Raw genomic sequence first — 71585 nt, forward strand, 5'->3', positions numbered from 1 at the left:
ACAAAGATGAGTGCAATGAGGACTCATCCCAAGAGGCTCACAATCTGTGAATAGAGGAGCTCTCCTCCATGAGATAAGGTGGGTGGGTATTATTTTAATCCTCTTTGACAAATGAAGAAACAAGGCCAAACAGTTAAGTAAACTGCCAAAACAACAGAGTAACTAAATAGGTGATTGGGCCCTGATCCTAGATTATCTGACTCCAGTTTCTATGTACAAGGCAGACAAGGGGAAATTCCACCTTGGAGACAGAGGAGAACAGAAGAAAGAACAGAGCCTGGAAAAGCACAGGAGATGTGGGCTCTGCCACCTTAGACAAATCACTGAACTGTGAAGGTTTTCAATTTTCTCATTAATAAGATGCAGATGGCGAGATCTAAGAAATAGAAGTGATGATAAGATTAAATAAAACCAGATTCTTAATACTACTACCTAGGACAGTGACTGGCACTTGGTAGATGCTTAGTAAATAGTTGTGTGCTTCCCTTGGCCAAAATAGAAGGGCACAATGGGCACAATGGGAGACCAGAGGAAGGAGAGATCTAGGATAATGGGTGAGGCTGGGGAACCTTAGGCAAGAAGTGTAATTTGAGTAGATCTTGATGTGGGAGTAAGACCAAAGCAGACAGAAATGGAAGCAAGGACATTTTAGGTGCTGACAATAGCATGAAGGAGAGACACACAGTCAGGAGAAAGCAGCAATGCTGTGGCCAGAACCTGGACTTCTGAGGGTGAAAAGGGAGATCAGGCTGGAAGAGTAGACTGGGGTCAGGTGGTGTGCTGTCCTGATTAGAAAAACAATCCAGGACACTTGAAATATAGTTCGGAAAAGTAGAGCTAAGGTCACCCCATTAACAAGCACACAGTCAGGCCTTTAGAGAAGAAAGAACATGAGGAATCCCATACACATGGAGACAAAGGAATGGTTTGATTACTTCTAGACCATGCTCAAGTGGTGGGGAAATTGACAACGTTGTCAACTTGGTTTGAAAACACACTTGGCCATCTTTCTCAGATGGCCTACTCCTCTCTGTGTAGCCTTCCTTGCCCTGGGTCAGCCAAGAGAGCCAATGGGAGACCATGCTAAATTTCTTTAGAAAGATGAATACATTGGCTCACTCTGAAGAAACTCAGAATCGCCTTTCCCATCTAAAGCTAGGCCCTGAGGACATCCAAGGATAGTTAGGAAAAAACTACCATTACCACTGACTTTCTTGATCGAATCCTAAGCAATCAGGGCATTTCTATTTCTGCTTCATCTAGCAGGAGTAACAAATACATTCAACTAAGATGTCAACTCTAATTGATTGGATCTACCTGGAGCACAGAGTAGTGAACACCGTGAGGACACTTCTGGTTCAGAGAGAACATGCACCACTATTGTTTAGCAGTGCCTGTCAAGGGCATGGAATGGAGTGGCTACATAGCTATTTGCCATCCTTGGCAATCATTCCTTGGTCTCTGGTTACTTTAAGCCTACATCGAGTCTTGGTGTTTTTTTCCCCCCATTTCTAAAGGAGTGGAGATCAGAAAAAGAACAAAAGAACAACAGTAGCTACCCCATATGTTGAACTCTCATGGTGTTAGAATGAAGGGAAAGTAGCTTTGTTCTCAAATTGCCCTTTCATGGCTAAGAATGAGCATCAGCCTATTGTACTGGCTCTCAGCTTCCACAGTGCATCAGAATAGCCCAGCTTTCCGCGCTACCTACAGAGGGGTCCATACGGCATTGTTCTGGATTCCCGTCGTAACTTAAAGGGAAACTTTCACAATGTCCGGAGCCCTTGATGTCCTGCAAATGAAGGAGGAGGATGTCCTTAAGTTCCTTGCAGCAGGAACCCACTTAGATGGCACCAATCTTGACTTCCAGATGGAGCAGTACATCTATAAAAGGAAAAGTGATGGCATCTACATCATAAATCTGAAGAGGACCTGGGAGAAGCTTCTGCTGGCGGCTCGTGCCATTGTTGCCATTGAAAACCCTGCTGATGTCAGTGTTATATCCTCCAGGAATACTGGCCAGAGGGCCGTGCTGAAGTTTGCTGCTGCCACTGAAGCCACTCCAATTGCTGGCCGCTTCACTCCTGGAACCTTCACTAACCAGATCCAGGCAGCCTTCCGGGAGCCACGGCTTCTTGTGGTTACTGACCCCAGGGCTGACCACCAGCCTCTCACGGAGGCATCTTATGTTAACCTACCTACCATTGCTCTGTGTAACACAGATTCTCCTCTGCGCTATGTGGACATTGCCATCCCATGCAACAACAAGGGAGCTCACTCAGTGGGTTTGATGTGGTGGATGCCAGCTCGGGAAGTTCTGTGCATGCGTGGCACCATTTCCCGTGAACACCCATGGGAGGTCATGCCTGATCCGTACTTCTACAGAGATCCTGAAGAGATTGAAAAAGAAGAGCAGGCTGCTGCTGAAAAGGCAGTGACCAAGGAGGAATTTCAGGGTGAATTGACTTCTCCAGCTCCTGAGTTCACTGCTACTCAGCCTGAGGTTGCAGACTGGTCTGAAGGTGTGCAGGTGCCCTCTGTGCCTATTCAGCAGTTCCCTACTGAAGACTGGAGTGCTCAGCCTGCCACGGAAGACTGGTCTGCAGCTCCCACTGCTCAGGCCACTGAATGGGTAGGAGCAACCACTGAATGGTCTTAAGCTGTTCTTGCACGGGCTCTTAAGCAACATGGAAAAATGGTTGATAGAAAATAAACATCAGTTTCTAAAAAAAAAAAAAAAAAAAAGAATAGCCCAGGGAGCTTTTGACTTGGTTAACCCACAGATAACTGGTTTCAGTTGATCTGTGGCAAGGATAGGCATCGGTATTATTTTGGCATGCGTTTTGGTTTTCTGTTTGTTTGTTTGTTTGTTTTAGACAGAGTTTCGCTCTTGTCACCCAGGCTGGAATGTAATGGCGCAATCTTGGCTCACTGCAACCTCTGCCTCCCAGGTTCAAGCGATTCTCCTGCCTCAGCTTCCCAAGTAGTGGAATTACAGGCACCTGCCACCATGCCCGGTTAATTTTTGTATTTTTAGTAGGGACAGGGTCTCACCATGTTGACCTCGAACTCCTGGTCTCGAACTCCTGACCTCAGGTAATCTGCCCACCTTGGCCACCCAAAGTGCTGGGATTACAGGCGTGAGCCACTGCGCCCAGCCTCATCAGTGTTTTTTAAAACTTTCTAGGTGGCTCTGATGCGCAACCAAGGTTGAGGGTCTTTGTGCCTACTGTAAGCTCAACTGACGAAGCAACATCCAACATCCAGTTCATGACTTAGGTCCCACCATGAGGTTCCTGTTCCTCATTTGAAGGAAAGGCCATCAGAAGGTTCTAGCCTTTGCCCTGTGTGTGCATAAAGCTCAGCTGATGATAGATATAAGGTGATGGGAACTGTGAGAGGGAGAGTGTATTCTGCTGGTATGGTCAGGGAAGGCCCCACAGAGTCAGGCCTGAGCTGGGCCTTAGGAAGATGGGCAGAATTTGGACAGACCGACTGACTTGCAGGGAAGGCAGGGGATCATGAGACGTGGGCAGAGACTGGAGGCTGGTGGGAACAGAGGCCCTAGACAGGAGTGGTGAGAGAGAACATGAGGGACCAAACCCACGTGGCCACAGAGAACTTTCTGAGAAACGAGGTCATGAACCTGGGGCCAGCTCCTGCTAGGGGTGAGCTCTCCCTAGACTTACCTGCCTGCCAAGTCCTCCTTCTGGGGGCCCCACATCTAGCTAGCTTCTAGCCCCAGGTACCCAATTGTCCTTCTGATCACACTCTCTCTATAAATTTCATTCCAAAAATAAACTCCAAAAATAAAGTGAGACTTGACCTGACCTGCCCTTAAGAGTTCACTAAGGCCTCCCTCCCTCCCGACAGAACACTGGGCTTCCTTAGGCAGTGTCTCCCCTGCCTGAGCCCCAGGGCCCCTCCCTGTCAGTGTGTGTGCCTGAGACTGTCAAGAGCCTGTTGTTTCAACTTGAGACCTGTCCACATTGTTTCTCTTGTCCACCCCTGTCTTCCGCCTGTTCACAGGGACTTCTATATTAGTCATCTGTTGTCAGAGAAATGCTCGGCTTCCCCCAAGGTGTAAATCCTGAGGGATTCAAATGGGGAAGAGGGGGAAACGATTTACTAGGCTGGCTTGGTCCATATATTCTCCAACACGTGGATGGCAAATGCTGGAGTGGGATCTCGCAAGGTGGGGTCCTCCTACTCCTAGCATTCGCATTACCAGAAAGGCTTGTTAAATGCAGACTCCTGGACCCCTACTCTGACTTCCTTAATAGAGGGTGGGCCTTAGGATAACCTGCTGATAACCTGGTAAAACGGGCATCTGGAGGTCAGGAAAAAAAATCATCTCAGGCATTGTTGGTATACAGAATATGGTTCTAGAGGGCTGTGGCATTTTCTCTGACTTGACCATGTCTGAGTGTTTTTAACAGTGTGTCTTCCTCACTTGCCATCCATAGGGATGTGTGTGTGTATGACACAGAGCTAGAGAAGCAGAGACACAAAGAGTAAATAAATACAGAAACCCAGACTTGTGCTTTGGAATGTTTTCTCTGGGCCCCAGTAAGCTACCTCCTATTCCCTTGCAAATCACTTGGAGCTCTCATGGTGAAAAGGGTGTTTCAAAGTTGTTAAAGACAAATCGGTATTTAATTAAATCTCCATTCCTGATAGAAAGAATAGTAGCGGTCAGAATCATTTTGTGCCAAGATCACTCACTCACAGCTCTGCCTGTTCCCCGGGGAACCACAGAACCATTCCCCACTGTTAAGTGGACCAAAGACTGTCTCTCTTTCTGCTTAGGTATCTGTTAATCATTGACACTCAGTTAGCCCTGTAACATATTAGAAAGTGCTTTGTAGAAAGTGCTTAGAAAGTCCTATTCAAATATGAGGGATAATTATTACACGGACCTGTTCTCTCCACTGAGAGCGTCTACTCCAGGTCGTGTGCTCTGCCACACATCACTTTGTGTAATTACTGGTGGAGGTCCTGGATTCTCATCCCTGTTTTACAGAACCAAGGAGACAGAGGTGTAAATGACTTGCCCAGGGTCACACAGACAGTGAGAGGCGGGGTTCTGTGTGCTTCTAGAGAAACCCTCTTTCTACTTTGCATTCTTCAGTGCCGTGTTTTCTTTCTTTCACCGAAGCCAGGATTCTCTCCACTGGTTAGTGACATCCCGCCTGACCTTCATTGTGTCCAAAGAGGCAGTGACATTTTCAAAGCAACTCATTTTAATTTCTTCTGATTAAAAATGCCTGCTGGCATATATGCTATGGAGACCATTAGGAGGTAAAAAGCAATGGCGTGAAAAGCAGCAAACCAATCACAGATGGCTGTCAGGTCACTCGACCTGGGGACATAGGTACGCATGCCCCATGTTACAGGGATTGTGAGCCTGCCTCCTTCCGTGTGTTAGCTGGATGTCCACTGTACGAGGGTCCTCTGGGGCAGGAGGAAGAGATGGAAGACACAGCCTGCCACCCAGGAACTTGTATTTGAATAGCTTCCATTTGTGCAGAATGTGCACTCAGCCCTTAGGCCTTCTTTTACAAGGTGGTTAGTGAAGAAGGCTTACGGGTTTAAAAGGGGAGCATTATTGGGAAGGGGGTGGTGGCATCTTAGTGATAACGCTGGTGGTGTAGAAGAGCAAAGCTGGATGGTCCTGGAGGCTCATGCCCGAGATGGCACCCAGCAGGTAGATTTGGCTCCAGGATCAACAGGCAGACTCCAGGCTCTGCACATTGGAGCCAACCACTTTGCAATAAGACCTCTTCATCACCAGGAAGCCCCCAGGTGGGGCCCAGGAATCTGCATTTAACAAGCCTCTCCAAGAATGCCAATGCTAGGGGTAGGAGGACCTCACCTTGTGAGACCCCACTCCAGCCTTTGTCATCCAGGTATTGGCGAAGTACTAGTGATCTACAATGACTACGCCACCTCTGTAGGCTCTGTAGTCAGGGCTTATTGACTAGATGTTCCCTGGCCCCTTTCCCATAAGGAGGTAAAGCATCACAAAGGCAGGAGTCTTTCAAGGGCACATCCAGTGTGGTGAGCATGGCCTAAATAGGCACTCTGAGAGATCATTCAAGCTCCAGGGTTGGGTGTGCTCCGCTATGTCTCTGCTTAGAGGTTGTACTCTGGGACACCTTACTGTATACATAAGCATGCTTCCTTTGCAGGGCAAACATGATGGTAATTGTATTTTTGTAAAGTGGAGTGAGCAAACAATATGCAAAAATCATGAGACTCTGTCTTTGCCTGGGGGCTGGTTCCAATGGCTGGGTTGACTATATGGGAAAAGCTTTAGAAAAGGTTTCCTGGTTGGGCCCAGCCAACTGCCAGGGACACAGCAGGGGAGCGAAAGGCCTTGTTTCTCTCATGGGAGTCCTAAAGGGCACCTGGAAACATTGGGACACTGTGGTGACACTTCTGACCGGGAGAACACCCTGGCCTTGCTGAGGGCTCTGGATGGATGAGGAGGAAATCCGGGTCCAGCCATGGTGATGGGCGGTTCCCTTCTCCATATGTCAGAAACAGACCCTGATCCCCTGCTCAAACAGAGCTGTGTCTGGGACTTGTGCCTGGTTCTTTAATTGGCAGCATCTCTGTTAGTCCTCACAATGACACAGTGAGGTCAGTGTTTTGAACACTGTTTGATCAAAACATTGGCAGTATTATTATTCTTATGAGTTATTATTATTGTGTATTTGGGGGGTTTTGAATGACTTGCCCTAAGTCACATAGCTGGTAACAGCAAAGTTAGATTTGAACTCAGTCAGCTCTGACTAATCCCAGAGCTCTTCTACTGGAACACCTCAGGGCAGCGGGTCTCAAGATGTGGTCCCTCAACCAGCAGTATCAGCATCACTGGAAATGCAAGTTCTTGAGCCCCTCCCCAGACCTCCTGAATTAGGCACATTGGGGTGGGTCCAGCAACCCACATGCCTCCAGGGGATTGATGCTGTTCAAGCGTGAGGATCCCTGGTATAGGGAGGTTCAACAGGATACTCACACACCTCCCAACCACCCCTACTCCCACCCCCAGATAAAATTTCAGAACTTTGGCCGCCTGTGGTGGCTCACGCCTGTAATCCCAGCACTTTGGGAGGCCGAGTTGGGCAGATCACAAGGTCAGGAGATCGAGACCATCCTGGCTAACATGATGAAACCCCATCTCTACTAAAAATACAAAAATTAGGCAGGTGTGGTGGTGGGCACCTGTAGTCCCAGCTACTTGGGAGGCTGAGGCAGGAGAATGGTGGGAATCCGAGAGGCGGAGCTTGTGGTGAGCGGAGATGGCGCCACTGCACTCCAGCCTGGGTGACAGAGCAAGACTCCATCTCAAAAAAAAAAAAAAAAAAAGAAAGAAAGAAAGAAAAATTCAGAAATTTTTAAAGCCTTGCAGGTGTTTTCTTCCAGTCTACCTTGAAAAAGTGGTTAATCTTTCCTTTTCTGGGCCTCACCATCGCAGCTTGGACCCCGTCACCCCCTTCCTCATGATGAGGAAATATCGTGCAAAGAAATATCAGGCAAAGCAAGTCTATGAGAGCTGAGCGGGTCAGGCACAAGGCAGCAATTAGAATCAGGGAGGAAGCTGGCAGCAACAGGAGGACAGTTATTTTGAGTGCATTTTTTAAAAACAACAACAACATAAGGTGAGTCATATCTTTATAAATTCATAAAATTTCCCTCCCACCCGCCTTGGTTCCCAGTCCCAGGAAGGGCCACTGGATGATGTGAAGACTGTGAGCTGCGTCCACTGCATTTCTCCAGCCCATGCAACCTGGTATCACGAGGAAGCGGGGATGGGGTCCAAGCTGCCACAGTGAGACCCAGGAAAGGAAAGATGAACCTCTTTTCCAAGGTCGGTTGGGAGAAAACACCTGCGAGGCCTGACATGCTTGTCAATGGAGGGAGTATGTGACTCCCCTGGCCAGGACTAGAGGGTGACAGGCAAGTGCCTGGAGCACATTTAAGGAGACCCTTGCCTGGCCTGCAAGTGAACACTTTCTAAAAGTTTGCACCCTAGCCCCCAACCTACATGAAGGTCAGCCCTAACTTTACATTAAAATTTTTGTTTCCCCCGAAGAAGTTACCTGAGTCAGAGCCATTGTTTCCTTCCATGATTTGAAGGAGACACCTGCACAATAACCAGGTGACAGCCCAGAAACCTCTGCTAACACCTGCTTGCCAGTGGTCCCGCCGTGGGGAGCGAGTCTCCCTCCCCTCACCAAGGCGGGATTCATGCTGCTGGTACAGTGCCCGGGGGACTCCCGCCCGGCCCGCCCAGCTGCCAGGAGGCGGTACCCGCCCGCGCCAGCTGCCAGGCTGGCCTCTCCGTGCTCCAGAGCCGCACAGCTCTGAACGGCGGCAGCAGGTGGGAGCCCCACCGGGGAAGGCAATGAAACTCACAGCCGTAAACGAGTTTATTATTGTTGTTAACTGGGGAAATAAATGTCTCAAGCACTAATAAAACATTGTGTTTTCTGCTTTTATGTCTTGAAGCCCCGGTTTCTCCCAGCACCTTGTCTGCTGGAGCCGGGTTGGCCCTAGGTGTGTAGGGCAGGGTCTGGTAACTGGATTCCCTGGCGACCCCTTCTCCCATCAGCCCTGGCTCAGGCCCTTCTGGCTCCCTTCAAAGGTGTCAGGAGAGAATGGCACAGCAGGGGATCCTTGAAGGGAGACTTTTTTTGTATGGGGGAAATAGACACAGACCTCCAGATGCATACATAGAAGTGCCATCTTCTCCCTTCTGTTCTTGCTCGTGTGGGTGAGGGTCCTACTTTTATCTTGCAAGCACCTGACAGAGAATCTTGATGACAGACGAGGTGCTGCTCTCTCTGGGCCTCAAGCTCAGCATCTATAAAATGAGGGACCAGGTGGAGATTACATAGGCCCTTGAGGCATTGAAGTTTTATGAGTCCATGAGTGGATTCTAAGATGCTGAGGACAGGTTCCCCTCGGCCAGGTGTACCTTGGGCAAATGCAGGTGAGGACAAATTCTTCAGGAATTTTGGGCTCTTTATTGGCCATAGGTTGTGTTGTTGTCAGGCCAATGCTAGATGCTGTATCAGATAAACTTGAAATCATCAAGAGCTTAACATAAAGTAAGTTTATGTCTTGCTCCCTGAGGATGTTTCTGGTTGATGGGCCGCTCTCCTCCACAGAGTGATTCTGGGATCCAGGCTCCACTGGTCTTGTGGATCTGCCCTCCTCTAAGGCTTCCCAGTCCTCTGTATCCACTGGCAGATAAGGGAGGAAGACCAACCAAAGGTACAGAGGCTTCTGAGAATCCTGACTGGCTCACCCCATTGGTGGGAATTGGAGACACGACCCGTGATGTCGAAGGGGAGCCTGGGAGATGTAGCCCATGATTGAGCAGTAGCCTCACATATGGGCTGAGGGAGGTGTAAATTTCTGGTGGACAGCTGGTCCTCTTTGCTGTGGGCTGTAGCCACCACCTCCACATGTCCTGGCATCTGCCCCATGAGAGGGCACCATTGTCACCTGCCAGGGAAGAACCATGGTGACTCCACAAAGATGCCCTTTGCTGCCTCAGTTTCTCCAACTGGAAAATGGAGTGACTAAGAGTACCTACTCCCTCAGGCTGATAAACAGTTTAAATCGGATGGTGCGTGTTAGCACCCCCCACACGTGGTACCTGCACAGTGAAAGTTAATTAAGGAAGGTGGGGAGGGCTGGGGCGGGGGAGTCTGCCTTAGAGCCAGTGAAGCCGGGGAAGAGGCAGTTAACGTGAATGTGGAAGGGAGGCAGTCTGACCTCTGTCCTAGCAGACATCTTTAAATCCCAGCCTGTGGTTCTCATATCTGAGCCCGGCCATAGCCCAGTAAGGTAGAGCTGTGTGTGTATGTGTGCTTGGTTTCAAATCACACAAGCAAAAACAAACTGATACCAAACACCTTCCCTCAGACAGTGAATATGTACACACAATCACACAGAGAGAAGAGAGAAACAAATAAATAGACTTTTTTTTCCAGAAAAAATGATGCAGTTTTAGCCATAGATGCTTATGTACTATATTTAGTGTAGGTTTGGCACAATCATATACTGCCTTACATTATTTGAGGGTTTAAGCAAGTATTTCAATTCCAAAAATAATTACCCTGCTAAGAGTTTTGAGAGAGACAAAAATAAGAGATGTGTTGTCCAGCTCCCAAAGAGCCGACAGCGTGGATGGAGACAGCAACCTATGCGGGCCATTTAAATAAAAGCCCTGTCCCTGGAATCAATGCTGGCACCACAGCTGGGACAGCTCCAGGGGAGAGCAAGGGATTCTGCCATGATCCAGCAAAGCACTGATTCCTTTACCAGGTGACAAAGTCACCTTCCTGGATGGCCCCTTTCCTTGATGATGGGCTTGGGATGAGGAGGTGATGGCACCATGAAATGAGCCTGGCTCAGTGTCGTGCGAGCTGGCTTTCTGATCCTCTCTGGGTCATTTGAGAACTGCATGACCTCAACAGTTGTGAGAATCAGAGTCAATCTGTGTAAAGAGTACATTCAAGGGCCTGACACCTGGTCGACCTTCCACAAGCTGCAGGAAGTTCCCACTTGATGCGAAGGGAATGGAATGTTCTGTTAAGCTCTTGGGAATTGCCTACGTATTCTAGAGACTGCTGGGCACACAGTAAAGGCTTAATGCATGGTTGAATTGGATCAGTGATGCTGCAGGCCAGTTCTCTCCCTCCCTCCCTCGTCCTTCCCTCTTCTCTCCCTCCTCCTTCACCTTTTCATCCCGCTCCCAGCATCCAGGCAGTTAAGACACCCCACATATGGAGAACATCCTTTGCTCTACTGAATTCTCCTGCACTAACCTGAAGGCACCAACCCAGTGGGAGCCAGAATGGGATGTGTCTCCTCCTAATAGGGTGGGAAGCATACAATTTTAGGATTCGCATGGACCTGGATTCCAATCTCAACTCTACCACTTACTCATCATAGCTTTGGACGAGTTATGTAACCTCTCTAAGCCTCAGGCTCACCGTGAGCAAAGTGGGGGAAATACCTATCAGGAGAACGAAGGGACTACAGATGGAAGCACCATGTAGTGATTTTGCAGATATTAAATAACTGTCAGTCCCCTTTTCTCACGTGTAGTTTTTCCTGGGATCTGGGCAGCTCTGCAGCCCCACTTCTGTGCTCCACTCGATTCTCCACCATTGGAACTTCATATCTTTGGTCTTTGATCCCTGTGAAAATACAATGTCCGTTAGGAGAAAACCTGGCAGGCTGTGCATGGTGAAGAGTGCAGAGTAAGGAAGACTGGGGGACATCAAAAGCAAACTCATAACTACTTTCAGCCTGGATGGCAAGTAGATTCACCCTGACTTCTCATGTCAATCAATTGGTGGAGGCTACTGGGGGTGTTGTATTGAGGATATTGTGTTGAGGAAGATTCCACGGTCACATCCAGCTTGGGGAGAAGGCATGTGTGATCAACAGGTGGTATGTGTGAACAGGGCAGGGAAGTCCTTGGCTCTTGTAGGGTGTGGGGGCAGAAGGCTGAAGTGCCGCAGCCTGGGTGCTTTGGTTCTTGCCCTCCTGTGCTGAGGTTCCCTGTGCTCAGCACTCACTGGCTTGTCCCTCCCACCCTGATCATTCCTCCAGGAGGCCCTCCTGATTGCTCTTCCTAAGCATGTCCTGGCCTGTGCTTTGCTTTCTCCAGGCTGGTCCAGCCGCCTGGCTACTGGGCATTGATATTCCTTCACTGTAAGCCCAGCTGCTTCCAGCCAGAGCTGGCTCTTGCCACCAGAGGGAAATGGTTTTGAGCATGCAGCGCCATGCCCCAGCATTCTTCTCCCTGAGCCTCATTACGATATTGTCGATATTCCCCGCGAAAGGGCATCTCTCTCGACGCCTTTGCTTTTTTATTAATGTGTGTGAAGGCAAGTCAAGCCTGATTATCATGAAGACAATTGCTGCAATCCCTCCTGGAGAAGGCTCATCCAGACTGTGTAGGCGGTTTAATTTCAGAGACCCATTAATTGGCAAAATTGCTTAAGCAGCTGCTCTCGGTGTCATTTCAGGACCACTTTGTGAGAAGCAGAGAGGAGGGGAGAGGGAGGGGAGGAAGCAGGCTTCCCGGTGGGCCAGCCTGCCCAGCCCCGCGCAGTCCCTCTCTCCCTGGCACACAGACACCAATGTTGAGGGAAGATATGTTATGGCTTGGGCTTGCTACTGCCTGTGCCCCGGTCCTAGGCAAAGTCACTCGGCCCTCAGACGCGCATGCACACACCACCCTTCTCTCCACTGCCTCTTCTTTCTCCAACCATGTTCAGCCAGTAGCAAATTCCCATTCACTTTCAACATCCGGTTCAGAGTGCCAGCTCCTCCAGGAAGCCTCTTGGGATTTGATCTGTCCAGGACAATTTCTTTTTCTAGCTCCCTAGTCACTCCAGAAAGCTCCTCCTTCTAGTCACTGACACCACTCCACCACAAGTAACTCCTTTGACTGTTGGCACCATAGATTAGTTTTGACTGGAATCACAGTAATCTTTCCCATAAGGCTTCTTTCGCTCAACCTTTTCTGTGAGACTCATCCATGTTGTGTGTGGCTTTTGGAACAAATGGGCTTTTAATAAATGCCTCCTGTGAACCCAATTCTAGCAACACCCAGTTTACCCTTCCTTCCTGCTAACAGAATCCCAATTTATAGGAGGTAGTAAAATGTGCAGCTAAAGGACTACATTTCCCAAGCTTCCCTGCAGCCAAGGGTAGCCAATGAGATGTCCATGGAACCCCCTCAGCAGGGCTCCTGGAAAACTCTGCAGGGGATTGAGTGGGCTGGGAGGCCTTTCTGCCTCCTCCTTTTTATGCCTGGTATATGAGTGTGATTGGAGCTCCAACAGCCATCTCGGGTCATGAAAAGACTTGAGAATAGGGCCATGCGATAATGTGGAACAGAAAGCTAACAGAGCCTGGACCCCAGTGGCATCCTGGAGCCTCCACATGAGTCCTGGACTGCCTTCCTCCAGGCTTGCTTAAGCCACTGTTACTTATATTGTTGGTTATAGGCAGGAGAACTTAATCCTAACAGTTAACCAATTTGGTGCATAAAACCTTCCCATGGCATGCAGAATAAAATCCAAATTCTTTGCTGCGGCTCATATAGTCCTGTGTGATTTGGTTCCTGGCTTCTTTTCTGATTCTTCTCCTTCCATTCCCCCACTTGCTATCCACTCACATGGACCTTCTTTCATCTCCTTAAATAGCTCCTTAAATACTCCTTAAATAGCTCCTTTTTTGCCCCAGGGTCTTTGCACAAGCTATCTTTCCGGTAGGAGCACTCTTTCCTCTACAACATGCCTGCTTTCTCCTCCTCTTTCAATTTCACCTTAAGTGCTGTCTCTTTAAAGAGGCTTTCCCTGAGCACCTGATCTAAACTAGACGTCCCTGGCACTTTTCATCTTGGCACTTATCCCACTTGGTAAGTGGCTTATTTGTTCAAAGCCTGTTTACTTCCACTAAATCCTCTGTACTATGAGGGCAAAGATTGCAATTCTGTTTTGTTAACTTTAAGGTCCCCTGAGTCTACCATAGTACCTGACACATGGAAAGTGCTCCATAAACATTTCTGAATGAGTGAATAAATGAATGAATTTGAGAGAAATACAAAGGAGACTATAGCTCCCAGCTCTACAATAAAGGAGACTACAGATCTCAGCTCTATAATAAAATAAAAGCAATAATGCATATAAGATACCAAGATGAACAAAACAAACAGAACTTAGAAACCAAGGCCAGATTGGTGGGTGGATATCAAGGACTTATACAAACATGAAATGTCCTGAGACTCCAGAAAAAGGGAGGGGAGAGTCATCAGGGAAAGCTTTGAAGGATGGGGACAATTGTACTAAATAAAAGGGTGAAAAGCAATCAGCGTACAGAAGAAAGTCTATTAACTACAATTGAGTTCATCTGTGAGTAACAGAAGTGCCAAAATAACAATGGCTTAAAGAAGACACAAGTTTGTTTTACTCTCATATAAAAGAAATTAAGTTGCTAGGGACCTAGGTTATTTCTGTCTTGCTTCTCCACCATCTTTAGTGCATTGCCTCATGGTTTAATATGGTTGCTTATGCTCCAGCCACTACCTTCAGAATCCACACACCAAGAAGAAAGAAGGTAACAAAGAACTTATGCTAAGTTTTTTTAACATTTCATTGGACAGAACCTATTATATAGTCTCTTCTAGTTTGAGAGGAGGCTGGGAAATATAGTCATGATTCTGAGCCCAGATAAATGTCAAGGCTCTATTATTAAGGAAGCAGGGCAGAGTGGATACTGGGGTAAGCCACTGTAGTATCTACCCTAGGACAGGGAACTAATTCCATTTGTGGAGGTGTGGCAGATTGCAAAGAAGGCCGCAATGCCACTATTCACAATATCAAAGACTTGGAACCAACCCAAATGTCCATCAATGATAGACTGGATTAAGAAAATGTGGCACATATACAACATGGAATACTATGCAGCCATAAAAAAGGATGAGTTCATGTCCTTTGTAGGGACATGGATGAAGCTGGAAACCATCATTCCAAGCAAACTATCACAAGGACAGAACACCAAACACCGCATGTTCTCACTCATAGGTGGGAATTGAACAATGATAACACTTGGACACAGGGTGGGGAACATCACACACCGGGGCCTGTTGTGGGGTTGCAGGAGGGGGGAGGGATAGCATTAGGATATATACCTAATGTAAATGATAAGTTAATGGGTGCAGCACACCAACATGGCACATGTATACATATGTAACAAACCTGCACACATACCCTAGAACTTAAAGTATAGTAAAAAAAAAAAAAAAAAAAAAGAAAAGAAAAGAAGAAAAAAAAGAAGGCCACAGTGCATTGTTGTTCCTCTCCCAAAAGTAGAGTATATTTCCCCACCCCTTTATCTGGGCTGGCCTGTGACTTGCTTTGACTAATAGCATGTAGCAAAAGTGACAGTGAGGCTAGGCCTCAAGGGGCCTTGCAGCTTCCACTCTTGCTGCTTGTTGAACACTGTTGCCATATACACAGGCCTGAGCAAGCCGGCTGGAGGGTGAGGAAGCACAGGAAGAAAGATCAAGGCACTCCAGTTGATAGCTAGACAACCACCAGGTATGTGAGCAAGGCTATCTAGGACCAGCCAGCCCCCAGCCAACCTGCCAAAAGGTGCAAATGAGCAGAACTAACCATCAGACTTGTGAGCTGAATCTACTGCTGTTTAAGTCACTGAGTTTGGGTATGGGTTCTCACCCAGCAATAGATAACTGGTAAGGCTACAGGTGAGGACACATTGGAAGTGTCTGGGGTTGTGAGTGGAGAGGAAAATCCTTAGGAGGCTGATGTCAAGATTGTTTCTCCCAAGTAACCCCACTGATGTTTGTTTAATGCACTGATTCCAAAATGAGAGTGTCTTCCTGAGAGTCAAAATTCTTCCAGTTAAAAAAGCCCTGTAAGAGGGATTCAGGAGTCTCAGGCTCCAAAACTCAACAGTCCACAGCTATGGTGGGACCTGAAGCAAGTTCCAGCCCCTCTCCAGTCCTCATGGCCAACCATGGTGTGGACTTCGGAGGTTACGCAGTAAGACCAAGTCAACTGACATGGAAGCAAAGAAGACCAAGCTGGGACTCAGAGAGATGAGACATGGCAATGCAGCGCTGGAAATCCAACAGTGATCCCTGAGCAGTCAAAGGAGCATTTGCTGGAGACAGAAGGAAGAAAGAGGGCTCAATGCAGCCTCCAGCACTGCCTTCCTCTGGGGGTCTTTTGTGCTCCTTAAAGGTGATATTTGTCACCTCCCCTTATCTTTTCCTAGCAGAATCACAGAGACCCAAAACAAAAAGTGACTTTGTTCTGCCTAAGGCCACTCAGCGAAGAGATGACAAAGCTCACCTTCATTGTATCTCTGGATTTTGCTCTACTGCATTCCCTACCATTCTAATTGTCTTGCCCCCAGGAGCCAGAGTGATGGTTGGTATAGGACCCCTGTGGCCCCAGAGCTCCAGGATGTCTGTGATGTACCAGGTCACCCCTCCATCCAGTTGCGATTGGGCCCTGGATCTCCATAGCTCCTCCACATCAAAGGGGCAGACAGCCATTCCTCAGTGAAGGGACACCCCACTTCACTGAGGAATGACTGCATCACTGCATGCTCCCATGGCCACACAGCTTTCCTCCCAAAGTGGGAGGCGATCTGTCCCCGTCTCCCCAAATCCAGCTCTGGGCATGAGACATCAGACCAAGAGGGCATAGCCCTGCTTTCCCATCCCCAGGAGGGGAGTGGGCACATCTGCTGCTCCTCTGCCCAGTAGCCTGCTGAACTCAACTCCTGGGGGCTACACTCCCTACCCTAACTACCACTTAGTGGGGCTCATCTGCTTTCCTGGCTTCTGCCCACATCCCTGGTCAAAACACCTGGCCAAGCCGAACCTTGTGATCAGCAGTGCCCCTGAGAGTGAAGGAGCAAATGGTCAGTGCTCAAATTCCAGCTCTGTTACTTGCTAGCTGTGTGATCCTGGGCACTTCAGTTAACCTCTCTGAGCCTCATATGTAAAACCATCATGATACTACCCCACTCACAAGGTAGTCGGAGAGATTCAAAATTAACCTTCTAACAAGAAAATGTATCATCGCCGATCATTCTGGAAAGTAGGGGGTACCTGTGCCCAATAATGCGTGTTAGCGTCAGCATCCGCACTCTTTGGTCTTCACTCTCTACCCCCAGGCTATCCCTGGGAACTACATTTCCCAGGATCCCTTGCCTGCTGGCTTCCTGTTAGGTTCAGCCAACAGGAGACACTGGTGGGAGATTAGAAGGCAGGAAGGAGAGAGAAGGCATTTGTCTGCTCCCGGCAGAGACCCTTTGTCACCATTGCAGGCTCCCCAGTGGGGAGGAGGAGGGAGCTCCCAGCAGCTGAGGCTTGTAGGCCCCATTGCCCAGAACAGGAGCAGCTTCCTCCTGGTCTAGGGGTAAGAACCCTCTTCTTCCTTTTGCCCCTCTGACTCTTTTAGCCCCCTTGTAACCAATTCTCCTCCTTAAATCTGCTTGAAACATCTAGAGCAGCTCTTGTCTTCCTGTCTGGGCATAGATAGATGCCATGGACAACGGATGCCCATGTCTGGAGGATTTCTCACTTACCCTGTGCATCCTCCACTGAACCGTAGCTCAGGCCCTCCAAAGTGCCAGAGCCACCTAGGCACCCCCACACGACCGACACTCAGAGCAGACCCAAACTCAAGCCTCAGTTTACCTTATTTCTGGGATCAATGACTCAAGACCTTGGCCCTCCTCTCCACAGGAGGACCCAGCCTTTCTGTTCTAATTAGTCAGGTACCACACAACAACATCTCAGTCAACCATAGACCACATATACAATAGTGGTACCGTAAGACTATAATGCCAAATTGTTACTGTACCTTTTTCATGTTTAGCTATGTTTAGATACACAAACACACAATGTGTTCCAGTTTTCTGTGGTATTTGGTAGAACAACATGCTGTACAGGTTTGTAGACTAGGAGTAATAAGCTATACCATCAGCCTAGGTGTGTAGTAGGCTACACCACTTAGGTTAGAGTAAGTACACTCTATGATGGTCACACAATGATGAAATTGATGCATTTCTCAGAATATATCCTTGTTGTTAAGTGACACGTGACTGCACTTTCTCCCACCAGCCCCAGCCTTGGCCCCAGCAATCCTCAGCTCACTCATTCCCCACCCCTGTCAGGTGCTCCCAGCCACTCTGGTAGGACAGAATCCTAGAATGCATACAGCTTCCTGCCAACCCCTTTGACAAAGCAGTAAAGAGAACGGCTGTGCTATGAGGAAGGGTGCCCAGCACAACTCAGAGGTTACTCTGGGACTGGATCAGCCCTGCAGAGTTCTTCTAGTCCAGCTTTTGCTCATCAGAATGGCAAGATATTATTAAGCCCATTGTTCAGATAAAAACAATGCTGTGTTAGTCCATTTGCATTGCTATACAGGAATACCTGAGACTGGATAATTCATGAAGAAAAGAGGTTTATTTAGCTCATGGTCCTGCAGGATGTCCAGGAAGCATAGTGCTGGCATCTGTTTGTGGTGAAGTTTCAGGAAGCTTCTCCCAATCATGGCAGAAGGCAAAGGGGAAGCCAGTGTGTCACAGGGTGAGACAGGGAGCAGGAGAGAAAGGGAGGAGGTGCCAGGCTCTTTTAAACAACCATATTTCATGTGGACTCACCATGAGAACTCACTCATTACCACAAGGATGGCACCAAGACATTGATGAGGGACCCGCCCCCATGACCGAATCACCTCCCACCAGGCCCCACCTCCAACCTTGGGGACCACATTTTACCATGAGATTTGGAGGGGACACAGGTCCTAACCACATCAAATGAGCCCCAAAGTGATTTGCTCATGGCTGTCTTCTGGGAAAAGCTCCCATCTGCCATCAGCACTCACCACTTCCTCCTGTCAGTTCTTGACAACTTCTCTGCCCTATTTCCGGTGTTCTTAGGGTTGACATGCCCCTCAGCAACACACAGCCCTCAACTCAGGCTGAGTCCCAAATTTTGGAGTTTTCCAATCTTGAATCCCAACACAACACAATGTCCTGGATTCTATCTCTGTCAATTGCTATTTTCCACCAAGGAAGTGAAAAACTAATTCATACTGAAGTATCATGGGTCAGTGTGTCCTCTCTTCCTTAGAAACACATTTGTTTCTTAGCTGAGGCCTTCAGCAGGGCCTCTCTCTCCAGCTGTGCAGGCTGTGCACTGCACCACCCCAGTGGGTCTCATCCATGGCATGGGCCACGTGAATAGCCCTCCTCATCCACCTAGAGTTGTACAATGCACATTTAGACGGTGCCCTGCCTTTCCAGACACAATGTGGAATCCAAAGGAATACATTGCTAGAAAGAGCTCATGACAGGGACTTAAGAGACCCAGGCCTGACCTGGGATCTCACATGAGCCATTGACTCTTTCTGGAATTCTGTTTCCTCTCCAAAAAAATCAGAGCTCTACAAAATATATCTGTGCAGAACTGAATACCTTAAAATATTTATGCACATGCTTTCTCACTCAATCACATAGTGGGCAAGGCAGGCCCCATTCTCCCCATTACAAAAAGGAGCCAACCAAGGACCAGGGTATTGAGGACTTGCCTGACCTTGGACCAGATTCTCAGGCTCTCCACCGAGTCCTCTCACACTGACATGGGGAGGAGCAGCTTTTAAGCTCTAAAGTTGTGTGAAGGTTTGTGCCCAAGTGGCGTGTTGGCCATCTCCGGCAGCACCATGGCCAGTGTCATGCCGCCTCGGGGGTCCATCGACTCACTCCCCGGAGGTGGCTCCGTCTCCAGCTTCGGCTCAGCATTGGCTCCTCCAGATGCCAGGTGGAATCCCGACATTTCTTCCACCTTCCCCAGGCCTGGCAAGTGGAGCCCAAAAACAGATGCCTAGCACCTTGTTCTTGGCGAGAATGACGGATTTTCGAGTCCCCTTCCAGGAGCCGCGCTCGCTTCCCCGGCGTACATACTGTGTCAGCCCTTCCTGAGCTAGTGAAAATAAACAGTGTCATTATCCCTCCGCTGGCTGCTGTGCAGTTTATCTATACCACTTAAGACACGGGATAAATGGCTTCTCCGTTTCATAATGAAAGGAATATTTCATTTTGCAGAGCTGAGGAACTGTTTATTGAGCATAAAAACAACATTTATACTGTGTTTTGATAATAAACTGATCTGGAAGTTGGTTCATTTAGGTGATGACTTGGATGTGACTCACCCATCTCCTCGGGCGTTGGTGTGGGTGGGGAGTGTACGGAGCCTGTGAGCTAGGGGGTCACAGGGCCCTGAAACACCCCTCCTATTTTCTGTGTTCATACTCAGAGTCTTCACAATGATCCTAGGAGATGGCTGTCATTACAATTCACAGGTGGGGAACTGAGGCATGGAGAGGCTAAGTAGCTTTCTCAAGTCATAGGTCTAGTAAATGGCAGAGCTGTGAATTAAATGTAATCAGATAGGCTGAGCACGGTGACTCATGCCTGTAATCCCAGCACTTTGGGAGGCCAAAGTGGGAGGATCACTTGAGGTCAGGAGTTCGAGACCAGCCCTGCCAACATGGTGAAACCCCATCTCTACTAAAAATACAAAAATTAGCTAGGCATAGTGGCGGGTGCCTGTAATCCCAGCTACTTGGAAGGCTGAGGCAGAATTGCTTGAACCCAGGAGGTGGAAGTTGCACTGAGCCGAGATTGCACCGCTGCACTCCAGCCTGGGTGACAGAGTGAGATCTATCTCAAAAAAACAAACAACCAAAAAAAAAAAAAGGAAGCAGACAGGCTCCAGAGCCCACTCTCTTAAATATTTTGCTGGAGATTTGTTCTCAGCCGAAGAGAAGTCTAGAGCATGGCAGGAATACACCAGCAGGAGGTGGATGAGAGACTTTTACAGTTTATGAACGTTGAGCCCAGCACTAGGTCTTTGCCCCAGCATTGCTCTGCGGTCCTGATCGCAGTTTCCTAAAAATGGAGCCAGTGGGGGAGTGGGTGCTGGGACTTTGCTCCAGAAGACTCCCTCTTTCAAGCTCCTCCTGTCCCTGTTTTTTGCAGACAATGCCTCCCGTTCACAGGTTCTGCCTCGGTAGCTCTGGACAGTTACAGTCAGGCCCTTCACAGGATTCCCTGCTCAGAAATGATGGAGCCATCCTCACTGCTGGATGTGACCTGCCTCCACGCCTTGCTGATGAGGGTCCCTGCTGGCATCTCCACTCTGCCAGCACCTCCCCCATCGATGCTCTCGTTCACTCACAAAGGTACCGGATAGGGAGTTTATGGTAATACTTGTAGCCACCGGGTGTTGCTAGGTGCCAGGCACTGTGCCAAACAGTTTTCATGGGTTATTGTTCATCTTTACAGCAGCCATGAAAGTTAGGTATGACTTTCCTTGATTTAAAAAACAGACTCAGGAAGGTAAACTAACTTGCCTAAGGCCACACAGCTGGTAGCTAACAGAGAAGAAATGCAAATCCAGGCCTATCCTCTCCCAGGCCCTTGGGCTTTCGCTACTGTGTCTCCTCTCAAAGGCTTCAAGAGTGAGGCCAGATTAGACAGATTGTGCTGGGTTTCCTGCCCTTTACCCTCTACTCCAAAAAAAGTGTCTAAATTTCCTCTCACTGTCTCAGTCTGTCCCTGAGGTAGGCTGAATAATGGCCCCCAAGGATATCCACATCCTAATCTCCAGAATTCACGAGTGTCGCCTTATATGGCAAAAGGGACTTTGCAGATGTGATCAAATTAAGAATTTCAAGAACAGGTGATTGTCCTGAATTATCCAGGAAGACTCTACCTGTAATCACAGATATCCTTCAAAGAGAGAGACTTGACTGCAGAACAGAGGATGGCAATGTGACATCAAAAGAAGACACTGGAGAGATGTGGCCAGGAGCCAAGGAATGCTGCCAGCCACCTTAGATGGTAGAAGAGCCAAGGAACAGGTTCTCCTCTGGAGCCCTCAGAGGGAAGCACCTCTGTTGACACCTTGATATTAGCCCTGTGAGACTCATTTTGAACATCTGACCTCCAGCACTTAAGAGAATAAATGTGTGTTGCTTTAAGCCACGAAACTGGTGGTAATTTGTTATAGCAGCAATAGGAAACTCATACAGTGCTATTCAGCCCAATCTTCCAGTGTGGTCCTGATGCCAAAACAAGTGTCCCGTGGACTCAATAGATACACCTGAATTTGTCGCTGTCCCAGTATAGAGTCAGGAAATCCTATCTCTATTTACATAGTGTTCCACTGAGGAGAATCCTGAAGTTCAGAGAGGGGAAGTGACTGCCTAAAATCCATCCTAAGTTAGCAGTGATGAAGATGGGACTCAAACCCAGTGCCTCTTGCTTCCATATGAATCTTTTATCTACATTTTAAGGCAATCAATAACTCTAAAAAGTTACAAAGAAAAAATAATTGTGGGATCTCAGAGCTATTTATTTGTGTGAGTGTGTGTGTGTGTGTGTTTCTCTCAGCATTATTTTGTTTGTTTGTTTGTTTGTTTGTTTTTGTCCCCACAGCAGATTATAGGCCTATGGTATAAGTAAAAGAACATTATTCTGAGTTAGCAACATTATTCCACTTCCCTGTTTAGGGCTTTTTTGATGAGAATGAGATAACACTAAATGTTCACCCAAACATTTCATGTGCCTCTACGTGGGATTATTTGACTAGCTCTGGTCAAAAAATGTGGTGTGGTGGAAGGGAGATTTGCTACTTCCAGGCCTTGCCCCTAAAACCTCAATAAACTCCCCTTTTTAGATGCACCTTGCCCATTGACTGGGCAGCTGAAGACCTCGAGGAGGATTTGGAAATACTGAGGCCCTAGAAATACTGAGGCCCTGCTAAGGGTTAGCAGAGCCTAAGCTATGTAAAAAGAAACTAGATCCCTGAGTCACCACTTGGAGGAGAGGTGCCCAGGAGAGCTATCCGACAGCAGTACCCACATTGGACCTTGCAGTAGTGATAAATGAACTATCATTAGGTTAAGTCACTGGGAATTTGGGGCTTGTTACTGCAGCACAACTCAGCCTATCTTGACTGACAAAGATGGCAAGATGGTACTCAATGCCTCTCAGGTACTCCATAAATGGAATTACTAGAAGGGCCCTTAAAATGGAACCACTTCTGTGGGTGAATATCAGATAGGATCTGTGGTATATGTCTATACACACCTTTCCAGCTTCACCTGGACATTCACCAAAGGACTGAGAATTAATAGCCAAGAGTGGTTACAACAACCAAAAAAAAAACGGCTTGTTAACTTAACCAAACCTTCTTCTACTGTTTCCCCTTACACATCATCCCATCTGAGAGAGGTCATAAAGACAAGTTATTCCTGGAGAGAGGGTCAGGCCCTAGGAGAATGGGTGTGGCCCTGGAGGAAGAAAGGGGAGGGGAGCAAGAGAGGGGGGCAGGGTCCATGTAGGCAAGAGTAGGAGATCAGTCCTGGGACCTTCCTTTCCTCTGTCCCGCATCTCTGCATCACCACCCTCTCTATCCTCATTTTGAAGGAGATGCCATCAGAGACTTTGGGAAGTGGATCTAAGCTTAGCAGACTCTGGAGGACAAATGGCCAATAGATATAAAAAAACATGTTCTTATGAATCATCTCCCAAGGAATCCTGAGAAATGGGAATTACAACAACATATCCAGGGAAGGTTTAACCTCCTGTATCTTATCAACTGTAAGACACATTTCACAATCTGACATTGTGAAATCAGAATGTATATTACAGCCAATAGCATGTCACAGTGTCATTAGCAGTGCTTTTTATTTTTCGTGGAACATACAATAATAGTGTCTTAGATTAGACAAAAATGTGGTAGAAATGTGGTTGGAATCTTTTTTTTTTTTTTTTTTTTTTTTTTGAGGCAGAGTTTCACTCTTGTTGCCCAGGCTGGACTGCAATGGTACGATCTCAGCTCACTGCAGCCTCTACCTCCCAGGTGGAGTGATTCTTCTGCCTCAGCTTCCCAAGTAGCTGGGACTACAGGTGCGCACCACCATGCCTAGCTAATTTTTGTATTTTTAGTAGAGACGGGGTTTCACCATGTTGGCCAGGCTGGTCGCGAACTCCTGACCTCAGGTGATCCACCCACCTTGGCCTCCTAAAGTGCTGGGATTACAGGCGTGAACCACTGCGCCCAACCAGAATCATTTTTAAAAAGAGCATTGCTGTATTCAACTAAAAATTGTAATGGGGCGTTTAAGTCTCTAGGCACATATTACAATAGCAGGAGCTAAATCCCTGAGTCACCACTTGGAGAAGAGTGGCCAGGCATAGCAATTTTCAAATTTATGAAAAATACATAGATGGTGGTATTTAATAAAAAAAAAATAAGATTGCAGTATTTCACAGCATACATGTGATATTGGAGTAGTGAACATTGGAACTGCAGTTTTTATATTGGGACTATCTTTAGGTAAATGGGAAAATGGGTAGGACATGCCTTTCATGTAGTAGACATTCAATAAATAGTTGTTTAATTATTTTTAGAGTCTAGGTCTAATGACTAATCTTTCTTTAATTCTCTTCCTCTTAAATTTTGTTTCTCTTCCTTCCCCACTGCACTTTCTTAATTTTCTATCTTGGGATGCTTGGGGAAAACTGTCAAATTTTTAAATATTTCAGGAACCTTCTCAGCCTTCAGGTCCACTTTCCTGTTTCCCAGCCCTTTACTGAAGCTCGTAACTATTGCCAAAATATGAACATTTTCAATGTGTCAGAGTTACAGGCTCTTTGAGTTGTCAATTTTCTTCCTGGAAACCTCTGTGGCCAGTGGTGCCTTTGTCCAAGTTCTCATCCTGTGTCCAGGAAGAATGAGGTACGCAGACAAGTGAAGGGTGAAGATGAAGAGGAGCTTTATTTAGTGTTAGAACAGCTCAGAGGAGACCCGCAGTGGGTAGCTCCTCTCCGTAGGTAGGTCATTTCATTGTGTGTTCAGTTTTCAGCAGAGAGGAGGCCCTGGAGGGGTTGGCTCCTCTCTGCAGACAGGTCATTCAGACATCTCTGCAGGTCTCTGAAGCTCTCAGCAGAGAGGGTAGCTCCTATCTGCAGCTGGTCATCCCATCTCTCCATCCTCTGCCCTGCTCTGGCTGAGCCCGGGGCTTTCACGAACCTCAGAGGGGAGGAAGTGCATGCCAATTGGTCCATGGGCAGCCATGGATGGGCCTGCAGGAGGCGTCACAGGTCCCCTCTCCAATGTGACTGACAGCCTAGCCCCCAGCCTTCAGGCCCTCCCTGGCCTGAAGGAAGGGCCTGACTGGGGACCTGCCTCCTTCCACCCAGGAATCTGTCTGCTTCCCATGGCCGTTCATGGTACCAGGGCTTGGCCCCACTCCGAGATCAGAGCAGGCACCAGGAGAGGAGAGAGTCCAAGCAGTGGAAGCAGATACCCCTGAGCCTGCAGGGACAGGGAAGGGCCTTCCTGGGTCCCTGAGGGTGTAGGCTGCAGGGATGCTGGGTCCCACGCCTGGGAGGGTGGCCACAGCTACACCCAGGGAGCTCCCACTGCAACTCAGAAAGGGCGGGACTCCCACCAGCTCCATGGAGTGTGCAGCCCCAGCCGTGCCTCCTTGCTGCACCCTGTGTGATAGCAGCAGTCACTGGCAACATCAGGTCCAATGCTCAACACTTCCCATTCATAGTCTAGAATTTTGTGAATCCTCTTTTTATGGCTCTTAACTCACCCTGCCTTGAATTTTAGCTACTTCTCTGCTTGTAAATCTCTTAAGGCAGGAGTTAGGTCTTTGGGTCTCCTAAGGGGTTTAAGAATGTTAAACCCCTTCATCTAAGGTTGTAACTAGCATTTAGCAAGTACAGATGCTCCTCAACTTACAATGGGGTTATGTCCTGATAAACCCAATGTACGCTGAAAATGTCATAAGTTGAAAATGCATTTAACACACCTGACCTACCAAACATCAGAACTTAGCCTACCCTATCCAAAACATGCTCAGAACACCTACATTAGCCTACAGTTGGGCAAAATGACCTAATAGAAAGCAGATTTCAAAATAAAGTGTTGAATATCTTATGTAATTTCCTGAATTTTGTACTAAAAGTGAAAAATAGAATGGTTGTATGGGTACTCAAAGTACAGTTTCTACTGAATACATATCACTTTTGCACCATCCTCAAGTTGAAAAATCGTAAGTCGAACCATTGTTAGTTGGGGACTGTCTGTGCTCTCATGATTGAGTAGATAAAGGGATGACAGACGAGTGGATAGACGGATGAGTGAATGGATGAGTAGATGGCTGGATGAAATTATTTTTATACTTTTTACTCTTAAGTCATTGGAAACAGACCAAAACAAAGGTCCCCTATGACATCAGAAAGTTAGAGGTCCCTGAGGCAAGGATAGATTTCGGAAGGCACAGCCTTCCGATGTATTGATGTATTCAATACTGCAAATGAGTAAAAATAATAAAGTTCCTGCAAAGTCCAGAAATCCAGATGGGTGTCTGCCCCTGGCCAAATACGCATGATATATTCTTATTAATAAAGCCAGACTAGTGTCCTCAAATTATCCAAGGAATACATTTGCCCACCCACAGCGGTGGGGGAAGCGATTACTTATTAATAAAGCGATAGCTAAATCTAATTATATCCCCATCAGAGGCAGCTGGTAATAAAACCAGGCTGGTCTTCCAGAGCTCGGTGACCCTGCTGACCTCAAATCAAAGTTTAAACCATCAGTCAGCTTCCAATGCATTCCCAGCACACCTACCAATTACGAGCGCCCTGGTGCTGCTGTCTGCCAGGGGTCAGAGGTCACCGCCTGCACTCGATAGCTGGGAGCTGGAATGGGGCTTTAGAAATCTCATTATCCTGTTAACCATACATTTATCTGACAAGATAAAAGAGACTAGGTGACCAAGCTATCATTAAAGATTAATAGAAAGTATAAAAAATTCAGCTGCAACCAGCATTGCTGTTTAGAGCTTGTGATCGGCATGACAGGGTTATTAATCAGGGAACCAAAAAGATTTAGGTCTTTGCTCTTGATATTTTCTATTTTTATTTTTAGTTTTGTTTTTTCCCTCCCTCTGTCTGAAGTCATTACCTCGTCTCATATCACCCCAAACTGGAGGTCAAAGGAGACTCCTGCTAATTGGCTCTTCCGGCTTCGAATCATAACCCATCGGGCTAATTAGAAAATTGCCAGCACTCGAGGTGACGTGGGATGCAGCAGGGGACGCTGGTGGGCTGGGGCAGCGGTGCCAGCTGCTTACTGGGCTGCCGCCCTTCTCGCGTGCCAGGCCTGTTAATCAGCGGGGGAAATCAATACATTTTAAATTTAATTCAGTCCTGTAAGGCACACCCAAGCCCCAAGATGATTTCTCCTCATTCGTGATTCCGCTTCAGTTTTACATGAAAGATTTTCAGCCCACGCCTACCCAGGAATCAGAGGGCAGGCTCTGTTTTTAAGGCTTAGGGATTCTTTTTATTCTTTCTAGTTCTCTCTTATCGCCCACCCACCCCTGCCGACCAGCTTCCTCCCCACGGCATCCTCCTTCGCCTTTTTGATGATAAATCAATGTCCTTTTCCTCTGCTGCCCTGGAAGATGCAAGCTCAGATGACAACTCAGCTGCTCCCCTTCCGCCCCCAGGGCCAAGGTGAAGAGAAGCCAGGAAGATGTGCCAGTGAGAGAATGTGGATGGTTTCCAGAGCAAAGAGGCAGCTTTAATCAACCTGTGGAAGGGACTTGCAGCTCTGGATGATCTTTAGAAGGCTGATCAGGAAGCGACATTGACCAGGGGTGCCTGGCATTCTTCCCTGCCCTGGGATCAGTGTGGCCTCAGGAGTGCACCCAACAATGCCATCAGGCTGCCAGGACCCTCTACTGCCAACTGAGTGACCTTAGGAAAGTCAGCTGGCCTCTCTGAGCCTGCTTCCCTGGGTGGAAAACGGGGAAAACCCCTCCTTCTTGGGGTTGTTTGAAGATCAAATGGAATTCTTGAGTACAATCTCTTCCATTGTAATGGCTTCCTGGCTTGCTCCTACTTCCTCCCTGCTCCATTAAAGCTTAATCTGATAAATCAATTAAGTATAAAGTACTATTGGCTGACCTCTGGTTAGTTGCCAGAGTTCAAGGACAACAATTTATTCCTCTGTGCAGCTTACTACCCCCAACCAACCCAACACACTTCCCTTCAACACACACAGACACACGCACACACACACAGAGTGAGTTCTCAGTGAATTGTCTAATGACTTCTTCTTCCAGATAGGAGACACTCTTCGTGCCTCCATGAATATAGGCTGGCACCAGTAAGTCCTGTATAAGTACTTAGTAGATAAAGGAATGAAAGCCTGGCCAGAGGGAAAATCCAAACCTCCTGCTAGGAGGAAAACCAAAGGTCAAAGCTGGGTAAATAGAGGAGAGGAACCAGTCCCAGTAGCCAAGGTAGGTGAAACAGAAAGAAAAATCAGTAGAGAAGAGACAGGTTGGGAAGAAGAGTGCAAGGTAGGTCAGGAGAGTGGTCCAGGTCGTGCAATGAACAAGGTCTTCCGGGCTTTGAAAGAGACAGGACTGTAGCTTTGTGGCTTAAGGCTGGACTTCATGGTTTCTAGGACCAGGCTTCTCTGGAGACCATGGAAACTGCACTGCCCAATTGCATGCTGGGGAGTTCTGGTGAAAAGACTGTTTCGTTCCACTGAGAAGCCAAGGAAGCAAAGACACAAATGGGAGAAATAGGGAGGTTTTTGAGCAAGAGTGGCAAGAGAAAGTGACATTTCAGGGAACAAATGACATTACAAGTGACATTACACAGAACAGGTCAGAGGAGGAAAGAATGCAATTGGGGGAAACTAGTGAGGATGCGGCCCAAGGAAGACTCAACAAAGACTGAGGCCAGGATGACGACGGTGGGAAAGGACACAAAAGACATAAACATGAAAGGAAATCGAGACACAGACTCCCTCTCTGTGCCCCTCAGCCTGCTTCTCACCTTCCCTGCACCTGTGTCTCAGCCAAAGCCAGCCCTCAGGGCCCTCCCAACCGCATGCCCCGGGGCCAGGCCCAATTACACCAGGTAAATAAAAAGGAAGTGTGTGGTTTCTTCTTTCGTTTCTCTCTCCTGACTTCCTCTGACTGCCAAAATTTGTCTGTCCCATCTGCAAAAATGTGACATTTTATATTCAAAGCAGTGCATGTCTAGTTATTTACTAGATGTGCGTTTCAGACATAATTACATTTAAAGTATTTTCCCCCAGGAGTAGTTTTCCTTTAAGCAACAGTGCTCATTGTTTGAAGATCCTGCATTTGGGGAAAAGAGTTCAAGATGGCCCTGTAAACAGGTCTTGCAGACAGACACAACAACAGCTACTTCTAAAACCTCCTGGCAGGTTCTGGGGCTGGAAAGTTGTGTATCTGTGTGTCTGCACATGTGTGGGTCCATGTGTCTGTGCATGTCGATTTGTGTGGGTGTGTTCTAGGTATGTGTATGTGTGAGAGAGAGAGAGCATGTGTTCACGGAACATGTGTTTATGTCTTATGTGTTGTGAAGGAGCAGAGCATGAAGAAGGAAACTAGTGTCTATTGAGAGCCTACCGTGTTGCAAGTGCTTTGGGCATGGCCTTATTTAATCTTCAAATATTCTTGTCTCAGTGTAACAGCTGAAGAAACTGAAACTTAGAGAAGTAAAAGAACTTGCCCCAAATTAATCTGCCCATAAGTTTCAGAGCTAGAACTCTAATTCTCATAGTCTGTCTAGTTTGTGCTAAAAAGACTGAAGAAATAAAAGTACCATGTCATGTTTTCACTCAGTGGCATACTTCGTATTTTCTCAGATCCATCCATATGTAATCATGTATATGTCATTTTCTGAGTCCCTCCTGTCCTAGGCATTGTGGTAGAAACCTTACATATGCAATCTAATGCAATGCTCACCACATCTCTGGAAGCAGGTTTATTGTTGCCATTTCAGAGATTTTAAAAAATGAGGCATCAAAGGATTAAGTAACTCCCCCTCACAGAGCTGTAATGCAAAGGCAGCTTTGTTCAACTCCAAAGCCCAAGCCCTTGCCCTTATATCCCACTGACTGGTTTCATTATTACTCAGTTTTGAGTCTTGAGAATTTAGAGTCTAGGTAGGTAGGAAAAGCATACATGTGACAACCAAAGTTATCACACGGTGGTCTGTATGTGAAGGCCAGCAGCTACCTTACATCACCAAAACTCAGATTATCTCCATCTTTCTGCTCTGCTACCCTCAGTCTGTCGGCTGCCTTTCCTTGTGGTTACAAGACAGCTCCCAGAGCTCCAAGCATTGCACACAGCCTTGACCATACCCAGTGAAAGACAATAGACTAGTTAATTCTTGTTTCTCTGTCTTTTTTCCTCTTTTAAAATCTTTATTTATTTTATTTCTACTATATCCATCTAACTTTTTGTCTGTGTGTATATATAGAGGAAGGCTGGGAAGATGTTTACCTGTTGAAAAGGCATCTTTGTGTACTTTGATGCATAGCTTGATTTGTTTTTGTAATGAACATACAGAACTTTTTAGAAAAAAAATCTTTAAAAAATGATAAAGTCAGCATTAAAGAAATGAAACTAATCTCACAGTGTCATTCACCTGCATAAGATGCATCATTGGCTTCCCCACCACAGACCGGATGAAGGACAAAATCCATGGCAGTTTATAAGGCCCTTCTGTCATGTGGCCTCTCTGTTCTTGCCAGAGGACTCTGGTCCTCAGACATGCAGATGTTTCTGTGCTTCCTGCCTTGGTTCTGGCGCTCTTTCCTGCTGAAGAACCTCCCTCCACTGCTCCATCAGTGGAAACACTGTGCCTTCCTCAAGGACCAAACCAAAAACACCTTGCTCCTTGCAGCCTCTCCAGGAAGCTCAGTCAGGAGATATTGCTCTCCTATCTAGAGGCCAGATTTTTGTGCATTTTGCAGTGTGGTGAGTTTGGGTCAGTGGTATGCTGGAGCCAGTGGCTTTCATCCACTCTTGAGACCTGAGTCTATGCATCCCTTCCCAAGATGTCATATTGGTGTCTTGGAATCAGCCATGGTGAGAATATTTATACTATGGGAATTGACAAATACTACATTTTTTTTTCCTTAGGGAAAGTTAGTTGTTAAATGTTTGCCAGTACACCTCCAGTTTGGGGAGGGGTCCATCTCAAAAATTAACTCAGAATTAATTCAGGGAGGCCAGTCTTATTTAGCTCCAAACTCCATCCCCCACACTCCTAGCACAGTGCTGTGCTCAGTTCTAGACAATTAGCTTCTGCAAGCAAAAGGGCAATCCAGGACCCCACTGTCATTGCCCCACTGTAGGAGCCAGCCAGCCCGTGGCCCTGGGCTGGAGCTATAAGAGCTGCCATGGTGCAGGTTTCCTGCAGGCTTCCTGGAGACATCAGGCTGTCGGGCCCCACCTTTTGGAAAGGGAACAAGCAGGGCTTAACAGGAATGATGGAGATGTAAAATGGCCCCAGGCCATCCCAAATCCCTAAATCTTACACAATAGAGAGGCTTAAGTGACTCAGTAAATGAGCCAAGGAGTTCAGGTCTTGGAAAATGCGAAGTGGTTTGCTAAACCATCCCAAGCAGCATTGATCATCAGCTTACTGGTGGTGTCAGAGGGGCCCATCCAGTTCCCTCAAGCACTGTCTGTGCTTTTCAAGAGAGATTGCAAGTGACAGAGGAGCACAAGAGGCAGGCCCTGGCAAAGCTCAGACTGGGTCCCTGAGTCCGCAGATTTACAGCTGCGACCTGGAGCAGGCCCGGACTGTGCGTGGCCAGGGTGGAATTAGGGGGCTAGGAGCCCTTCAGAGAACTGATACAGACAACCATGCGTCCAAGTCACTCACATCACAAAATCGTGTGGCCCTCAGAACCCATATCTACATGTGACCCTAAAGCTGTATGAAAGATGCGGAACAGCATCCTTCAGAGACAGACCCCAGAAATCGGGGTTCTGACATCCCTAGTCCCAGAAAATGCCCAGTCTGCAGGTCATTCTGAATCACATTTGTTGAAGAAATAAATCTGAGTTCTGGCCTGGCCTTTGCACTGTGCAACCTTGGACAAAGCCTTTCTCTGTGGGCCTCGGTTTCTCCATATGGACAATGAGGCACTTATTAAACTTTATGGGCTTAGTGATACCCTCTCCCCACTTCAGCCCTGTCACCTTATGTTCCTAGGTATTTCTAGCTGTGTGCCCCACATAAGAATGTAGGGCAAGACTGGGCGCTTGCAGGGGTTTAACTCACCCAGCTGGTCTGCACAGGCCAAAGCTTGGGGAGCCCCAGCCTCCCTGGCTCAGGCCCTGTGCAAACCAGTCTCTCGCCCTGTCAGAGGGAGGGACTGCTCCCTGGAGCCCACCCAGCTGGCTGGGAGCTCTCTGAGTGCCTGCCACTGTGTGACAGTCATGCGATGAGAGGGAAGCTCAGCACATGTCCCCAGCCACCATCAGTTGGCGGTTCCTTGAGTGGAGGGATGTCAGAGGCACGTCAACACTTTGGCGGCTGCTATTCCAGGCGGGCGAGGCAGGCAGAGGGCCTGTGGAGTCTGCAGAGCCAGCCCTCGGGGGAAAGGAGCCAAGACACAGAAGGGGCTCAAGCTGCCCTGCCCCTCACCCCGCAGCCTTTAGGGGGCTGGGGAGAAAGTGGGGGAGCAGAGAACTATTTCTTCCTGTGTTTTCTGCCTATTAAATACTTTACAATTTGGTCTCATTTCATTCTTATGATAACTGTACAAGGTAGATACTATACCATTGCCCCCATTTTTCAGAAGAAGCTCAGTGAGGTGCTATGTCCTGCCCAAGGTCACTCAGTCCTCAAGGGCACAGAACTTTCTGGATGACAACTGCAAGCTACTGAACACCACACTCTCAATAAACCCAGTGTTCTGGACTGCGTGTTCGTGTCTTCCCCAGATTCTTATGTTGAAACCCTAACCCCCAAAGGGATGGCGTTAGGTGGCGAGGACTCCAGGAAGTAGCTGGGTTCAGATGAGGTCGTGAGGGTAGAGCCCACATGATAGGATCAGTGTCCTTAGAAGAAGAAAAAGAGATAAGGGTGCACTCTCTGCCTGCACAGACCAGGGAAAGCCACGTGAGGACACGGGCAGGAAGAGGGCCTCACCAGAGCCCAGCCATGCTGGCACCCTCATCTCCAGCCTCCAGAGCTGCGAGAAATAAGGTGTCGTCTAAGCACCTTATTTCTGGTTTATGTTATTCCTTTACAGCAGCCTGAACTGACTGAGACACCTAGAAAGCAGGTGTCATCCATCCACTTGCTCAACACCCCACATTTCACCTGTTAATGGTGGGGTCCATCCACTCCTAGCCCAGCTGGAGGTGCCCTGGGCCCCGGTGTTCCCCAGGCTCCCCAGTGTCTAGAGTATCTTGTGGGGATGTCCACTTGGGACAGCAGAGTTTAGTTTGGGAAGCCTGTGTGGAATTCCCATTCATATGAGGTTCAGGGTGGTTGGGGGCAGGCAGGCTGATGTGACCAACCCCTGGTGGGGAGCCAACCTGGGACTCAGATTTTGGGCCAGCCTTCCCCAGGGACACAGCCCCACTGGGGACCCAGCTCGAGGGACAGGTTAGGAGGCTGTGGCTCCCCCTGCCCCGTACCTCACATGCCTTCTCCACGCTCCTCCCACCAAGCCTCTCCATGCCCCCACTGTCGCCCATCTCATCTCTCCCACAGGAAAAAGCCCTCCGTCTCGTTTCCTCCCAGGAAGCTTTAAAGGTCCATCGGAAATTGCTTTAAGACCCATTAGGCGACCACCCCAAAATTGGCTCAGTAAAAACAGGTTTGCCTGCCTTAGAAACCAGGCCACCCAACCCTCCACATGGCTCTTCCCTCAGAGGGCTTTTCTAGAAGGGAGGGGGACAGGGATCACAGACAAACCAACCCAACTTTAGTTCTCTTATGCCTCCTAGGAGGAAACTCAAGCTCAAAGAGGCTGGCTGGCTCACCTAAAGGCACCCAGAGGGCGACAGCAAGAGCTGGAATCCAGGTCAGCCGGGCCTGTCTGCTCCAAAGTCCCTACTTTCACCAGACCCTGCATGCTCTGCCGCCATTGTCTAGACTCCAGTTGCATGGAGCAGCTCTGTGAGTTATCTCTTCTCCCAGCCTCTGGGGACCCCCATCTTCTCCACAGTAAATATCAAGCCTGCCTTGGGCATGGCCCTGGGACCCTTCTCAGCCTGGGGCAGCTCCAACTCCCATACTCTTCCTTCTTTATCCCTCACCCTTCCTGTGTCCAGGGCTCCTTGTTGCCTCTCTCTCACTTCCATCTTCAAAGCAAGTATTGAGGGCAAGCTAGAGACTCCGCTAGTGCCAGAGATAGAGGTGACTAAGCCGAGCAAGCTCCCTGCTCTCAGAGTTGATACACTACTTGGGGGAGGCAAGTAAATGAATAAATCAGTAAGATAATCTCTCATAGCATTGAGCGTCAAGAAGGTGACAAAAGCAAAATGAGCTTTCCAGCCTGTCTCCGGCTGTTGCCCTGCATAGGGCCTCACAGGTCCCCTCACTTCACCTGGATAGCAATCATGGGAGGGGAAGAGGAGGGGGCCGGGAAGACAGGGAAGGAAAAAAACGCCAGGACAAGCCCTTTGGAGTGTGATGTTATATGGAACTTCCATACTGACTGTGGAAAGTAGAGATTCTCCCCAGTGCGACAAGACAAAACTGAGAGTAAGAGAGGCCGCTCAAAGGCGTAGAAGCCAAAGCAAACTCCAGCTCTCCCGATTCCCATCCGGTCCAATGCTGTTTCCAAAGCACAAGCTGCCTCCCATGCTCAAGATGAGGCTATAGCCATTTCTTCTGCTCCCAGCCCGCATAGCCCCTAACCTGCAACAGCCTCCCTGCTCCTACCCCTGCTATAAATGGCCATGATGTGCAGCCATGACCGAAAGCACTCACCGAGGTGCGCCAGAGAGTCCAGCCAATGGAGCCATCTCACAGGAAGGCGTTCAGAGTTGTCATTTCTTCGTGGGCAGTGCTCTCCATCCAGCTACACAGCTGTGTACACATTCGGCACCTGCTATGTGCCACTCGTTCGGTGAGGTGCTGGGCATATGATGAGGCAGGCAGAAGCCTGGCATTCCATAACTGGGTACAACAGCTCATGCTTGTAATCCCAGCACTTTGGGAGGCCGAGGCAGGAGGACCACTTGAACCCAGGAATTTGAGACCAGCCTGGACAACATGATGAAACCCCTTCTCTAGAGAAAATACAAACATATTAGCTGGGCATGGTGGTACATGCCTGTAGTCCCAGCTACTCAGGAGGCCGAGGTGGGAGGATCACCTGAGCCTGGGGAGGTGGAGGTTGCCATGAGCTATAATCATGCCACTGCACTCCAGTGTGGATGACAGAGTAAGACTCTGTCTCAAAAACAAGAAGAAGCAGTCTGACACTCCAGTGAGAACACAGCCATCCGGCCCACCATCACAGAAGTCAGTATGGAATCCCAGACTGGGCATACACTGTGGGCTGTGGAAGACAAGACAGGGTGGCACAAGAGCATTTGAAAGGAGAACTGTTGGATTCCAGAGGGTCCCTGAGGAAGGAACAATGATCTGGCATTGAACAGGCAAGGGGAGGGTTAGAAGGAGGAGGAGACACAACAGAAGGAACAGCCTGTAGGAAGGTACATGGTGTGTTCTAGAAACTGGGGAAAGGCTGGGTGGGTTTAGAAGCAGAAGCAGTGAGGAGTGATGGAAGAACTTGGAACTGGGGCTGTCAGCAAGGGCCCCACTACATAGGCGGTGGGCTGTAAGACATGGGAAAGCATTGGGCCTCGATCCTGAGGCTACAAGGAGACCTTGGAGCTCTTCGACGTGCTTGAGCTTTTAGAAGATGACCCGGCAGCCACGTGGGTGCATATCTCCCAGGACATCTGTCAGGGTCTATGAGTGGTTACCAGGAGAGACGATGGTGCCTTAGAGCAAGGAGATAACAGTCAGAGACGGACAAGCGATTGGTTCCAGAGACGTGAAATCCAGGAGGTGAAATTGAGAGGTGGGGACGAGGAAGAGGGAGACTAAGCGTAGTCCGAGTTCTAGTCTGTCAGCGAACATAGGTGGGAACTGCAGCCCGCATGGATGAGACTTGCTTGAGGTCTCACTGCCAGGCTTGATCCTGCATTCTGGACTCCAGCTCTGTTTCTCAGCGTCTTTCTCAACACACAGCCCATGCGGAGAAGAGCAGGGAACCACTATCTCTTTGTCCCCCTAGACCAAGAGGCCCTGGCAGACAGATGGCCCTGGTCATCCAGGTGGGCCCCCACTCCTGTTGCCCCATGGCATCACACACAGTCCTGGTGCACAGGGGCCCAGTGGTGCATGTGTTGGGTTAGTATAGTTGACCAGGGATCCAGAGAACATGTCTGAGTTCTAATCTGTCCCCAGGGAGTCACACCTCTTGGGAATCCTCTCTTTAAAATATTGTTTCTGAGAAGAAAATCGTATCAGGTTATGCAAAAGCCCTCCAAGTAGTACCAAACCATGGGGGAATGTAAAACATTTTCATTGCACAGCACAGGGAGGAGCTGCCTAGGAAGCTGAGAAGGATCAGCATGACAGGGGCAGGTGCAGTCCAAGCAAAGGCATGAGGTAGGGAAAGCGTGAGGCCACCGCAGGGAGGGGGCAGGTAGATCACAAGGGATTTTTGTGTATATTATCCTGCGGTTCGATCTTCACAACAGCCTTGTTCAGGTAAAATCACTCTTTCATTTCTCAGATAAGGAAACGGAGATGAACAGCACTGCAGCAAATTTCTCCAGCTCACCAGCTCCTAAGCAGTCGAGCCAGCTCCTCTCACCCACAGGTAGCCAAGCCCTTAATAGATGAGAAATCGCTTGCCGAGTTAAAAGTTAAAAGTGACTTACTGATGACAACAGTCTCCCAAGGATCTAGCTAAGGAAGAACTTTAAGTGGCCGGGACCTCTGAAGGTCCAGTTTAATCTTCCAAGGCAATTTGGAGAAAGAAATTGGCCTTTCTTGAGATGGACTGGAGCAAATACATTTGCTCTCTTTCAATTTTGCAAGCACCTGTCTCCCAGAAGCGGGGTGGAGGCAGCCTGGAGGGTGAGGAGAGGCGTCCCTGTCAGTCTCTGCCTGCACTCTTCCCCTCCCCCAGCACCTCAGAGGGGCAGACAGGGAAAAAGAGTCATCGGTGACACTGTGTGCTGATCAGCAACTTGAGCAAAACTTAATTGCTTCCCTGAACCTGAAAAAATATCAAACTGCATAAATAAATGTGCTTTAAATTATTAATAAAGGCATTTACATCTGGAGTTGGAGCATGAAAATTAATTTAATTTTTTATGCTAAACGGGCTGGTGTAGCATATGATTTAAGGATTCGGAGATACAAAGGGCAGGGAAGAAAAGGGAGACAGAATGTATGCTATCTTGGGCATTTTGCATTTAAAATCTCAAAAACATAAGAAAGAGGAACGAGTAGAAAGAAAGGGTGGGAGAAAGTTCTTCTTCAGACGCAGACTCAGGCAACTTTAATTACTGAGAAACAAGAACACGAAGTTACCTCAGGGCTCGCGCAGTTTGAAGTGAACCTGAAGACTGGCAGAGCTCACATTTCTGTAAAGGGGGTTGTTGCCTGACTTCCTCAAGGGGCAGGCATAATTAAACCTGAGGTTGAGATGCCCATCAGATGCACTTGGAATGTAGGTCTGAGAGCATCAAATAATGCCTGCGTGGCTTTGGGGAAGGGACCCAGAGCCTGCTGACCCCTGCCAGCAGCCCTGCCTGCCACTTGCCTGGCTTCTGGAAAAAGGGTGGTACCAAAGAGCCCTGGGTCTGAATCCCAACTTGGCCACTAACTGGTTGAGTGACTTTGGCCCAAGCTTGTCCCCTCAGAGCCTCAGTCTCTTCCTCTGTAAAGTGTGTTATAACGCCTGTCTCACAGCATTTTTGTAGGGGTGTAACATGGCATCTAAACATTGCTGAGACGGAGGCCAGATGCTGTTAGGACAGAGCATGGCCCCACCTACATTTACCAGGCCCTTTGATATCCCTTGATGTGCCTAGATGTTTGTTGTTTCTTAAGGGAGAAAGGAAAGGAAATGTGGGGTAGGGGACTTGATTTGAGGGGTGAAAGGAGAAAGAGAGAAGATACAGGACCCCTGGGACTGGGTGGAGCTCCGAGATCCAGATGCTTGAAAAAGACTTCATTAGACGTTGGAGAAAGAACCGCAGTGCAGAGAGGTAAAGTCCCCTTGCCTCCGGTGTAGTGAGCAGAAAATTCGGGATTTTAGCTGCTCCGGCCAGAGGCCATGCCCTGCATGACAGCCCCTGTTACCTCTCACTTAGCAAATTCCCCACCTGTCACACAGACCTGGTAACACTGAACTTGCAGAACTGTGTGAGGATCAAAGAGGGCCACAGGGCACCTTGTACTCAATTGGGCTCTCAAAAAAAGTGTTCCCTTTCCTAGGCCCCAGGCCTTCCCAGAGCCAAGCTGGGACAGAAGGACAGAGATGAGCAGCTGAGCAGGAGTCCCTGGGGAATAGGTGCCCAGCTCCAAGATGGCTGGCATCGGCACCACCCCATGGCTGCCTCTCAAGCTGGAGCCCACTCCAGGACCTGAGCATCTGCCTCTGTCCTACCTTGACCTTTCTGCCTTTCAAAGGGTCAAAAACACAGTTGCTCCTTTTTCCAACAACTTCCATTTTCACTGCAATTAATTCATGCCAATATCCCATTTCTCTCTGCCTTTTGCTGTTCCATCCATGATTTCTGCCAGTATCTGAAAGGCCTTGGCTTAGTAGAAAGTGTTGGCTGTGGAGTGACACAGGCCTGCATTTGAAACCTGGAGGACTTGGGCAGGTGCCTCTGGGCACCCTGGGTTCCTGCCTGAAAAACAAAGATGGTAACGGTCCCTACCAAGGTGGTCAGGCGGGGCAGGCAGGACTTAAAGGTCAGCCACCTCCTGGAGCAGGTCTGCCCCGTGCCATCACTGCCATTGGTATCACTCTTTCCCCCGCTTGCCCCTGGGACCCAGCCCCAAAGGCAGCAAAGTACAACAGAAAGGGCACGTTCGCTGTGGGAACACGTCTAAAATAAAAAGGAGGCACCTGCTGCAACTATTTTTTCATGGTTTTTGTTTCTCAAATATTGGCAATCATGCCTTCAAGAATGCTTCCAGAATTGTTTAAAAAAAAAAAAAAAGCTCCTTAAATAAAATTTTAATTAATCCTTATGAAAGATAGTACATTAGTTCACATTGAAATTATGATACAGCAGAGGTCCATTTTATTGTCTATCTTTAGATTTTATTGCGCATCAGGGACCCTCTTGTAATCATAGTGTGAAGTAAACATTTACGTCCATTCTATAGGAGTTGAAGCACAGTTTTATATTTTACGTGACGATAGACGTCTACAACTGCCATCTCCATTATGACACAACTATCGGTCACTGCTTTGATTTAGTTACCATTGGGACGTTTGTTGGCAACATCATCCCCAGTCACTGCATGGCTCTTTTGGAGAAGTGTCTTCCACTTACTTTCTAAGAACAAACTGTTAAGGGAATCAAGGTATTTCTGAATTACACATGTTTTGTGTTGAGCTTGAGGGGGAAAATCACATTTTCTCAGAACTTGCTTTAACTATAAGTGGGGTCAAAAATTTCACCTGGGGCCGGGTGCGGTGGCTCACGCCTGTAATCCCAGCACTTTGGGAGGTCGAGGCCGGCAGGTCACTGTAGCTCAGGAGTTCAAGACCAGCCTGGGAAACATGGCAAAACCCCATCTCTACAAAAACCACAAAAATTAGCCAGGCATGATGGCGGATACCTGTAGTCCCGGCTACTCAGGAGACTGAAGTGGGAGGATGGTTCAAGCCCCTTGGAGGTGGAGGATGCAGTGAGCCATGATCACGTCACCGCACTCCAGCCTGGGCAACAGAGCCAGGCCTTGTCTCAAAAAAGTGAAAAATAAAAATTCACCTGGAAGTCAGGAAGTGCTGAGCCACCCATCAGCTTTGGTACTGTCCTCCTTCACTTTCTGAGGCTCTCTCCCTCCCAATGGGTGAGCACTTTCGAGCCTCTGAAATTGCCTGTAAACCCACGCGTACCTTTTTCTGGGGACACAGAAAACAGTGAGAACCAGACCCCCCACTCACGCAGGCTGTGACTCCCCTCAGCCCACACTCCTACATCACGATCCCAGCTCGAAACCTTCTTGCCCCTTTTCCTTCTCTCAGTTCAGGGGCTCATTAGTCCAGCTCATCTCATAGGTGGAGTTTGAGCCTAGCAAGACCCGATCCCAGTCTCACCATACTCTGTGACCTTAAGCAAGTCCCCTCCATTTCCTCATTTGTAAAACGAGGATGGGCACACCTACTCCACGGGGTTGATGGGAGGCTCAGACATGGTGGTGGGTGTGAAAGTGATTTGTAAACTGCAAACAGTCATACTTTTATCATGATCATCATAATTATTATTAAGTGACAAGCACACACCTGGCTAACTGTATTCATCTCTCTTAAAATACCCAAAGTCTCTCAACTGGAGAAGCACTTGTGTTTCTAAAGATGCAGTCATGGACGAGGGAGCCTCCTCCTCCTCTCCCCAGGCTGCATCCCTGCTCATAGAGTATGGGTGTCCCCTGCCCGCTTTAGAAATGAGCTGGGACTGAGCGCCTGGATAAGCTGCTAATCTGAGCTGTGAGCCCACCAGACCTGGCCCAGTTCAGGGTGGGGAGACACGTCTTTCACTTCCTGCACTCGCGTGGAGGCCGTGCTCTTTTTCCAAGGATGTCGGGTGCCCACCAGCCTTTAACATACAGGCTTTGCCTCCTCTGAACTGTGCTCGCTGTGTGTGGAAGCTTCACGTGTCAGACCCTACAGGGAGGAAGCAGTGCAGGCCTTGAATCCCTGGCACCCATGCTGAACCTACTAGATCTCCAGGTAGTAGGATGTCAAATGCTGGGTTCTTTATTTGTTCAATAAATACTTTCTAAGTAGTTGTTACAAATCAGTCCCCATGACAGTCACCAAGAATCGGGAGATCAGAGGAGGAGGATAAGAAAAATCTGAACTAATTGTCTCATTTCCCTCTCACATAAATTCTTCTCTGTCTGTGTCATACTGGGTTTCTGTCTCTCCCTGCCACACACATTTGCTCTCTTGAGAGGCCCTCTGGCTGAGGCCGAGGCCTGCTTTCTAGACAGGCTGGAGTGAGTGGAAACCCAGTTGGAAGAACAGGTCCACTGTGCCTCAGGAAGGCACCCCAACCCTGTCACAACCCCAGTCCCCTCCCCACACCCAGCTTTCTTCCAGACAGAGCTCCCCAGGCCTCCTCTGACCCTCAGGCCCTCCCTGCCCGCCCACGCCTGGCTCTGCTTCACTTCCATTTCTAAGATTTAGAAGCAAAGACGGAAAGAGAAGCTTGGTGGGCCCAGCTGGGCTGTGGGAGGAGAGGGGAAGGGGCCCCAGGATGGAGCAGAAGTCGCTGATGCGCCCGAGTTGCCTTGCGGTTTAGGCCCAGAGGTTCACGCGAGCGAGCGTGCTGTGGTGAGCGCGATAACCGGTGAGCCACAAGGCGATTCGGAGAATTTCTGAAGGCTCTGTAATAAAAGGTGACAGCACAAAGCCCATGATAACAAGGCCGAGCCGCCGTGCCAAGAAGTCAGCAGTAGTGACAAGAAGGGCTTGGCAGAGGTGGGGAGCCAGCCGCTCCCCCTCTAGCAAGGGAGCACACACAGAGGATGCCTCCCCAGCTTTCGAGCAGAGACAATGAACCCACTTGGAAGAACTCACTTGTGTGTGGCTGGGGTGAGAGTGTGACAGGAATAGAGATGAGTCCCGGCCAGGCCCTCCCTGGGATTCCACATGTGCCTGCTGCCTGCAGTGACAGTCAGCTCCAGACCGTCCCAGCAGCTGTCCCCTCACCTCCTCCTCGCTATCTCAGGATGGACGTGACCCCGGCCTCCAGGGTAGCAGGCCAGGGTGGACAGCACAAGGATGATGCCCGGGAGGGAGAGCCTGACAGGGGCCCAGGTGGGTGGTTTCAGGCACATTCAGGGAGGCTGGGAGCCGCCGATAACCCAGGGCTAGGGGATGACGCCTTCACTCCTTAGTATGCACCCAAGTCCTGCCCACCCTGGTGCCAGCCTGCCCTCTCAACACCCTCTCCCCACGCTGGCTCTGATGCCACAGTGTCTTTGCACCACTGCTTCCTCTGCCGTAACGCTCGTCCCTTTCCTTCCTGCCTGCCTGTCCTTCCGGACCCTGCTCAAATGTTTCTCTTCTGTAAAGTTTCCCTTGACCCCTGGCAAATGTGTGTGCCAGAGAGAGACAGAAACCCAGTGTGACACACACAGAGAAGAATTTATGTGAGAGGGAAATGAGATAATTAGTTCAGATTTTTCTTCTCCTCCTCCTCTGATCTCCTGATTCTTGGTGACTGTCAAGGGGACTGCTTTATAACAACTGCTTGAACTGCTTTATAACAACTGCAGAACACGCCCCCAGCAGCCATCTACTTTACACACCCCTCCAGCAAAACCATTTGTTTTCCTGTCTGACTCCCTTCTAGGTGCTGAGAAAAAGGGTTATGTCTTTGTTTACCTCTTGTTCCCAAAGTCTAGCTCAGAGTCTGGAATGTAGCAGGCACTCAATGATGAAATGATGAGGCAGGGAGGGAGGGAGAGAGGGAGAGAGGGAGGGAGGGAGGGAGAGAAGGAGGGAGGGAGGGAGGAATTGAGGGATGAATGGATGGAGGGATGGAGGGTGAATGGATGAAGGGAGGGATGGAGGGGTGGAGGGATGGAGGGAGGGAGAGATGGAGGAATGGAGGGAGGAATGGAGGGAGGAAGGAATGGAGAGATGGATGGAGGGCTGCGTGGATGGATAGAAGGAAGGAGGGAGGGAAGGATGGATGAATGAATGGAGGGATGGGGGATGGATGGAGGGGTGAGTGGATGTATAGAGGGATGAGAGAGGGAGGGATGTATAGAGGGATGGAAAGAGGGAGGGATGGATGGAGGGATGTGTGAATGGATAGAGGGATGGATGAATAGATGGAAGGATGTAGGGATGGATGGATAGAGAGATGGAGGGATGGGTGGATAGAGGGACAGAAGGATGGGTGGATGGAGGGAAGGAAGGAGGAAGGGATGGATGGATAGAGGGATGGAGAGAGGGAGAGGTGGATGGAGGATTGGATGAATGGGTGGATGGATAGGGAGATGGAAGGATGGGTGGTTAGAGGGATGGAGGGAGAGATGGGTGGATGGAGGGATGGAGGGATGTTTGGGTGGAGGGATGGAAGAATGGATGGATGGATGGATGGATGGATGGATGGATGGATGGATGGATGGATGGATGGGGAGATGGAAGGATGGGTGAATAAAGGGATGGAGGGATGGGTGGATAGAGGGATGGAGGGAAGGATGGGTGGATGGAGGGATAGACGGATGTTTGGGTGGAGGGATGGAGGGATGGATGGATGAAGGGATGGAGGGAGGCATAGGCAGAGGGATAGAGGGATGGATGGATGGAGGGATGAGTGGATGGATAGAGGGATGGAGAAAAGGAGGGATGGATGGAGGAAGGGATGGATGGGGAGATGAAAGGATGAGTGGATAGAGGGATGGAGGGAGGGGTGGGTGGATGGAGTGATGGGTGGATGGAGGAATGGGTAGACAGAGGAACGGGGGGATGAGTGAATAGTGGGATGAAAGGATGAGTGGATAGAAGGATGGAGGGAGAGATGGGTGGATGGAAGAAGAGTGAAAGGAGGGAGGGATGGATGAATGGATGGAGAGATAGAGGGATGAGTGGATAAAGGGATGGAAGGGTAAGTGGACAGAGGGATGGAGGAAGGGATGGGTGGATGGATAGGGATGGAGGGATAGAGGGATGGAAGGATGGAGAGATTGAGGGATGGGTGAATAGAGGGATGGAGGGATGAAGGAAGGATACAAGCAGGTAAACATCTTCGTAATCCCACCAAACCCCCACACCCCCTCAGGCGTAGTCTGAGGACCTGTACTATCTCCAGTGCTGGAGGCCTGAGTCCCCCACCCATCTGTCATAAAGCCTCTGCTTTGTCTCTGACATCAGAGGCCCTGGCCAAGGTCCTCTCCTTGTCCACCTTTGTAATCTCATTCCTTGGATCTCTGGTTAGTACTTGATCCCTGTGAAGTGGGTTGGACCCCATACCTACAGGGGGTCATGGGAGCCCAACTTTCTTCTCAGAAATACACCAGAAGGTTACAGACTGTTCCCCTTGGCAAGCCCTGCCTGCTCTATCCGGAGATGGAAGGTGGGACAACTGCCCCCAGGTCAGCTCCAGCAACAACTCCCCATGCAGGCCTCAGTCAGTGCTCCCTGGGAATCCTCCAGGCCCTCCATCTCCCCACTAAAAGCCCTTCCTGCCCAGGACTGGGATCACATCAGTGCCCAACCCCAGGAAGATTATTCACATCAGACGTGCAGGCATCAGCCGACCAGAGCAACGCCAGCCATGAGCCAGAGTAGATGGGCAGGGGCCAGGAGGTGCAAAAGACTGACAGGAACAGGTGTAAGCCAGAGCTAGCCAGCTTGGTTCTGTCTGGTTCTGAGCACTGGAGGAAGGAAGGGATTCATACCTGGGAACCTGGAGTGGCCAAGGGTGTCTGAAAGCCTGGGCATCTTCTCTGCTGGATCCATTGCTGAAGATACAAACAGAGCCAGTCCCCACTCCATGGCTCCTCAAGGGACACAGCCCAACACAGACACAAGAGACACTCAAAAACAAGGCCAAGACTTCCTGTCCCCAGCCCCCTCCCTCGAGGGACCTCAGAGCACCAGGGAGCTCTGGTGACTGTCCCCACCCCAGAATACTGTCCACATCTGTGTTCTTTCCTTGGCCTCCCTCAGAGAACTATTTGTGTCCCTGGCTTATGGGCAGTCAGACTGCCTCAGGTGTCCTCCCTTCTGGAAGCTTCCATCTCCTCCACCACGCACACTGCTTCCTCCAAGGAGCATCAAAGCCACACTGCAAAGACACAGCCAGGCCTCCGCCCCACGGCCCACCCGAGCCAACAGAAACAGGCCTTCCTGCTCTTCTCATTCTAGAAAATGGAGAGAAATGCTCTTCAGAGAAGCAAATGACAGGGGAGGCCCCCTATAAAGACAGGTCAGCCACGGGGCTGCAGGCAGAGCTGGCTTGGGTCCCCACTGGGTGATCTGGCAAATGAACTCCTCTGAGCCCCCGGTCCCTATCCTGTAAATAGAGCTGATACCAGAATGCCTGCTGTATGGCTCCGGTGGTAAGCAGTAAGTGAGGTAGTTTAATCCTGAACTTAGAGGGTACGCTGCAGGAAAGGGTTCAACAGGCCACAGATCTCTTTGTCTGTGTGCGGATTCAGGGTCTCCCTCAGGGACAACTCAGGCTCTGGGGTCAGACATCCAGGTTTGAATCCAGCCCCGCCGCTGACCAGCTTTGTGTGCCTTTAGCGACTAACTCAGCCTGCCTGGCCCTCCAGCTCCTCTTGGCGATGAGACCCAGTGACAGTCCCACATCCGAGGGCCAGTAGGAGGACTGCATGAGGGGCCAGCATAGCATTTAACACAGCAACCGGCATGGAGTAAGCGCTCAGCGGTTCTTTCGTTATTTTTATTCCACACCAATCACAAGCACAAGGCTCTCCTCTTTTGTTCTGGAGCCACAAGTTCCTTGGCCTCCAGGCCCCTGAAAGAGCCAGGTGGAGGGGCTGCCAGCGCAGGAACCCTCAGAGACTGTTTCATCGACCACACCTCCTGACCAAATCAACATCACCTGTGGGACACTTGGCACCACTGTGTCACCCACCAGGAACCGGCTCCTTAGGTCAGGTCAGGAAACTGTGCCTGCGAGTGAGTTCCCAGAACAGGAGAACATTTCCCTGAAGCTCTGCCCCCTGGGCACAGGTGCTCTGCGAGGTGAAAGGGGATGCAAGCTGCGGGTGCACAGCGTCACTGGCTGAGGCCCCGGGTGGGAGATCAAACGCTTGGAGCAGGCGCAGCCACAGCTGGGGTAAGGCTAGAGCGTGGAGAAACCTGCTCAAGAGAAGGTAAGTGACTGTCCCAGGGTCACGGGGCAGCCAGTGCTCAGCCACATCACAGGACTCTGTGTCATTGCTTTGCTACCTTTCTGCAGGCCAGAATTCTGAGGGATCTTCCTTTGCACGCGTGTGCCGTTTTCATCACTTTTGAAAAGGTATATACATGTTTTTTTTGTTTTTTTGAGGCAAGGGCTCATTCTGTTGCCCAGGCTGGAGTGTAGTGGTACAATCATGGCTCACTGCAGCCTTGACCTCCTCCCAGGCTCAAGCAATCCTCCCAACCTCAGCCTGCCTCAGCTGGGACTATGGGTGTGCAGCACCATGCCTGGGTAATTTTTCTGTGTTATTTTTTTACAGAGACAGGGTCTCCCTATGCTGCCCAGGCTGGTAGTGGAACTCCTGGGCTCAAGGGATCCTCTTGCCTCAGCCTCTCAAAGTGCTGAGATTACAGGCATGAGCCACTATGCCTGGCTTAAAAAGGCATCTTTTTGTTTTGTTTTGTTTTTGAGATGGCGTCTTGCTCTGTCACCCAGGCTGGAGTGTAGTGGCGAAATCTCAGCTCACTGCAACCTCCACCTCCTGGGCTCAAGGGATCCTCCTGCCTCAGCCTCCTGAGTATCTGGGACTACAGGAACATGCCACCAGGCCCAGCTAATTTTTGTATTTTCAATACAGACAGGTCACCATATTGACCAGGCTGGTCTTGAACTCCTGGCCTCAAGTGATCCACCCGCCTCAGCCTCCCAAAGTGAAAAGACATCATTTATATACCTTACGTCTGACCATTTTTTTCCTGAACTTTTTACTCAGATGATTTTTTTGATTGAGATGACATTCACATAACATACAATTAACCACTTTGAAGTGCACAATTCAGTGGCATTTAGTGCATTCCAAATGTTGTGCAATCATCAGCTCTCTCTAGTTTCAAAACTTTTTTTTATCACCCCATAAAAACACCTCATACCTATTAAGGAAGCACTCTCCATTCCCTCTCCCTCCCTCAAACCCCTAATAACCTCTAATCTGCTTTCTGTCTGTCTGGATTTGCCCCTCCCCTTCCCTCCCCTCCCCTCCCCTCCCCTCCCCTCCCCTTTACTCCTCTCCTCTCCCCTCCCCTCCCCTCCTCTCCCCTCCTCTCCCCTTCTCTCTCCTCCTCTCCCCTCCTCTCCCCTCCGTTTCCTTTCCTTTCTCTCTCTCTTTCTTTCTTTCTTTTCTTTTTGTTCTTTCTTTTCTTTCTTCTTTCTTTCTTTCCTCTTCCTTTCTTTCTTTCCTCTTTTATTCTGGTTATAGTGTATAAAAGAAATCATCATACAATATGCAGTCTTTTGTGAGCAGCTTCCTTCACTTAGCGTGATGTTTTCAATGTTCACCTACTTGTAGCATGCATCGGTATTTCATTCCTTTTTGTAAGTGCGTAACAGTCCATCATGTGGATCTATCACATTTGTCTATCCATTCATTCACTGATGGACGTTTGGATCATTTTATCTTTTTTAAACATACAGAAGAGTTTAAAGAATAATATAACGAACACTCATTTTCTCACTACCCAGATTCAGCCACGGGGCCAGGACTAAGGTGAGACCAGTAAAGTGCCGCCAGCACTGCATTGAAGGAGGCACTCACTCTTGGGGCCTGCAAGGGGCAGGGTGGACCCTGCAAGGCCATAGCTGAGGCACCTCGCTGGCCTGAACATAGCCCAGGCCCTGTTCAACTGAACATAGCCCCAGGCCCTGTTCAACAATTTTCATATGTTGCCATCCTGCCTTTATTTAGTTCTATGAACATTTGTTTTGCTGAACCATTTGAAGATAGGTTACAGAGCACACAAGGCTTCATCCTCAGTTCCTTGAGTCTCTTTTTTATAGAAAACTTTGTTCCTAATGTGTTCCTATTTATTATTTACTCTTCTGTGGAAGAACAGAAAAATGTTCCCCTACATAGCCATGGACCCATTCTCAAGCATGACCACATCAACCATAATTCTGTATAGTCTCTGCCTCCAGTCCATATTCACATTTCCTGATTCTCCCAAATAAGTCTTTCATAGGTTTTTTGTTTGGTTGGTTGGTTGACTGTTTTGTTTTATTTATTTATTTATTTATTTATTTATTTATTTATGAGACGGAGTTTTGCTCTTGTTGCCCAGGCTGGAGTGCAATGGCGCGATCTCAGCTCACAGCAACCTCCACCTCCCTGGTTCAAGGGATCCTCCCACCTCAGCCTCCCAAGTAGCTGGGATTATAGGCACATGCCAACATGACTGGCTAATTTTTGTACTTTTGGTAGAGATGGGGTGTCACAATGTTGGCCAGGCTGTTCTTGACCTCCTGACCTCAAGTGATCTGCCTGCCTCGGCCTCCCAAAGTGCTGGCATTACAGACTCATGAGCCACTGCATCTGGCCTTGTTTATTATTTTCACCAGGTCTTATGTCATTTCCCACAGCATTTGTGGACTTGGGGCCTCTTTTATGCTAAAATATCCTCAAATTTTATCTCCAGACTATTGACTTTTTGAAGAGTCCAAAACTTACAGTCTTATAGAATGGCCCACACCGTGGATTTGCCTTATTGTTTTCTTTTTCTTTTTTTAAAATAAATTATTTTTGTATTTGTTTAAATAAAGTTTTTTGTACACTTTTGTAGAGTTTTTTAAAATAAAAATTTGTTTGGTGGGTGCGTGTTTTGAATGCACTAAATGCCGCTGAATTGCACACTTTAAAATGGTGAATTGTATGTTATGTGAATGTCATCTTTTTTGTCAATTTTTCTTCTTTTTTTTTAATAAAAATATTTTGTCCTACTGTGTTGCCCATGGTAGTGTCAATCTCCTGGCCTCAAGCCATCCTCCAGCCTCAACCTCCCAAAGTACTGGGATTACAGGTCCAGCCCGATTATTTTTTCTTGTTGTCATTAAACTTGTTCCTCCATACCCTGTAAATCCTGTGATCTGAAAGTCAGGACTAATGCCTTAATTATATCAGGCTAAACAGTTTGGCAAAAATACTCCATAGGTGATACTGTCTTCTCATCACCTTATATCAGGAGGCCTGAGATGTCAGCTTGAGCAACTAACAAAGGATACTAAGTCTGAGCATGTGGCTAAACGTATGACCATCATCTTTCCCTATTATAATGGTACATTTTCCCCTTTGTACTTAGTAAGTAATCTGGGGGAAGATTTTTTGCAGCTGCACAAATATCCTGTTCCTTAATAATCGTTCACCCAGTGGTATTTAACATCTATTGATGATCCTGCCTGAATCAAGAGTTACGTTGGAGGTTGCAAAATGGTGGCTTTCTGTCTCATTCCTTCTACACGTATCAGGTGGCGTTCTTTTGCAAACAACTTTCCTCCTGCCTACTTCTCTCCCCCAACCCCCACCGACACACACACACACACACACACACACACACACACACACACACAAAATGAACTCATGAATTTTCTATTTGTTTAATGTATTTTAATTAACTACAGTCATTCTTTTTTTGTTTTGTTTTGTTTTGAGACGGAGTCTCACTCTGTCGCCAGGCTGGAGTGCAGTGGCGCGATACCGGTTCACTGCAAACTCCCCCTCACGGGTTCAAGTGATTCTCCTGCCTCCGCCTCCCCAAGCAGCTAGGACTAGAGGGCCCATCACCATATCCGGCTAAGTTTTGCATTTTTAGTAGAGACGGGGTTTCACCATGTTGGCCAGGAAGGTCTTGATCTCTTGACCTCGTGATCCGCCCACCTTGACCTCCCAAAGTGCTGGGATTACAGGCATGAGCCACCACACCTGGCCCCCTTACACTCATTCTTTCTGATGCTCAGTAGTCCCGAACTTAGCCAGGCAGATCCCTCAAGTCAGCTTCCGCATCCTTTCCTTGTGACCTCAGTAGTTTTTAAACATATCTTTCCTTCTTGGGACCATAAGACCTCCCAGGCTTAACATGGAGCTTCATTTCCATGGATCTGGAGTCAGCCATTTCTGCAGAAAATTTTAGTTCCTTCTGGTGGGTAACAGCATTTAGAAATCAAGATCTGGGTACTAGGTGGTCTCTCTGCTCCTGGGCTGTTACTGCACCAAGGCTTTTTCAGTGGACAGAGCTAGGAAAAATAAAATGAGTTCATAATTATATAATCTGTTCAAATTTAACATCCCGGGTGGGTTTTTTTTTAATTCATTTTCTTAAAACTGTAATACTTGAGTCTCTGTTTCATAGAGAATCTTGTTTCCTAATATATTCTTATCTACTAGTTTCTTTATTTTTTAATATACATAAACTTCCTTCAAAATTACCATGTTATCATTACTATTTACCATAAACCTACTAGGTAAAGCTTAAGACATCATTGTAGTTTTATTTGTCCTTAAAATATATCCCACCACAGATTTACAGTTAGGGTATTTTTTTCAAAATTATTTGAATAGGTTTTTGGTCGTGTGCATGCGTGTGTGTGTGTGTGTGTGTGTGTTGGTGTTTTTGTTTGTTTGTTTTGCTCTGTGGTTAAGCTCTCTAATTCACAATTAGGTTTATTTGTTTCTCTTTGTGCGCAATTTGGGGAGGGTTTTTCCTATTTTTTAAATTTAATTTGATTTAATTTTTTGAACATGTAAATCATGTACAAATTATGTGCAAATGATTCAAAACACAAAACTATATTTAAAATCCTATTTGGAGACATTTCATTCCCATGCCAAGTCCCTCTCGTCCTCCTCCATTAGTTTCCAGTTTATTCTTCCTGTATTCCTTTACATGTGTGTTATTCATGTGAGTACATACATAAATACATACCATTGTTGCCTCTTCTTTCTTTCGGAATTCATGTGAAGGGTGTATATGGGAACCTGCAGTCCTGGAAGGAAAATAATTTTAAATGAGACAAAGGTGCTTTTGAATCTTAGCTCCACTCCCTGCTAATTGTGTGACTTGAAGTAATCACACAGCCTCTGAGTCTCAGTTTCCCTATGTGTGAAACGGGATAAAAACACTTACCTTGTATGATTTGGTCTGTGATTAAGATCTTTCTGGCATTGTACAAAAGGTAAATTCTAGAACAAGGAGCAAAATACGCAAAACAAAGTAGAAGAATATTTTTTAATATTTTTTCAAAATTTTAAACCTTCCTGTACAAGACATGAGCCCAGGATTCACAAGTAGAAAGCAATTTTGGCTACTCTGACTATGGAGTAGCCATTCCTTTGCTTTCTTAAAAAACTTGCTTTCACTTTACAGAAGAAAAAAAAAGAAAAGAAAAAAGTGGCTTCATAACGATGTAAAACATCTCTATGATAAAGGACACCGTAGTCAATGTTAAAACATAAGAAATAGACAAGGTGAAAATGTTGGCAACATATTTAAAACACATCAGGCCCAATCACTTTGAAAAACTGCTTGGCAGTTTCTAATAAAGCTTAAACATATACCTGTGACCCAGTTATTCAGCTCCTAGGTATTAACTCAAGAGAAATGAGAACATATGTTTACACAAAGACTTGTATAAAAATGTTCATAGCAACTTTATTCATAATAGCCCCAAACTGGAAACGACTCATATGTCCATCAATGAGAGAATGAATAACCAATGCATGGATTGTCTATACAATGAAATACTACTCAGCAATTAAAACGGACCAACGGAAGACACACGAATCTCAGGAAAATATATGTGGAGCAAAGAAGCCAGACATGAAAGAATTTACCTGTATGACTCCATTATATGAAGTACAGGAAGAAACAAATGTAATCACCGGTGATAGAAATCAGAATAATGGTTGCCCTTGGGTATTGACTGGAAAGGAGCCAAGGGAACTTTCAGGAGCAATGGAGATGTTTTATGTCTTGATGAGGGCAATGATTACACAAGTTATACATTTGTCAGAATTCTTCAAACTGCACACTTGAGACCTGCATATTTTGCTATGTGAAAAGTGCATCTCAATTAAAAGGACAATAAATTAAAAGAACATGTACAAAGAGCTCCTAAAATATCAATAAGAAGAGAATAATAAGTATCCTAGAAAAATGTGCAAAGACTATGAACAAACAACTCATTAATAACGAAACATGCACATCCAACAAACAAATGAAGAAAGATGTTCAGCTTCACAAGTAAGCGGGGAAACGCATGCTCAAACATTAAGCTTTTATTTTTACCTATCAGGTGGGCAAAAGTTAAAAAAGATTAATAACATCAAATGCTGACAAGAAATCAGAGAAACAATAACTTTCATGTACCATCAGTTGGTGGAGGCTATTGAAAGGCAATTTGGCAGTGCCTATCAAAATTTAAAACTGCATGCCCTTTGATACTGCAATCTGACTTCTAGAAACCTATACAAAAGAAAGGTTATTTAAACTTACAGAATGAAGTGGATCTATATGCACCAATATAAAAGGACCTATAACTAAGTGAACAAAAGTAAAATGCAGAATAATATATAGCATAGCACAATCCCATGTATATTATTATAAAACCTAAGTGTATACAACTACATACATACCTACATAACTATTCAGAGAGTGCACAGGAAAAATGTACCTTAGGTATTGATAGAGTTACTTTGGGGGCGGGGGGATGTGAGGGTGTTTGGTAAAGCAGAGGTTTCTCATATTGTAGTGTATATTTTTAGTATTGCTTTGATTAAGTTGGTGCACATGTAATTGCAGTTTTTGCCATTACTTTTCATGGCAAGAGTTGAGCACACAATATTACTTTTAATAGCAAAAGTTGAGCTCACAGTATTACTTTTAATGGAAAAAATCGCAATTACATTTGCACCAGTTTAATACAGTAAGAGTGTTCCAGCTGAGCACAGGGGTTTACAACCGTAATCCCAGCACTTTGGGAGGCTGAAGCAGGCAGGTCACTTGAGCCCAGGACTTTGAGACCAGCCTGGGCAACTTGGCAAGACCCCATCTCTACAAAAAACTGAAAAATTAGCTGGGAATGGTGTCCCGAGTCACCACTGTAGTCTCAACTACTCAGGAGGCTGAAGTGGGAGGATTGCTTGAGCCCAGGAGGTCAAGGCTGCATTAAGCCAAAACTGTACCACTGCACCCTGCCTGGATGACAGAGGGAGAATCCAGCCTCAAAAATCCAGCCTCAAAAAAAATAAAATAAAATAAGTGTTCCTGTATTCTTGGTGTAATTTAAAAAAAAAAATAAAGGTTTTCAGCAGTCTCTAATGCTAAAGATTTGTTAAGGAATCATTTAACACATGTTTAGCCCTTAATAGATGTCCAGCATCATGGGAGGGGGTAAAGGAACCTAAAGAAGTGGGTCCCGTTCAAATCCCTGTACATTTACCTCACAATGATCATGAGATATGAATCATTCTACATACAGTCACTGCTGTCATCCATCATGCACTTGAAAACAGTTGACAAACATTTAAGTGCATGAGGATAGGGTCTCACTCTGTTACCTAGGCTAGAGAGCAGTGGTACAATCATGGCTCACTGCAGCCTTGACCTCCTGGTTGCAAGCGATCCCCCTGTCTTGGTTTCCCAAAGCCAAGGCATGAGCCACCATGCCTGAGCATGAGCCACTATGCCCTGCCCGTTCAAATGCATTCTTATGTGTGTGGCAGGGATAGGGAATCGTTTCCTAAAATTAGTAAATAACGTGGGTTAACCCCTTATCCAGAACCCTAGAAGCTGATATGTGCTGAAGATCAGAAATATGATGTTAGTAGGTGCCACTGTGCAAAATCTGTATGTTACACAATATTCCTAACGTTCTGGGGAAGCAGCTTGCAATCAACACACAACATTTCCACAGCAAAATGCATGAATATTTCTACTGAATATAAACATTACAAATAGTCACAGGTCAGTTCAGCTCCAGTTCTGCTGCCACATGAGTTTGTGCCAAACTGACGAAATAAACTTTTGGTTTTGAGAGCTCTTGGGATCTCAGAATTATAGATAAGGGCAAGATCCCTCACTAGACCTTTCCTTTTAAAAGCCATTTCTGATTACATAACGCTCTTTGATTTCAGTCTGTCCTGTCATAGTTGAGCACACAGTGGATGAACCCAAGTTAAGAGAGCAGAGCGTTGCTGTCCCAGAGGCCTGGCCTTAGTCACGTGGAGTGATTTCCATCTTTGGACCAACTGTATTATCAATAGGAAAGCTAATTGAGAGCATGGGCTGGGTAAGATGGGACCTTGGGAAAGGATATCACACCAGGGTCGGTGTATGCCGAGTGCAAAACGTGGCTTTTGGTAGCCAGGTAAATGCCTTTTGTAGGGATGGATACACTCGCTGCTGTCAGCCAGCTCTGGCTGCTTCTACCTGGATTTAAAGAACCCCATCGGGCTGGCTTGATGAATCCCTAAATTAAAAACACCTGAGTGCCTGGTACCTGAGGTCTGTTTTGCACATACAAGAAGCATGGGAAAAGGTGTGTGCTTGACATACGCTCCTGGACTCCAAAGTAGAAGACTAGGCAGGAAGACGAGGTCAGAGGTCATTTGCACTTCCCTGCCAGCCAGGTGGATGCAATCCGCCTATTTCCACAGGGGACCTGGTTTGAGGATTTGAGGGAAGTTCCGATCACCAGCATTTGGCCTCTTTCTGTTTTTGTCTCGCTTCCAGGAACTGATGCAGGAAGCACACTATGACATGGTCACATGCAGACACACGCGGTGCAGGATAGACTAACCCGGAGCTCCGCTGAAACCCTGGCTCCCGGCCGACCAGCCGTGGCCAGTGACTGTGTGCAGTCTCCGATCTTCATTTGTGCGTTGATGTGGGGAAATTCAAAGTCAGCATATGAAAGTCAGCTCTAGGGCATCAGGGTCTAATGCGCAAAATTTTGCAAAATTTTGCAACATTTCACACGAGAGGGGGGTTTGAGTTGACGCTACCCACGTGGGTGGCGGCCTGGGTTGGTGGTGCCCCCTGCTGAATGATAAAAGCAAATGCAACTCTTCTCTGGAGAGAAGTGTTCTGTCTGATTTATCAACGAGAACAAACAAACAAAACACTCGAGGGCCGGGTGCGGTGGCTCACGCCTGTAATCCCAGCACTTTGGGAGGCGGAGGCGGGCGGATCACGAGGTCACGAGTTCGAGACCAAGCAATGAGTCACCATGAGCAAGAGTCTGCAGAGCCAACAAGCAACAGATTGAAACCAGGCTGTCTTAACCTAAATGCTATAAACATTTCGGACCAAAATCCTTTACTGTGGGAATGTTTAGCAGCAACCCTGGTCTCTACCCACAAGATGCCAGTAGCAGTCCCCACTGCCACCCCCAGTCATTACAACCAAAATTGTCTCTAGACATTGCCAAATGTCCTCTAGAGGAAAAAACTGCCCCCAGTTGAAAAACACTAATTTAGATTGTCAAAGACTTCAAATAATACAATAATCAGATAGGTTATAAAATAACAAGGTATGAAATGATTAAAAAAGTAAATGATGGAATGGAAACAAAAGATCAAGGAATAAGAGATTACAAAATGTACAGGCAGATGTTTATAAAGGATCAAGTAGAACTTCCGGAAATAAAAAAAAAATCTTTGAAATTTAAAAGTAAATGGATATGCTTGACACAGATAAAGAAAGAATTAATGAATTAGAAGAGAGATTTGAAGAAATTACCACAAATGCACCAGGGAAGTTAAAGAATGGAAAATTTGATAGAGAGGTTAAAAGACAAGGAAAATATGAAAATGGTTAAGCTACGATTAATCTGTGCTCCTCACAAAAGTAAAAAGACAGTGGGAAAGAGGCCACATTCAGAGAGATAATGCCTGAGACTTTCCAGATCCACATATGCAGGAAAACTGAAAGATTCTAGGCAGGATGAAAGTGCAGGTTGTTGTGAGTTGCATGTATTAATAGAAAAGTTGAGGACTGGCTGGGTGTGGTGGCTTACGCCTGTAATCCCAGCACTTTGGGATGCCAAGGCAGGCAGATCACCTGAGGTCAGGAATTCAAGACCAGCCTGGCCAACATGGTGACACCCCATCTCTACTAAAAATACAAAAAGTAACCGGACATGGTGGCATGCACCTGTAATCCTAGCTGCTCCAGAGGCTAAGGCAGGAGATTGCTTGAACCTGGGAGGTAGAGGCTGCAGTGAGCCAAGATTGTGCCATTGTACTCCAGCCTGGGCGACAGAGGCTCTATCTCAAAAAAAAAAAAAAAAAGAAAAAAAAAAAAGAAAGAATGAAAAGAAAACTTGAAGACTGAGCCAGAGCACAGCCCTGAAGGATGGGCTTGTCCACCACTGAATCAAGAGACCTTGGTCTGAGCCTTGTATTTTACAGGGCAGCCCAGGAGTTTCCCTGGGGATGGAATTTAGAAGGGTGAAGAGGAAATGGGATGGTGTTCTAAGCAGGGAGGAAAGCATGGACAAAGGTGTGGAGGCTTAACGCTTCCTGAGCCAAGGACAAAAGGAGTCCTGTTGGGTCATACTGGGGAACACTTAAGGGAGTATTATAAACCACGTTGGATGAAGAAGGTAAGACCAGGCTAGGGAAGTCCCTTGAGAGAAAAGCAGAGGCTTTGGACTTGAAACTCGAGGCCAGGGATTGGCAACTATAACCTGAGGGCCAAATCTGGCCCACTGCCTATTTTTATAAATAAAGTTTTATTCAAACAGAGCCACACTCATTCATTTCATATCATCTATGGCTGTTTTTGAGCAACATGAGCAGAGATGAGTAGTTGTGGCAGAGACCACATTGCCTGCAAAGCCTATAATATTTATCCTCTGGCCCTTTACAGAAAACGCTAGCTGGCCACTGCTGTAGGTGGGCACAGCCAGTCAATGAGGCCTTTCAGGAGCCACCAAGATGGTAAAGACAAGCCTGGCAGTGGCTGAAGGACAGGGCATGTTCTAAGAGGAGGGAGAAACGTGCCTAACCTCTATTGTTCCTGCCTTATGCTCTTCCTTCACCCACATTATCATTGTTACTTCTCCTAACCACCCTGCCCAGAAGCTGTTACTATCTCCATTTCAGAGATGAGGAAAATGGGGTCCGGAGAGGTTAAGTGACTTACTCAAGGTTACCCAGCACTTCAGGGCAGAACTGAGATTTAATTTCAAGTTGGTCAGATTCTAAAACCAATGTTCTTCCCACCACACCTCACTGCCTTTCAGGACACTGAATATCCCAGGTGGGAGGGGACAGCCCCAAGCCAGTGCGTTGGCTACTGTGTGTCACAGCCTGCAACAGTCCAAAGTGGGGAGACGGTAAGTGTTTCACTTCCCTGAGAACAAATGTAGGGGCCAAGTCTGATCTAGAGAGGGGACTTCTGCCCAGGATTCTTCCAGCAATTGCTCTCAACTTGTTCAAACATGGACTCCACCGTGTCCTCTCCACCCCATACCTCCGGAGGCACTGGCTCTGCCAGGAATGCATATCGTTCCATCTTCCCCCAGCCTCATCTCACAACCAGATGCTAAAGGCAGTTGGGAGATACCATCTCCCCATCTACAAAAAAAAAAAAAAAAAAAAAAAAAAAAAACCCACACACACAAGGGTTGGAAGGCCTGCACTGTGTCACCCACAAGAGATGACCCAGTTGATTTGCAGTGAGATTGCAACACAGCCTCTGCTTCCACCCCAGCCGATCCTAAGCCCTGGAGCGGAGGGGAGCTGGCCTTGTTTCCACCCCCAGCCTGGCTCCTATTCCTCTCGTGACTAATTCGGATCCTTGTCTGACAGCCACCCATGACCACTTCATCCAGAGAGGCCCCAGCAGACCTGCGTCTTGGTTTTGCTGTCAAACTGGTTCTTGAAACTTCCCCAGAGGTCCAACAGGGTTTAGTCTGTCTGTGGGGAACTGTAACTGGCTGTCCCTTGAGGTTGAGCTGGTTGAGGACTTGATAAAACCATGAGAAGGAGGTCAGGAAAGTATGACTTCTACCTGAGGCCTTGGTTATCTGTATGGTGTGTAAGACAACAGGAATCCACCCAGCAGATCTCAATGGATGGGTCTGTTCCTTATCAGCCCCCCATTGGCCCAGAAGCCAGGTCAGATAAGCCTTTGCCCCCAGTGTTTCTATCAGGAAATGAACACAGAGCAGGTGGGAGGAACCCTGTGACCCCCTAGGCTCATTGACAGTCTCTAGTGAGTAATTGCTACACCCTCCTACTCTCTTGCCTTGGGAAACAGTCAGAGTTACGTGACAGCTCCAGGGTAGACCGGACCCACACCTACTCGTGAGCTGGGGTGTCAGCTCTTCTGGATGCAGAGGGAGCGGAGAGAATGAGAGACACCTGCCCATGTTATCCACCAGCCTTCCTCAGACTCGGTTGCCAGCTCCTTGTCACAGCCCCACTTTGTTCTGCTGTGACAACAGTGTGTGCTCACATAGGGTAGTAGAAGGAAAAAGACCAAGAGAAAATAAGGCAAACAATATTTCATGAGCATCTATTATGCGCGAAGCTCAAAGTTGGGCACACACAAGCATCATCACATTTTTTTCCTTATGCAGCGATGCATACATGATTTTTTTAGACTCTGCATGTGCATCCCTAAGACACAGCATAACATATACGTGAAAGGCAGCTGCAGAGACAGCCCTTCCTGGATCCCCGCTCTGCTATCTGCGTGGTCTCAGTTTACACATCTATCACATAGGAACTAAACAATAATAAGTATTTCATATGGTAATTACAACAATTGAATGAGGTCATTTATATAAAGTACTTGGAATAATGCCTGACACATTGAGAATAAAAATAGTAGTATTAATTAATTGTGATTTTTTTAAATCATTACCCTCTTTTACAGCTGAGGAAATCAGACAGGGTCTGAATTTACAGTGAGGAAATCACACAAGGTCACAGCTAGAAAACAGCAACACAGTGAGCCAGGCATGGTGGTGCACGCCTGTGGTCACAGCTACTCCAGAGGCTGGGGTGGGAGGATCCCTTGAACCTGGGAGGTGGAGGCTGTAGTGAGCCATGATCTTGCTGCTGCACTCCAACCTGGGTGACAGAGCGAGATCCTATCCAAAAGCCAGCCCAGCAAAAGAGAATGGCAACGCTGGTATTCATATCCGTGTCCATCTGATACCACTACTCCTCATTCAAAGATTTTAGTCCTTAAGGGTCAAGTTAAGAAAAGAAGCTCTGGAATCCTGAGCCCCAGAGCAAGGCCACTGCAAAGCAGCTGCCAGAGACTATGGCAGTCTCCAAAGAAGGGAGAGAGTCATCTTGATAAAGTCATGGGGGTAAGGCTCTCTAGAAGGGCCTTGGGACTTCTCAGTACCCCCAGGGCAATGCCTCTGGAAAAAAGCCGTTTCCAGAGGTTGCCCATCCCTGAAGACCAGCCAATGATTATACCGAAAAGACTCAGGGAGACAGCTCAGCAAGGCCAGTGGGTGGTGAAGGGCAAGGCCAGTGGTGGTGAAGGACAAGGCCAGTGGGCGGTGAAAGGACCCCGACCACAGATAAACATAAAACCCCATTGCCCAACACCAGGGCAGATGCACGACCAGCACCCACCTATAAATGGTGGTAGCTGAGCGTTGTATCACCCAAGACCAAAGTGGCAGAAGCTACTTCTGGTGAAGCATCCTTCCTTGGCAAGCCCACATCTAGATACAAAGTGGGCCAGGTGTCTGGAGCCTAAGGGGAGCTTCCCAGCTCCCTGAGTATCCATTTTTCCATCTGTAAAATGCAGATGATCAGACCCAGCTTCCAGGGCAGTGCTGAAGAATGAGGTTGGGTATATACAGACAGAGTAGAGGGTGAGGGCAGAGTGTCACCAGCTTTTCTCCATGCACAGCAGGGTGCTAGTAAGGTATACTTGTGACCCTCTGCTCACACTGTGCTCCTAATGCTCCTGCCCAAACCTGCTTCCCATTCCTTCAGAGAAATGGCTTCAAGATGGGTTTCTTCTGAGCTCTCTCAATGTGACCCCCACACCTAATGGAGAATAAAAGTGCAACTTGAATATCCCTGGACAGGTGTAGTTGATAGCTTTGTCTCCATGTTCTGGGGACCAATAAACATAAAAACCCTGACTTCCTCCAAAGATACTCAGTTTTCCATCATCAGTAGGTTAAAGGGAGAGGCCAGCACCACTTGGAGAGGAGATTGCAAAAGGGATTCATTCATTGAATAGAAGCCTCAAACTGTAGCCTTCAAAATCCACAGGACAAGGGTCGTCCTGAGCCTCTGATGCCCTATGGTTGGACTTCATGACTACTTTGAAGACAGAGCTCAAAGCCTTCTTGATAGAGGGCTTTCTGTCTGTTGAAGGTATTTATGGGCACACGAGTTCAAAGCCAGTACAATATTGGCATGCAGGAATTAGAGAAGAATGAGGAGACAGGGTGGGAGAAGGGTGCCTCCATGACCCAACAGATCTTTCTGCGAAAAGGGCTTGCTCACTTCTTGAAATTCCTGAGACTCCACCTCTACAGCCCCAGAAGGCTGAGCTGTGATAAAATCTACCCTCTCCCAAGGCCTGAGGCACACCAGGTATCCAGGAGGGAGATGAACTCACACTCACTTCCAGAAACATCTGAATATTCCACGATGGTTGCTCTGAAAATCTGTTGGAGGCTCAGAAAGGTACCAAAGCCGCTCTTTGGAAGACAAGCAGACAGCAGTGAAGGGAACCTAATCCTTAATGACTCTGGGGACTGGAGCCTTTGAAAAGAGATGGTTTAATGAAAAGGTGCTGTCAAGAGCTAGCTGCCTAGAAGGCAGCTTGTCCTCGGCTGGCTGCTCTCTCCCTGTTACCTCCCTTCTTGCTTAGTCAGGAGCTCCTGCTCAGCCCTGCAGACCCCCAGACCTCAGTGCCTGAGGATTAACCCCTGCCAGTTTGGACAAGAAGGAGCCATAGCCCTCAAATGCACAGGCCTCCTTGATGCCTGGAGATTGTTCTGTTACCCAGTCTGTGGCCCTGGGTTCTAGACCTATTGTTCCTGCCAGTGCTCCATCTGCCACTTCCCCAGCCAGGTGGTGACCATGGCAACTGTGGCTTGGAGAAGACAATGCAATCACAGGTGGTTTTCTACAGATGGGTCAAGTGCACAAAGTTATTCATTGTTTGGCCGAGAGAACTTCTAGCTTAGAATTAGAATGCATCTCTAGGGAGGACTTAACCTTGACAAGTAATTTCTTATTTAATTTTCAAACACTGCTTTGATATGGGTACTATCATGTTTCCCATTTTAGAGATGGGAACCTGTGAAGGAATTTGTTCTTGGTCACACAGCTAGGAAGTGACCGAGCAAGGATTTGAACCCAGATTGGTATTATTACCAATTATTATTACCATTATTACCAATCTGGGTTCAAATCCTTGAATCCAGTTCAAATCCTTGAATCTGACAATAGTTAGATTGGCTTTAGAGTCAAGCTCACACACTTTCCTCCTTGTCTGGAGCTCCCTAATGCTGACACACTGTCTTGGAGCACCCTCTAGATGCTCATCTGATGCCTGATTCCTTGGACCCATCTTTAACCTCCAAGTACTTCCAGGCCTGGCCTGCGCCTGGGCTCAGCCTCCTCCTCTACAACCTGCTCTCCCTGCTTCTGCTCTGCCTCTGCTCTTCTTCCTGGGTTCTGGAGCTGCTGCCACCTGCAGGCCTCATGTGCAAGGACGCTTGAGCTCTAATAGAGGATGTCAGAGCAGGAGGGCTGGGGACCCGATCCCTGCTGTGTATGCTCCTCCATGGTGGTCAAGTGAGGGCAGAGGCCCAGGAGTTTCAGTCTCCTGGATAGATTTGCCTCCAGGCTATTCTGCAATGACAATCTGGATCCCACAGGAAAAAATGGGGGTGCACTAAAGTCAAGTGCACATAAGCAATGGGAGGCATTAAGATGAGCTCCAAGGGAGATCTTACATTGGAGATGAGTCAGTCTCCTGCTGTAGTCCTGCCTAAATTGCTCTCAGAAGGAATATTTTGTGTGTGTTTCTATACTACCTTTCTTTTCTAGCTCACGAAGGTCTTTACTGACTGGACCGTAATGCAGCTGGAGGAATCTATGAAGCTATGAGATGTCGCCCTGATTGAGACTAGGATGGGCTCTTCTCCTCCAAGTAATAGATGTAATCAACACTGATCAGTGAGGGATCAAGAGAGCCACAACCTCATGGTGACAAACAGATTTAGAATCTGTGGCTGAAATTCAGACTGCACCGCAGAGCTGGGCATTGTCTGCTGAGGTACCCAGTCCAGTAGGAGAGAAAGAATAAGTCTACATAGCTCTGGTTTTGTTTCTAGATTTGCCACTGGGACACTGTGCCAGCCTCAGTGGCCACCTCCCTTTCCCTCCGTAGATAATTCACATAGAGGAAGAAAGTGGGTGGAGGGAAAAAAGAGTGGTGGTTAACTTTGCAGCCTGTAAGAGGTAAGCACTACGGGAGTTGCTTTACATAAACTACCTGCCAATCCGCTAGGGGGCAAGTAGCAGATTCCCACTTTAAAAAGGAGGAACCCCAACATCACACAGCGACTTAGTAATATACATGGAATGCAAAGCAATAACAATGGCAATAATAGAAATACCAATCCGACAACAGTCGATATGTATGTAGAACAAGCTGTGTTCTGGACAATATATTGATTCCTTGAAACCTCACCAAAAAAAACCGTCAGGTCGGTATTATTATCCCCATTTTACAGAAGAAGAAAATGAATACTGAGCTCTGTAAATCCCACCCAATGCCAGCTGCCCTGACATCTTTCCTCTTCATGTCACAGAATTGTCATGAGGACCAGTGGCATCGGGGAGCAGAAAACATTGCATATTCCCCAAAAGAAAGTGGTCCCTGGGCCTTCCTTTGCTTCCTTCCCAGAGTGAGCCATGCTCTGGAAGGGATATTTCCATAGCTGGCCTCTGACAGCACCAGTAAGCACCACGACTTTCAGGAGTACAGGACTGTACCTTTGACGGCTCCAGTCCCACAACAAGTTGCATCCCTAGACCACAGGGAATGGCAGCAGATCACTGCCTCATCTGCCCAGAGCTATAGAGGCACCTCTGCTGGTAAATTGAAAGCCCAGGAGCTGGTGCAGATTTCGTTTTGTTTCTTCTGTGCTCCCATAAAACTGGAGTAGGGGGTTTCAAACGTGCAAGTACTGCTGGAGAAAATCCCGGGGAGTGGGGGTAGGGTGAGGGTGGGGAGGAAGAACTGGCTTAGCAGCAAATCTGGAATGGGTAAGCAAGTGGGATAATGAATAGGAGATGAAGGACTGAGGCTAAGAAGGGTAGGAGAGGGAGATGGACAGAATGAAAGAAAGAAAGACAGAGATGGAGACACAGAAACAAAGAGACAGAGATCAAGGCAGAGAGATAGTGAGAGAGAAAGAAGAACACCAGGGCTGAAACTCTCCCCACTGATGCTGCTACTAGAAGGCTGGGCTGGCCTGGGTCTGCCCAGGGCACGTGACTCTTGGCCTTTACTGATCCTAGAATTCTACCACCTTCCAAAGAACGGAGCAGAAAGGCTGCTTCTAGTCCAGGAACATGCAGGATGAGACTCCATCAGAGTAACTGTGCCCTAGATCAACCTCACCATACCACCTACAGCATGCATTGCCTCCTGAGCATGCTTATGTGTGCTGTGCAACCTCCTACAGGAAGGAGGTTAGAGATTGGAAATTTAAGCTTAGAGGGAGAAGCAACATGTTTAGGGTCACCCAGCAAGTTAGTGTCCTGCAGAGATTGGAGCCCTAGCTGAGGAGTTCACCATCCTGCAGGATGAGGGGCCTGCTGGCTCTTGGAGGTGAGTCAAGGGACAGAGTGCCTAGGATGAGGGTGAGGGTGCAGAGGTCTCTCCTGCCTCCCTATCCCACTCCAGCCAAAAATCCAAGCCGAATAAGACACAGGAGCCAAGGTGTTTGCATCGTCTCCATCTCTCACCATTCCCTCCCATGGTCTTTCCGGCAGTTCACTTGGTCCTTGCCGCCTGCTCACTTACACAGTCAGGGACCCATGAGCATACCTGCCCACCAATCCCTCCAGTGCTCCAAACCCTGCTCCTCTGTAGGCTGAGAGGGGCCTGAGCGCTTCACTGCATCAACTTTAACCCCATGTGGTCCCAGCATCATCCACTCACAGAAAACTCCTCGATGGCCCTGCCCTTACAGAGCTCACCAAGTAACAAGAGACAAACACGTATCATAACTCACCTGGCACAAGGAGAGAGTACAGAACAGAGTGCTGGGGAGGACAGGAAGCAGCAAGGGCCAGCAAAGCTGGCAAGGGCTGGGGGCTCAGAGTGTGCAAAGGCACAAAGGAGAGGGAACAGGTGGTCTGGGGTGGCTGGAATGCAGGCTGCATACTAGGGTAGAATGGAAGGCTCTGGTGGCAGGAGTCCTAGAGGCAGGGCCAGAGAGGTGGCCTGGGGCCAGCTTATGAAGCATCTGGTCCCTTTCTCTCCATTCCCCACCGCCATGGAGTCAAGGCTCATTCCTAGGGGCAACAGGCAGATGCAGAGGGTGCATGGGCAGCAGAGTGGCCAACACTTTCCCACAGCATGAGCTCAGGGCTATGTCCAGGGCCTGGTGCTCAGCGAGCCCCTGTTGCATGACACACTGCCTTCTGCATCCCCCATCCTCCCTTAGCTCCTGCATCCTCACCCCCTGCTGAGGGTCACTGATGCGTAGGGACCCAGCCTCGGCTCCCTGCACACTGGCCCACATCACCTGCCACCCTTAGTAGTCAAGAGATCATGTTGAAAGGGAACCTTTTCATCTGGCACTCTTTAGGGAGATCTTTCTATAGGAGGCAAGCCTGTGGCTGCAGGAAAACAGTCAGCATTCCTATCTCCTATGTTAAAAGCCGCTGAGTCCACCAGCTGATTCCTCAGCTGTATTAAAATGTGCAATAAGAACTGGCCCAGTGGGTTTCCCTAGCATTGGTATAGCAAACCCCAGGGTTTCCTCTGTGTATACCTGCCTGTGTCTCCTAGCAGGGTGACAAGCACCAGCAGTGTGCAGAGTCAGGGTAGATGGGAGTGGCTGAGATTCTTGATGCCAGCTGTGAATCCCATAGAAGTCCCAATACTCAATAACCAAGCCTGGAGAGACTGACTTTTATTGTGGTGGCTTTGTCTGTTGGGGCTATGGTACCAGTGCTGGGGCCTTAGGCTCAGTCAGGCTATGTCCCAAGGGCTTCAGGCAAGATTTCACAGGAGCCTGAGTCAGAAATCCTGTGCTTCTAACGCTTCCCTCTGGCTGGGACACAGATGCAGCTGGTGCCAGGCTAAGGCCATCACCTCAGCTCCTTCTTTGGGGCCCCAGGTGCTGGCCAGGGAACCAACTCTCCATTGCCTGAGCGTCTGTGTCTCCCAACCCAGGCTCTGACCCTGCTCTTGGATTCCCTCGGGACTGGGATCTACAGGATCCAGGATCAGGCCAGAGAGCATGGGAGAGACCTGAGGTGGAAGTCAGACAGAACTGAATTGTGAGACTCACGTCTTCCACTTACTCACTGTGTGGCCCTGGGTGGGTTTCACAACCTCTCTTCGCCTCAGCTCCCTCACCTGTAAAAGGGAGATTCCATTGTTCCCTTTCAGGGATGTTGTGTAGGCTGAACAAGGTGATGTCCAGACAGTCCTAAGCACAGCAGTAACTGGCCCCCAGTGGAGCTCAGTAAACTTCGGCTATAATTATAAGCTGTTATAAGGCACTTGGCAATGGAGTAGATACTCCATAAACAAGCATCATACAAGTGTAAATAATTATTAATTATTATGATGACTAATCATCATTATTATTGATGATAAACGTGAGAAATGCTACCCAAACACCAGCTCCCTAACTCAATCTGTTTGCAGACAGACATCACTCCTCAACCATGCAGAAAAAGTCTGGGACCCAGAAAGAGAGCTGGTCCCAAGCACCCTAACAGGGAGCACTATCCTCCCTCCAGTCCCCATGCAGCACTGCACAGGCTGGTCTCACCCCGGCAGGTGACATTCACCCAAATGCATCCCATCTGTCTGTTCAGTCTGCTTATGGCCTGCGTCTTTTCAGCTTGGCTCCTCTGTGTCTAGGTTGTTAAATATTTTGGATATCACCTAAACAAGAAATGTCTTTGTGATTCCTTGAGTCCTGGCTCATGAGCAGCAAGGCCGACCTGAGTGCAGAAAGTGACCTGGGGAAATCCTGGTCAAGCTCCCAGAACTCTGCTTCTTAGGTGAAGTCAGATAGGCAAAGAGTGAGCTTTGCTGAGCATGCAAATTTTACCACCATCCTGAAAAATGAATCAGGGCAAGGCCTGCAGAGGTACACAGGGCCTAGCTCAGCACCCAGCAGTGTAGGAGCTCAATAAGTACATGGATGGGTGGAAGGGTAAGTGGGTGAATGGATGGATGGGTAGGAGGATGAAGCATATTAACCATGCCTTTTTTTCTGTAGCCCTTATGCTTTGACATCTGGGGCCTTGCTGACCCTGGAGAGACTGCCCCAGTCTCTATAGATAGTCCAGTCAGTCCTACAGATCATGAAGGACTCACCTACGAGTGTGCCTTGCTTATGTGTCTGAGTGCAGTCATGCTGCTCTAACAAAATACCACAGACTGGGTAATATGGAAAGAACAGAAATTTATTTCTCACAGTTCTGGAAGCTGGAAGTCCAACATCAAGGTGCTAGCAGGTTCCATGTCTGGCAGGTGAGGACCTAGTCTCTGCTTCTAAGATGGTACCTTGAACACTGTGCTCCAGAGGGGATGATACTGTGTCCTCATAAGGCAGAAGAGCAGAAGGGCAGAAGAGAAAAATGACAAAAGAACCTAGCTAGGTCCCTCTGGCCATTTTGTAGGGCACTAATCCCATCCATGGCGTGGAGCCCTCCTAAAGCCCCCCCGCCCCAATATGCTTGCATTGGAGATTAAATTTCAACATAATTTTGGAGAGGATGCAAACATTCTAGCCATAGCAATATGCAAACAGTCCTGAGACTATCCCTGCCCCCAACCTCCTCTACTGTGCTGTCACACTCCAGGCCCCTATTCCCCTACCGCAATCACCCCAGGGCCAGGTACCAAACAACTAGGGACTGTGTCCCAGAACCTTGACATTATTCAAACTAACTGATCCTAAACCTGCTTTCCCTGCCCTGCCCATCCATTCCCACAGAAACCACCATAAAGGCTCCTGCCCATGTTTTCCCCTCTCCCCCTGCCTCCTGACTGCCCCTGGTGCTTCTCCACATGGCCTCGCATGGCGTGACATGTTCCCTTCTCCTGGAACTGTGAGTAACAAACTTTTCCATGGCATCAGCTCCTGATTTATTGGCCGTGACATACCTGAATGATAATAAAGCCTACATCTTAAAACAGAGAGGGAAGGAGGAAGGGAGGAAGGGAGGGGAAAGGTGGATAGAAGAAAAGAAGGAAGGAAGAAAGGGGGTTAGACAGATGGATAAAAGGAAGAAAGCAAGGGAGGATGAAATCAACCTGGGCTTCAAGTTTCTACAGGAATGATCTGACTACAACTTTGCTCCATGGTTTAAAAGCAGCAGCTTTCTCCTACCAAGTTTTGGCTGTGTTTGGGAGAATGTACCTTCGCAGTGCCACAGGCCAGCAATCAACACAGCATCTTCTCACTCCCTTTGGAGACAGAAAGACCTGGATCTGAATCCTGGCCCTGCCATTCACTGGCCATGAGACCATGGCCAACTGACTTAACCTGGGTGGGAGACACACACATATATATGTCTACCTTCCGAGTTCCCTGATGCTAGAACCAGAAGATGCAGGCATAGCATGGCTTCCAGCACAGAGTACACACTCCCTGACAGTCATAATGAGCATTATTATTCGGCTATTCTGCAATCCCGCACCCCAAGTGCCATCTGGTAGAAAGACTGTGCTATTTGGTCTAAATGTCTTCCTCACCCAGAAGCCCCTATTTGGGGCTCTTGGTCTCTGCCTCACCAAAATCAATGTTAATCCCTTCCTGGTCCCCAGTCCAGAGTTCAGGGCTCAGCAGGCAAACGTGTGCTCCCTATCCGAAGGACCAGAAGGACCCTACAACACACCACAGGCCTGCATTTCACAGACCTCTCTTCTGGAGTTACGCTGACCCTCCCCATTGAGATGCTGCTTGGCTTTTCCTGCTGCTTTTAAAGTGAGAAGGGGGAGGACCTTTACGCTGGAATCGCATTTCAATTTCCCCATCTCCCCTGTACACCATCACTCAGTAAAAATAGCTAATTTTAAAATGGCTGCTCTTATGATGGACGAGATTAATGGATCTTGAAGAGCAGCCAGTATACCAACTGCTCCTGCAGCCATGATGAAAGCTAATAATGTAGAAAATTCTGCCAATTCCTTTAATTCATGAATATTTAAGCCTGTGAAAAATCTGTCAGATTATATCATTTTTTTCTGGTGATTTTCCGCCTAAGTACGTTCATGGCGGCCTGCCAGTTGCTCAAGAAACTTCAGCAGGAGCAAAATCATTTCTGTTGTTGTTGTTACTATGGATGGCCATCTTCTCCTTGCTGAATTTATCCCCTCATCCCGGGGTGGAGAATCAGGTGCACTTGAGACATCCAAAGGCAACCACGGTGATTTCCCTCAGCAGGCACAGATTCCTCTCCCAACCCAAAGGCTGGCAGGGACTTTTGTGAAAGGAGACCGTGGTTTTCAAATTGTGTTCCACAGCACCCAAGTCTTCCTCCTTGGGGCCCGGGGGATCACTGGGAGGGGTTTGGGCTGGACATGCTGCGTGCACAGGGTTGTCGGACCCAACTTCCACTTGCACCAAGCAGTTCTGTTTGGTGCATTGAGGTTCCATGCAAAACTTCCCTGCAAATAAGTGTTGCCCCAAATTAAAAGAATTTTAAAGGCATGAGCATGGAAACCACAGCTCTAACATACCCCTCCTAGCTCGAACAACAAAGGGAGAAACTCAGCCCCCATGATGGTAACTGTTAAGCCCACCTCACAGGAAACACTAGCAGTGGCAGCTGAGCTGCAACCAGGATCCGTAACTGCAAGTGAACGCTCTCTCCCCCTCTCCAGCACACTCTGGGTGACCTCTTGGGCTCTGCCTGTTTGGGGAAGGCAGGAAGTGAGGCTCAGATGGGCCGCGGCTCCCCAGCCACAGTGGAAAGTCCTCTCTGAAGCCAAGATGTTTCCTTGCAAAGACGAGAGAGAGAGAGAGAGAAAGAGAGGGAGAGAGAGAGAGAGAGAATGAGCATGTTTAGTGACTTGAGAGGGAGGGAGGGAGGGAGGGGTGGCCAACTTCAGAGATGATTATCATTCAGGGACTTGTTGGCTGGAGGAAGGAGCGAGCTTCTTTTTATAGGAACTCCAGTTCCTCATTTTGTTCTCTTCGGGTTATTCTCCAAAGAAAGCCGGCTCTTGAGTCAGCTGGCAGGAGAGCGAGGTGAACGCGCTGGTGCTGGCCGCAATGGCCCCGGTTCAACGCTTGCTCCAGCTGGTCACGTCCTCACCGGGGTGGCCGGCGGCCTGCCTGCCCACGCTCTGCCAGGAGCCCAGGTCAGCCCTCGCCTCGCCGGGGCCGGAGCCCGTCCAAAATCAACAAGTCTTTTGTGCCTCTCCTTTGGACGCTGTATAATTACAGCAAACATGTATTGGCGGTGCACAGCGATTGTGAGGCAATTGTTGAAGGATCTCAAATGCGCTTGGCATTTGGTCTTGGAGAGCAATTCGAGGAACCACAGCTCCAGTTGGCTCGTGCTGGCCAGAAAACAAGAGATTTTCAGAAGTCGTGAGTGGTGTGTTGGCACGGCTTCCATGTAGTTCATCAGCTATTTCCTTGATAGTGGGTTGCGTTTTACCACCAAGCCAACCAACTGACTCATGAGTCAGGGACTTAAAAAATAAATAAATGAGGGAGGCCATCAGTGCCCGCTGAGCAAAACACGTCAGGCTGCCGACAAAATGGGCCCCTGCTGCTTTCCGGGTGGTTTCATTTTTCCTCTTTTTGTCTTCTTGTTTGAAAACTATGAAAGCGAAACTGCACACCTCCCCCTTCAAGCTGTTCCATTCCCATGGGCAGCCAGAGGAGATGGGTGGGTGACGGGGTCTCCCAGCAACACCATCTCTCGGCAAATTCACATGCCCATCAACCAGGCTTGAATGAGGTGTCCAGCATGTGCCTGGCTTTCAGAGGGCCTCTGTGGAGGGAGGTGAGGTTCATTGAGCTGATATTAATTGACCACATGACATGGCCCAGGGCACTAACCCAGGTGTGGCTTGCTTTAGCCTATCGAGAGCTTAATGAGGGCAACAGCTTTAGGGTCATTTTATAAATGAGGGAACAAAGGCTTCTGAAGCTAAGATTCATAGTCAGGTCACACGCTTAGTAAGTGGCAAAGTTGGGGTTGGAACCCAGATCTGTCTGATTCCAATACTTATCCTACCAATATTCATCTCATTCCAAGGCTCACCTTTCCATAAATATCCAATGTTTTGAGTGCAGTGAGTTCCTGGAGCTTACAGGGGTGATTCAGACTGACATGGTCCTTGCCCCTCCAAGGTTGACATTTTAGCTGGGAAGGCAGAGTCAACGATGAAGTAGACAATTGATCCTTTCATTGCAATTGTGGTTCTTGCCCTCAAGGAAAAGGATAGAGTGGTTACAGCACAGGGCAGGGAACTTGGCCTGGCTTCACAGGCCTAAGAAATGTGAGGGATGATAGGAATTCAGTGGATAAAGCATTCCTGGAAGTGGGAACCGCTGGTGCAAAGACCCCTGGGTGAGAAGATTAGTGTGGTGTTGTGGGGGAGCAGACAGGAGGTCAGGGAGCCTGAAGTGCCCAGGATGAGGGAGCCATGTGGGTGGAGAACCTGGCCTGAGCCCTGAAGGCCAAGGAAATGACTGCAGGGGTTTATCCCAACAGCGAGCGGCAGCCATTGATGAGTTCTAAGCAGTGGCATGATCAGATCTGTTTGTAAACGGACCCCCTTGGTTGCTTTTATGAACAACAGACTAGAGTGACAGGAGTGGCTGTGGGGAGGGTCACTGAGAGATTAGTGATACTAGTGGCTCATGGTCTAGGGTCTAATTCAAGACATACGCTGCTGGGCACAGCCAGGCCTTCTCTCCCCATCCACCTCATCTCCCCTCAAAGGTGCTCCCAAGAGTCTACCCGCTAACCAAGGTCATCTCATGATGGGGGAATAATCTAACAAATGCAGAAACAACACCCAAAGAGCAGAGTGACTAGGCTGTGGCCTCACAGCGAGTGAATGACACCTATTCTTTGCAGCGCTCAGTCCTGTGCCCCAGCCCCTCACCAGCACCTCTGCTGCGCCAGGAAGGGCTCCAGTACATGTGCCCAGCTCCCACTGAGGCCAGGGTTGTGGTGGCTGCAGAAGTCATGTCCCCTTCCTCTCCTCCCTCCTGGCTTCACAGTATTGAAAGCCATTCTTCTAGGCAATCCCTTGTGGACCCTTCAAGTTGGCTTTTGAAATGGCTTAGCCAGATTTCCTCAGACTTGAAAAGTGACTCCTTTCACACCTTCCTGCCTTTGCACCTGCAGTTTCTTCCCCAAGCAGTGCATTTACTGTCTTATCCATCTGGTGACTTAGTGTGAAGTGGAGATCCAGAGTCCAGTGAGAGCTCAGGGATCCTTCCCCCAACTCCCACCCCAACCCCACTCCACCTCACCCCTTACTCTTGCCCAGGATGAGTCAATCACAAGGGCCAAATTTCACATTTTGTAGGGTGCAGGTTTCAAGGAGAACAGAGGTCACAGAGCTATAAATGGGTCTTTTTTCTTTTTGCTTCCTGGCAAGACGGTCTTTGGATCAGTCAGTGCCTGATTGGCGTGCTCTCCCTTCCCTTCCCATTCCCTCCCCTCTCTTTTTCTCCTCCCTCTCCTGTCCTCTCTTCACCCCTCCCCATAGCAGCTGGGCCCAAGACCCTCTGTCCAGGTCTAGGAGGCCTCAGCCTGGCCAAGGCAGTAGGCTTGGGGCAAATGCCCTCTCCTGCCCTCTGTCTTGTCCTCCCTCTGCTGCTCCCATCCCCTTAGAGGCCAGAGCCAGACTGAGATTTGGGCCCCATGTGGGTTAGGGA

General features: G+C 48.2%; 1 protein-coding gene and 1 long non-coding RNA gene across 3 annotated transcripts; one reads left to right on the plus strand and one right to left on the minus strand.

The window, feature by feature from the left end:
• Positions 1-1693: 1693 nt before the first annotated feature.
• Positions 1694-2748, plus strand: LOC102141485 (small ribosomal subunit protein uS2-like). Its single transcript, XM_005559942.4, has one exon. It carries the CDS (start codon positions 1772-1774, stop codon positions 2657-2659), a length of 888 nt encoding a protein of 295 aa, XP_005559999.3. The 5' UTR covers positions 1694-1771; the 3' UTR covers positions 2660-2748.
• Positions 2749-19179: 16431 nt separating this feature from the next.
• On the minus strand, positions 19180-44283 carry LOC123574451 (uncharacterized). Of its 2 annotated transcripts, XR_012416271.1 has the most exons (4): positions 44170-44283; positions 34859-35044; positions 34471-34772; positions 19180-26836 (listed from the first exon to the last, which is right to left on the minus strand). It is a non-coding gene; the product is annotated as an uncharacterized lncRNA (long non-coding RNA). The 2 variants fall into 2 exon arrangements; XR_006699330.2 differs by lacking the exon at positions 34859-35044.
• Between the last annotated feature and the right edge of the window lie 27302 nt (positions 44284-71585).

Source organism: Macaca fascicularis, chromosome 7 (genome assembly GCF_037993035.2).
Source record: "Macaca fascicularis isolate 582-1 chromosome 7, T2T-MFA8v1.1".
NCBI classification, from domain to species: Eukaryota; Metazoa; Chordata; class Mammalia; order Primates; family Cercopithecidae; genus Macaca; species Macaca fascicularis.

Coding starts and splice junctions, on each gene's coding strand:
- LOC102141485 (XM_005559942.4), top strand. CDS start 1,772: ATGTCCGGAGCCCTTGATGTCCTGCAAATGAAGGAGGAGGATGTCCTT.